Raw genomic sequence first — 72089 nt, forward strand, 5'->3', positions numbered from 1 at the left:
ATGGGGTCACTTGTGGAGGGTTTCCAGTGTTTTGGCAGCACGAGGGCTCTGTAAATGCGACATGGCGTTCATCATCCATTCTAGCCAAATCCAACCTCCAAAATCCAAATGGCGCTCCTTCTCTTCGGAGGCCTGCCCTGTGCCCACATGGCGCTTTATGTCCACATGTGGGGTATTTACGGACTCCAGGGAAATTGCTCTACACATTTTGTTTTTTTTTTCCTCTTTTAACCCCTTGTGAAAATGATAAATTCAAGGCTAACCAACACTATAGTGTAAAAAATTTAATATTTCATTTTCACGCCACATTGTTCCACATTTGTGCCCGTCACCAGTGGGGTCCATATGCTCACTACACCCCTTGTTACATTCCTTGAGGGGTGCAGTTTCCATAATGGGGTCACTTGTGGGGGGTTTCAACTGTCTTGGCAACACAGGGGCCTTTTGAATGCAACATGGCCCCTCGAAATCCATTCCATCGAAATCCAGCCTTCAAAAACCAAATGGCGCTCCGTCCCTTCGGAGGCTTACCCTGCACCCGCATGGCGATTTATGTACACATATGGGGTATTTCCGTACTCAGGGGAAATTGCACTACACAATAAATGTTTTTTTTTTATCTTTTAACCCCTTGTGAAAATGAAAAAATCATGACAAGATTAATGATTTAGAGTAAAAATTTTACAAAAATTACACTAAATGATGGTCTAGCCTTGATTTTTTTCCATTTCCACAAGGGGTTAAAAAAGAAAATGAACACAAAACGTGTAGCATTGTTTCCCCTGAGTACGAAAATACCCCACATGTGGGCATAATATGCCATATGGGCACAGGGCATATCACCAAAGGGACAGAGCGCCATTTAGAGGCTGGAATGGAGGATGGAGGCCATGTCGCAATTACAAAGCTCCTGTGCTGCCAGGACAGTAGAAACCCCCGACAAGTGACCCCATTCTGGAAACTACACCCCATAAGGAATCTAACAAGTGGTGCAGTGAGCATATGGACCCCACTGGTGACGGGCAATACGTAGAACATGTGCCGAGAAAATAAAAAATAAAAATTTTTTCATTTTCACGTCCCAAATGTGGCCGTCACCAGGGGGCCATATCCCCACTGCCCCCTTGTTCAATTCCTTATGGGGTGTAGTTTCCAGAATGGGGTCACTTGTGGGGGGTTTCTACTGTCCTGGCAGCACAGGGGCTTTCTAATTGCCACATGGCCTCCTCTAATGGGAATGGCGGCCATACCTACTTAGCTGGGGAAAAGGGACCATTCTAATTTATTTGGTGGTATTAGGGCAATTATTAGTTTATAAGGTTGAAAATGACAGGTGTCCATCAAACTCAACCTGTGTTGATCCAGAGGAAGGCAAAAAACCCTTGCAAGGCAGACGACAGTAGCCTCATCACAGGGAAAAATTCCTTCCCGACTCCATATTGGCGATCAGAATAATCCCCGGATCAACGTGACCCCTGAAATAGGAATAAGGGACAGAATTTAGATAATGTAGAACTCCAATGACGTGTGGTGCGCCTTGAAGCGATCCAGTATGCAGAGGCCGGGGTGATCAGGACATGCGTCACACTGGAAAATGGTGTCCTTCCTGATCCCCCTGTTACGCCACACTCTACACTTCTTCTGGGGTCTCCCGTTCTCCTGTGTGCGGGACGTCACCTGGAAAATGTTGTCCTGGTGCGATACGGGGTCCTTCATATCCAGAAGCGCTGGGTCCACTCTATGGCTGCTAAATATTAGGGCTCTATTACTGCTTTTGATATGTTCGGATTGTGCCGCAATCTACAGTAGCTCGGGCAAGCGAGGGAGCGGAAGAGGGGGTGCTGGTATAAAAGTTATCCCCGTACAGGTGGTAACCTTTATCCAGCAGTGGGAAGATCAGTTCCCGGACGATCTTCCCACTTGTTCCGAGGATGGGGGGGGGGAGGGGGCATCTGGGGGCTGGATTCGGGTGTCCCTTCCTTCATACACTCTAAGGGTACGTGCACACTGCGGAATCGCGACAGATAACCCTTCGTGCATTCCACAGCTGGCACCCACCGGCGGAGTGATGCAGGCGCACGTCTCCACACGTGTCATAGACTCCATTCTATGCACGGGCAGATTCCGCTCTCCGTCCAACGTGTTCATTCTTTGGATGGACGACGGATTCCGCCCGTGCATAGAATGGAGTCTATGACACGGGTGAAGAGGCGCGCCCACATCAGTCCGCCGGCGGGTGCCAGCTGCGGAATGCACGAAGGGTTATCCTTCACCACTCCGCAGTATGCACGTACCCTAAATCTGTAAGTGTACCCAGAGGTACGCTCACACAGTTTGTAGAATTTCACTCCATACCGTCATCTCTTATTGGGACGGTACTGGCGGAAAAGACGTGTCTGGGGGGCAGCGTACGCTACGCTACCCCCAGACACGTCACAGGACGAGGAGGATGATGAGGATGAATGGAGGAAAGAAGGATCCCCCCATTCATCCTTACTGGCTGTTTCGGTGTCGGAGGCAATAATAACGTATCCCTCTTAAGTCCGAAAACACCCTGGGGGCCATTTTTATACGGGGATTGGTATATGGGGTATGTAGTGGTGTAGTGTCAAACTTTATTCAATGTAGTGTGGTGTAATGTAGTGTTTTTTACGTGTTTTTTTACAGTAAGTATAAAAAAAAACCTACGCCAACAAAGGAGTTGCTGATAAATGCCGCACTTATGTGCGGCACTTATAAGCAGACCGTGGCAGTAGAATATAGAAAAAAAACACCCTACGCCAAAAAGGAGGAGTTGCTGATTAGCAGCGCACTTTCGTGCGATGCTGATCAACACTCAGCGGCGATAGGGTGCGGAAAATAGAAAAAAAAAATTTTTATTACACATGTCCTCGGACAGCACCGACCGCCATTTTTTTCCGGGTCATCGGGTCACCGATGACCCGGAAAGGTTCCGATCGCCGGTATTGGCTGATCTGAATTGATCAGCCTATAGTGGCGATCGTAAGCACGGGGGGTGTTAACCACCACCCGTGCCGTGAAGCTAATATGGCCTGCTATGATTTATAGCAGGCCATCTTCCCCGATCGCTGTGTGCGAACACGCAGCGATCGGGGAAACATCGGGCGTAAATTTACGCCCTGATGCGCCAAGTACCAGGGCGCGAGGGCGTAAGTTTACGCCCGATGTCGTTAAGGGGTTAAGAGTGACTTGGGTCCCTTCCTTTTAAGAGTGACTTGGGTCCCTTTAAGAACGACTTGGGTCCCTTTAAGAGCGACATGGCTCCCGTCCCTTTAAGAGCGACTTGCGTTCCTTTAAGGGCGACCTGGGTCCCTTTAAAAGTGATCTGGGTACTTATAATGGTAAAGATCATTGCTCGGTTACCATGACAACCTTACTCATGTCAGTGAGACAAAATCATTAAGGACCTTCCATATATTACATCTTCTATTGGCCAATAGTGGACATGTGACTGCGGATGGTGTGATACATTGCCTGACAAAACCTTAGAGTTCCTATTGGCTGCTATTTTTCAGCTATTTGCATATGTGCTGTGATTGGCTGTTAGCGGTTAGAGTGTGGCCATTATTTGCAATGAGCCATTATTTTCTATGGGAAATTTGGGGTCGTTTAACGTAAATTTCTTAAAAATGACAAATCCGATCGAAACGAAAAATAGATAGCACACCACACACCACCGAGGGCTTTGAAACACAGTTTGAATGGAGTGTGTGCGCAAAGCGGTTCGGGCTGTATTACGCGCAGAAAAATGGCTGGAAGAAGAAGAAACGGAAGAAGAAGAAGAATACGGATTACAATATAGGGCTTTTCAAGCACTATAAAAATCAAAAACTGTTGCCACATTAACAGGTCCATAGTGTTCTTATATAGGAAGGTGTGTAGTTTTTATTGACACCAAGTTTTACATATATATGACTTTTTGATCTCTTATTAGATGTTTTCTGAAATGGATTGATAAAATACAGCAATTTTCGTGTTATTTTTTATGTTTACCGCGTGCGCCGTGCAATATAATGAATGAAATAGCTTTATAGATCATTACAGAAATGGCAATATCAAACATGTATTGGTATTGTGTGGTAACATAAGTGTTTTATATAACAGTTTATTATATGTGGGGAATGCAATGTTTTTTTTTTTTTCTACTGGGGGACGGTTTATTTACACTACATACACTTTTTTTTACCTTTACACTAGTGTACATTACTGTATACTAGTGTATACTAATCAGTGATCTGCTGATCACTGATACAATACAATGCTCTACTAATGTCAGCACAGAGCTGACAGGCACTCTACACAGCCACATGGCTGTGTAAAGGCATATATACTGGCATGGCTGTGTAGAGGCATATATAGTGTACGTGATAATCCTTCAAAAGCCCCCCTGGATTACCATGGAGAAGATTGGGAGCCCAGACCTCACTATAGGACTTCACATGAGTATACCCGTGTGGCCATCAGAACCCGTTACATGCCGCTGTCATGATGTGACGGCGGCATTTAATGGGTTTAACTACCCAGAGCATATGGTTAAACTACCCCCACAATGTTATTTTATATACTAGATCTGTATTAATGTAAATTTTAACTGAGAAAAATTAGGTGTTCTAAACTTTTGACAGGTAATGAACATGTCTGTATACAATATATTTACAACCAAAAAATAAATAAATAAAATAAAATATTACAACTGTGACTTAAAAAAAAAAAAAAAAAAGCCCCTACACACAAACATACAAAATGGTCTTAGGCTAGGTTCACACTGTGTTTTTGCAATCCGTTTTTTTTCATTTGTGTGCATCCGTTTTAATCTGTTTTTCTATTGACTTACATTGTAAAAAAACGGATCAAATCGGATCCTTTTTTTTGATCGACAAAAAAACGTAGCTGACACTACTTTTGTGTTCGTAAAAAAAAAAACGAATCTGTTTGGATCCGTTTCTTTTTTTACAATGGAGGTCAATGGAAAAATGGATGCACACAAATGCATCTGTTTTTTTCATCAGTTTTTCATCCGTTTTTTGCAAAAAACGGATGAAAAAAAATGGATTGCAAAAACGCAGTGTGAACCTAGCCTTACTAGTGCGATTGAATAATCTTTTTGTGTTTTTGTGCCTTTTAAGTTTGTTTGGTATTTTTATAATTGTTTTGCAGTCCTGGCCTGAGTACTGACAAGTCACAGCTAAAATATGAAACAAATTCCAGAACTTAAGTCCATGTAGAGCCTTACATTGAACTCTTCTCCAGAAATTGTCCTTGCTATATATATTTTTAATAAATATGCATCATCAGAATCTTTGATCTGTCCTACAAACAAAACTTTTTAGTGTTAAAGCTGAAAGAACGTCAAGGTTACTTGATTTGCCTTTGTGTTGCCTGTAGGCAAATTCATAATGAATAAGCCAAATAAATATGCCCGAAGTGCTGAGAAATATTACAGCTGCTAAATACAAGATGCAGTTCAAACATGATCAACAACTGTTTATTTTATGCATTGGGCGTTTTCTAGCAGTAATGTGCAATAATACAAATGACAATATCCTATTTCTACATCACAGTAGTAAACAGCTAAGTGCTTCCTTGTTTCTGGTTCATTACCAGTTAAAATAATGCTTAAGGAATATGATTACATTTAGATAACTACAATTGTGCCGAAAAGTCTCACAATACAGAATCTATTAATTAAAGACATTACTTTTTGACAGCTTTATTAGTTAGATCATTTGATAATACCAAGCCAATTAAAATATGCCCTTACTGCTTAAACCTGCTGTGATTCTGGGGCCTGAGACACATCACTGTGGGTATTGCAAGTGATAGGGTCATTTAATAATTATCAAGCTAGTTAATTTTCCAAACTATAGTGTTTCAAAAGAAGCTGGTTTATAACATGATGAAATAGGACAAGCAGTTAATCACCACTACAAAGCGCTAATAGAACCTCTGGGGATACATCAATTAGGAAGATCTACTAATGATTTTAGATATCGATGTGAATTTACAGATTGACAATTTTTGTTTCATTGTAAGCAATGTGACTAATGTCATTAATTCTATGTAATAAAAAATGTAGTTTTATTCTTTTAATTATACTGTATCTGAACACTGCTGTTAAACATTAAAGTTTAAATGTTATCTATTTGTCTATCTGCTATATTCTTGTCATGATTCTGACAATCTAATTGTATGACCTGGGTTAATGGGGTAGTGCAGCGCTAAGAAATTATTCACAAAATAACACACATTACAAAGTTATACAACTTTGTAATGTATGTTATGTATGTGAATGGCCCCCTTCCCCGTGTTCCCCGCCCCCGCCCATGGACCCGGAAGTATTTTAAGAAGTTCAGAGCCCAGTATGTTGCTAATAAATAGATTAGGGTATAATTTAAATACTGTTTGGCTCCAATACTAAATTGCCAACCTATAAAACAACCATCTGGATAATACTTATCCTGTTCCAACTCTACAAAAATATCTGTATAGTATTGATAACTAAAACAACAACTAAAACACCAACAGAATGACAAATTACTCTTTTTGTTACATTTGATATTTTACATAACAAAACAAAAGCAACTCTCAATCATTGTGATCTTAGAGAAATGTAGATGCTAATGAATGTAGGTATATAGTTGTGCTTTTACAAATAAAATAATACCAAGTGCTTGCAGTTAAAGAGTTAAAGTATACTTGTCATTAGAAGAAAAAAATACAAGTTTTGGAATATTGATAGACGGATAGATAAGTGGGAAAAAAAGAAAGAAAACTAAAAATAAATACAATGATTTATCAAGTATTGAATATGAGCACCACACAGAAATATACACACATACACACACTTTGGTATCGTCCTCCTTGGGATTAGACCCTTGGACCATAGCCTAATAATATGCCTTCTGATTCTTTTAAGATGTGAACTCCTGGAACTTCTTTCCCTTCTTTTAGTCCTAGTTACCATGACAACTGCTCCAAGTGCTCAGAGACAAGGACCAAGTTTTATCAGGGAAATGTTAGACACAGATTTGAGTGACACTTTTTGTGGCAGTTTTTCATACAGTTTTTGAGCCATGGTCAGAAGTAGATTCAAGAGAAAGTTGAAATAGAAAGGATGAACTTTTTATTCTACCTCCTGTTGGATCTACTTCTGGCTTTGGCAATAATAATAATAATAATAATAATAATAATAATAATAATAATAATTCTGTAACAACAATTGCAAGAAAACTCTGAAATCCCTTTTACCCCAATATGAAATGGACACTTAAAATATAAACATATAAAAGATTGTGATACACGTTCAAAATAAATATAGAAAAATCACAAGGTTATTTTTTTTTTTTTGTAGGTTGCATGACTTACTACATCTTTCCATTGCTTTTCTTCACAGTAGTGTTGACTAAACATAGTGCTGCTAAGCAGTATGACATGTAATGTGTACACTGTTGCGGAATACAGTTGATACCACATGTTGCTTTTAATAGCTGTCGCCATTGTTTTTGGAATATGCTAGATTTGTATCTAATAGCATATCTGAAATCTGTTCACAACTGTTCTAAATGTTAATCTTAAAAATGCAAATGAGATTGGTGTAAGGCATGTTTTCCATAAAAACATCCTTAACTATAAAGCAGAACAAATGTGCACGTATTATTATAATTTCTGCCATATGCTGTGTTATTCTGGTCTGTGGGATGAGGGGCAGCAATCACTTTTGTTATGCTAATTTTTTGCACTCTTGTATAATATAAACTATGAAATTCAATCCCCTAAGTTTCATTAGATTTCTCTACTCTTCCTGTTTAAGCTGCTTGCACATCTCCCAATACTGCATAAAATACCCATTTGTAATTATGTTTAACCTTTGTAAAGCCTCTGTGTAAAGTCAACTCATTAATCTTTAACCTGACAAGCCTTAGGGGCTCTGGAATCAGTGCAACCATGTATTAGATGCACAGAGACCACAGACTGGAAATACAAAGGGGTAATTAGTAGGAGGTGTGGAAAGGGAGAGAACAAAACTAAAGGGATATTATTATCTTATTCTAGATGTCAGATTGCTGCATGGACAAAAGGAGTAAAATTTTTATAGACAGAATATGAGCATTAATCTTGGTTACAAATTGGCTGAACTGTTGCCCTCATCGTGTATCTAAAATGAACATATCTGACTAGTAAAGGAAAGAAGGTAAGAAAAGCACACATTATTACCGTAATAATCCATTGTCCATGTTCATTTAGTAAAGAAATAATTTGACAAAGACCAAAAGCAACTATTATGTAACTTAAACAAACAAAAACTTGTGGGGACATTTCTGAAAATTTGTCCCTCTGGCACATACCAACCAATGTCAGTGCAGTTTTTATTTTGTTTTCTGCTTTTCAAAACTCAAAACTGTGTTGGGATTGGCTGCTAAGGGTAAAAAAGACATATTTTTCTTGCAGACAATATTTATAAATATTTTTAATATTTTTTTAACCCCTTAACGACACAGGGCGTACATTTACGCCCTCACTGCCTGGGCCTTAACACAAGAGGATGTAAATATACGCCCTGGAGCGGTGCCGGGCTATGGAGTGGGCTCACGAGCTGAACCCGCCCCATAGCGGGTGAGGACCAGCTGCTATCTGCGATCGCACGGCCTCCCGCCATTAACCCTTTAAACACAGTGATCACGGCGTTTAAGTATAAGTGACCAGAGCCACAGGCAGGCTGAATCAGAAGATTACAGATAACGCTGATCCCTGCAATGCTATGGCATAGCAGGGATCAGTGTTACTGATCCAATATATGAATGTGATAGTTCCCTAAGGGAACTATAACCTAAGTGTAAAAAAAAATATCAATAAATATTTTACAAAATGCCCCAAAGCCCCCCCGCAATAAAAGTGAAAATCACCCCCCCTTCCCATTTCATACATAAAACACATAGAAGGTAATAAAGTTAATAAACATACTATATACCATAGCGTGCTTAATTGTCCAATCTATTAAAATAAAACAATACTATTCCTGCACAGTGAATGGCATGAAAAAAAAGCGCTAAAAAAACGCAGAGATTGCCTTTTTAATACCATTTTTTTAATAAAAAAATTTATAAAAACCGATCAATACATTTGATCTAGAAAAAAATTATACTAATAAAAACTAGAGATCATGATGCAAAAAATAACACCCCATACGACCCCGTAGGTGAAAAAATTTAAGCGCTATAGGAGTCACAATACGGCCATTTTAAATGTGCCTATTTGCAAAAAAAAATGTTTTACTGCTAATAAAAATAGTAAAATGTTAGAAAACCTAGTAACCATGCATATAGCTGTCTTCAGACAGACCTATAGAATAAAGGAAAAATGCCAGTTTTACTGTAAAGTGCATTAGGTAAACATGGAGCCCCCAAAAAATTTGCGGAATCACATTCTTTAACCCAAGTTCCCCCCATAAATGATATTTTGGGGGTTCCGTCATTCATTTTATGGCAGACTTAAAGATGACTTTACAAAGTACACCTGCTCCTGGAAAAAACAAGCCCTCAACCTACAACAAGGCCCTGTAGGTGGAAAAATGAAAGAGTTCTTAGAAGGAGAGGAGGAAAAAACGAAAACGCTAAAGTGACAATGGGCCCTGTCCTTAAGGACATTTCAGGCTCTGTCCTTAAGGGGTTAAATAGTGTATTATGAAAGAGGAGCTTAGTTTTAACCAACAATATAAAAATGACCAGTGCTATATAGTGTAGAAATTAGGCAAAAGGGCATCAGGAAAAAGAGAAAATAGAGATTCTCACCTGATGGTGTTGTGCAAATACAAGGCACAACACTGAACCACAGCAGGTATATGAACCACAGCCACTCCCAGGCAACCACAAAGGGATAGTAACAGCAACAAATTCCTCCACTCCTAAACTGGGTCCAACTGGTGCAGGGCCAGGTAAAAAAGCAAGGCAAAATAAAGTACTAAAAATGTATTTAAAAAATGACACAACGCTTTTCAGGATCGCACCGGTCCCTTTCTCAAGCCACTTTTGAAAGTGATCTGTGCGATCCTGAAACGCGTTGTGTAGTTTTTTTTAATACATGTTAAGTATTTTATTTTGTCTTGCTTTTTTACCTGGATCTGCGCCCATTGGACCCAGTTGTGGAGTGGAGGATTTTGTTACTGTTAGTTTTAACTAAAGCCCCATTCACACATCAGTATTATACTGTCCGAAATTACAGATTAGTAATTGAAGACACTATAGTACTGATGTCAATTGACCATATTACACATAAATAGTTTCTATTCTCAATGCAAATGCAGAGAGTTTGGACACGGATGCTTCAGGCAGCAGACTGGCTTGATTCACCCCTGGTAATCTGTATAGTCAGGGATGGAGAGAAGGCACAGATCGTGTCCTCTTTGCATGTCTCTGGAATGACTCTAATAGGGGAAACCTTGTAATGTCATTATCAACATTATAAGGGAGAGAAAAAGAAGAAAGCGGGCACAGTCGCCTCGTGTGATACCTCAAAACACCAAGGATAAGGATTATGTGAGAAGGTGCTCACCTGGATGCCACTTGGGCTTTGTGCATATCACCCCTCAACAGGGTACAAATCCGAATCCAGGGTCTTGTTTGGTGACAGTCCACTGTATAGGCGCCTACTACCTCTAGGGACTGCTAAGCTGACTGTACCAAAAACACAGGATACTCCCAAAATAATGGGGCCCGTGGAGAGAATAAGTGAATAAAATAAAAAGGAATTAAGGTACTCACGGTCAGCGCTGTCCACATGTCTATGTGGACAGCGCTGACCGTGAGTGCCTTAATTCCTTTTTATTTTATTCACTTATTATGAACATTATGGGATTCGCCAACAAGTGTCCAAGTGTGACAGCAGAGCAATATGAAGAAATATGAGTGCTCTGCTTTGGGGTCTCAGTGACAAGGAAACTGATTTTTTCAGTCCCTTGTCACTGTATAGTATTGTGAACGTTCAAATCTCGGCACTCACCATTTTCATGCTTCCAGAAATCTTTTAATATAGAAAATTCATCAGATTTTTTTTACAGCAGTAAAAAACAGGTTGTTTCGGCGTCAAGCCTTCCTCCTATAGGAATTTTTTCCTACTACGAGCACCACCCTCGACAAAGACGTGCCGCCCAAAAAGAATTTCTTGGACTGTATAGTATTGGGCTGTCAGTGTGATAGCCAAATTGTGCAGATAGCTCTGCCTGCAAGTGTGTGCAGAGCTTTAAGGCCTAACCACATTAATTAAAGGGCTGCAGACACAAGGACCAGTTCCCAGCCCATTATTAACATTCAGTAGTCAGCATGATTAAACATTGTTTTTCACCTTTATTAAAACTAAAAGTCATTTGATTGCCAACAGAATGCATTAGAATACTTATTTTAAAGCATTATTGCCTGTCAGCGCTACACTGACGATCTGAGAGTTAATGGCAGAGGCTTATAACCATGCCGGACCTGTTCCCCTTTGTTTGGTTTCTATGATAACCCTTAGCTACTCTGCAACTATGAGGTAACCCCCCAAGTGATACTTAGATGATTGTTATTACTGTAATCTAATGTGTAAAATTGTTGGACTTAGTGGTTCTTCTGATCCCAAAAGTTACAGCAGGAATCTGTAAATAATACAGGGTTTCCGCTTTTATTAATATGGGAACTGCTTCTGTAAGTAATCCATGACACCCAAGCACATGTATCATGGCATATTAAATAGTTTCTATCCCAGGGGAGTTACAAGCTTTAGTAAACTCCCAATATCCCAAATATTGCAACCCTTTTACAGAATACCAAAAATTGGCAGAAATAAACATCAGTAGAAAATCATATTCAATAAGCAACAGTTTTCAAAATCAAACCCTATGAGTTGAGTCAAAATAAGTCTCTGAAAAGGAAAAACAAAAGACAACTAGCTAATATCATTACACCTGGTATTTTTCATAAAACATTGTGATATTTTGCCATTCTCCTTTACTAAGTGCAATGGGGGAGACCCACATCCTAGCTATTAACAATGTGGCATTAAAAAAAAAATCAGACACAATACCTACTTTCTTTTCCCTATACTCATCACTATGCCTGAATCGTCTCATAAAATAGCTACCCTAGGGGAAACCTCTATTCTAGCCTTGACCTTTTCATTAATACTTTTGACTATATACCTCCAAAATTCCTTGATGACATTACACAGCAAAAACATATGCAGAAAGTGGGCCTCTTCCTGATCACTTCTAGGACAGTGATAATTCTCCCTCTTATGGATCTTATATAGAAATTGAGGGGTAAAATAAATTCGATTGAGTATATTAATTTGCACCATCTGGTGGTTTCATCTAGAGATGGGGGAATTTACAATAAAAATGAAGCTAAGCATCTCTGCAATGCGCTCATCAGCCTGCTACCTCTTAACTCACCGCTGCTCTAGGCCGCTCCTCCCTGGGTGCTGGGAAAAGCTGGATCCAGTCCTGGGAAACTTTGCCCAGTTTTCCACGACTGAATCTAACTTTTCCCAAAAGTAAAAAAAACATGACTATCAAGATGCTTACATGTGTAAATGTGCAAGAATAAGAAAAAATGCAGAGAAAAAGTTACTACAGAATAGCAAAGCTTTATTGTACCAGGCTGTATACCGTGCATGTACTGTACACTATGCATACTGTCAAAGGATACTTTTGTATCTACAGCCAACAGAAATAGGGCTTAGGTGGGTGAAAACCCCTTTTTTTATTATAAGCCACTCTAAAAACCAGACAACCACTTTGCAACAAATTTGCCTGATTTGTTATAATTGCTGCCAAAAACAATTCTTAAGAACCTTTATAAACACCTTAAAGGGTTAATGGTTAAGAGCTTAAAACGAAATGCTCCCAAACCTAGCTGGTTTTACTCATCAAGTCCCCTTGAGTATTTTGATTCATCTATTCTATTTCTAGCTGCTGCCGTTCCTGAGTTACACGTTTTTCTAAAATCCGGTGTTTATGCAAGATGGCGCCATCCAGGAGGTGTAATTTTTGCACCATAATTTGTGCTTTCTATCGGTACCATTCTTGCATATATGCAACTTTGATCACTTTTTATTAAAAAAAAATTTGGGGATATGATGTGACCAAAAATCAGCAATTCTGCACTTTGTATTTTTTGCACTTACAACATTTACCATATAAGATCAGGGATGTGATACCTTAATAGTTTGGGTGATTCTGTATACATTGATGTTTACTTTCAATTTTTTTTTTTTTTTTTTTTTAACCCTTTAAGGACATGGCCCATTTTCGTTTTTACGTTTTCGGTTTTTCCTCCTTGTGTTTAAAAGGTCATAGCACTTGCATTTTTCCACCTAGAAACCCACATGACCCCTTATTTCTTGCGTCACTAATTGTACTTTGCAATTACAGGCTGAATTTTTGCATAAAGTACACTGCGAAACCAGAAAAAAATTCAAAGTGTGGTGAAATTGAAAAAAAAAACGCATTTCTTTTATTTGGGGGAAATGTGTTTTTACGCCATTCGCCCTGGGGTAAAACTGACTTGTTATGCATGTTCCTCAAGTTGTTACGATTAAAACGATATGTAACATGTATAACTTATATTGTATCTGATGGCCTGTAAAAAATTCAAACCGTTGTTAACAAATATACATTCCTTAAAATTGCTCCACTCCCAGGCTTATAGCGCTTTTATCCTTTGGTCTATGGGGCTGTGCGAGGTGTCATTTTTTGCGCCATGATGTGTTCTTTCTATCGGTACCTTGATTGCGCATATACGACTTTTTGATCGCTTTTTATTACATTTTTTCTGGATTTGATGCGACCAAAAATGCGCAATTTTGCACTTTGGGATTTTTTTGCGCTGACGCCGTTTACCGTACGAGATCAGGAATGTGATTAATTAATAGTTCGGGCGATTACGCACGCGGCGATACCAAACATGTTTATTTATTTATTTATTTGTTTACTTTTATTTAAAACCTGGGAAAAGGGGGGTGATTCAGACTTTTATTAGGGGAGGGGGATTTTTACTATTAACAACACGTTTTTTTTTTTTTTTACACATATACTAGAAGCCCCCCTGGGGGACTTCTAGTATATACACTTTGATCTCTCATAGAGATCTCTGCAGCATAGATATGCTGCAGAGATCCATGAGATCGGCACTCGTTTGCTTTCGGCTGCTGCAGCCGGAAACAAACGAGTGCCGAGCCGAGGACGGCGCCATCTTGGACGCGTCCCCGGCCGGCATCAGACAGGGAGATCGCTCCTCCGGGACAAGGTCCCGGAGGAGCGATCTCCCCCACTAGACACCAGGGAAACGTTGCCTCCGGTAATCGGAGGCAGCTGTCAACTTTGACAGCTGCCTCCGATTAGCTAATTAGCGGGCACGGCGATCGGACCGTGCCCGCTAATAGCGGCGGTCCCGGGCTACACGCGGCACCCGGGATCGCGGCACTTCAAAGCGGGGCCGCCGCGCGGCCCCGCTTTGAAGTGCTAATGAGGACATAGGACGTACCGGTACGTCCTATGTCCTTAAGAGGTTAATTTATAAAATGGGAAAAGGGCTTTGACAGTAGCATTTAAATGGTTAATTAGCCAATGCAGCAATCAGCCAGCGTCGGCTAAAAGCCACAGTGTCCTCTTTGTACCACCTAGAGACCACATGACATGCCAGGTACTTCATAGGTCCTTGGGGTTAAATCCTCTCTGAATTATTATTCTTATACAATAGATACATAAATTCCATAAACACATTAAACTGTATATGGTGTATTTTACTATTTCTCTAAACAATAGTTTTACCTAATGTCCTCATCAATGCACAAACCATTTTATAGGCATCTACATCATTTAGAGGCACAGGAAAATAATTGTATTTTAAATTATGCAGCACTAATTATTTTGTAACATCTACACATAATAATCTTTTTCATTTTTTGCCATGATAAGGTGTCAAGATGTGAATGTGTCAAACTTTGCACGTTTTATTTCTAAACCAAGATGATATTAACAGAACAGATTGTAGATTAGAAAACAAATGTAAAGTCAAGGTTACATTCTAATCTCAAAATGACTTAGTTTATACATTGTGTTTTGTTATACGGTTGGCATGAATACAATAAGAACTTAAAATGGCATTGAAAATAATTCACTGACTTTCCATCTTTCATTAGCACTCTGTTTCACAATAGCTTTCAGAAATGTAATTTTTGCAGGTCACAGTACTTACTACTGCCCACATGTAATAGGTACTGTAAGTTGGCCATTATTACTGTTGCTGGCAAAGCTTTTTAATGTGATATACAGCACTTACAAACACAGAAAAGTAACCTTCTTGGTCATTCAATGTATTTACACTGTTGGTAGTTTATTCAGACTCTTTTGCGTAAGATAATATAAAAAGCATTTAAGTCACTAACAAAGGTTTGGCCATTTTATAGTAAAATGTTCAGTGTACTGTATTAGTAAGTGTCCACACTGAGACTTCATTCCTGTGTGTCTTGTAGTGCTGATATCAGATGCCCTGCCTTCAGGCTATGCCATCCTGCTCTGGATGCTGATCGGCGATCCCTACCATAAGATAGCCAAGATGTGACTAAGCTTACATCTCAATATACCTATGGAGGATGCTGAGGAATGGGTATGGTCACATGCTGTTCCATTCTCAGTCATCTTACAGACAGGATCACTGTTTAGCACACAGAGCAGGATGGCATAGCCTGGAGAAGGGAAAGGCTGAAATCAGCACTAAGGGAATGTGGACTAAGAGAAAAAGGGAGGTTTGTTTGGCTATCCAATAGTAAGAGTCTCTTTGTTGCTCACAGCAACGAATCACTACTCAGCTTTAAGAGAAATAAAAGCTGACTGGATGGTATGGGCAACAAAGAGAAGCTTACAGCTTGATAAACCCTTAAATTATAAGAATGCTGTCCAACGCCTACTGTCCCTGCTTACTTGCCTTAACATGCCCTGGGTAACATGGGACAACTTGGAGCCATCCTCTACGCTAATATAGGTGGAATAGGACACAAATAAAATATGAGACAAACAAGACAAATATGAGATTAGGAAAACAAACACAATGGTGGGTAGTCAGCAAGCTAGGGTCAAACCAGGAGAGGCACTTACTAATATAAAGTTGCTAGTCAATGAGGCAAACCAGAGTACAAAAAAAAACAGAGGACAAAAATACAGACCAAGTCAGGAGACAAAAACATAGTCAGGGACACAAGAAAAAGCCAGGAAACCAATAAATAAGGATAACTAATCACAAGGTAGGAAACAAGTATAGGCACACTTAGTGTACCCTATAAAAGGCATCAGGCATAAGGAATGACTGACTTTTAAGAGAAACTAAATCTCAAACTTAAAGGTGATTAGGGCAGACAGACAAGAATTTAAACTGGAGGATAGGGCTGTAAATCACTGGCAAGGCAAGGAGTTAACCACTAAGGTGGTGGTAGAATTCACTCCAGAAAATGCACAGGCATCAAGTAGAATGTAGTCAGTTAGGCCAGGACCGAATCCACCCATGTTCACACTAAAGATGAGTTCCCAATTAAAACAAGATACATGTCCTTAGACTGTGTACAGGTACAGGAAAACATATAAAGTCATACATGATGGAGAAGTTGTCTCACATACACAGAATCTGCACCAGATCTGCAGCAGATGTTATGGCGCACATTTGTAGTTGCAGATTCAAAACAAATTTGCAGCTTCAAATCTGTGCCATCAAATCTGCTGCAGATCTGCTGCACCCTAAAAGGAAAAATCATCAGCAAAAGATGCACATTTAAAGAATAGATTCTAGACCTTTAGACCCTTAACCCTAAATGACCATGGGCATACATTTACGCCCCTGCTGCCTGGGCCTTAACACAGGAGGTTGTAAATGTACGTCCTGCCAGGGTCCCGGGCTCTGAAGCGGGCTCAGAAGCTGAACTGGCCCCATAGCGGTCGAGAACCGGCTTCTATCTGCAGCCAGGCCCTCACCCTCAATGGCGGGTCGATTCAATCATGTGGCCGCCCGCCATTAACCCCTTAAACGTCGGGATCATGCCGCCACCACAGGGTTTAAGTGTAAGTGACCAGAGCATCTCCGGTTACTTACCGATGGAGACCCCCATAATGTGTCTGCGGGGGTCCCGATTGCATGGGCTAACTACCAAAGGTCCCTTACCTTCCACTGTGCAGTCAGGTCTTCAATCTTCTGATTCAGTCTGCCACAGGCAGGCTGTATCAGATGATCACAGATAATACTGATCCCTGCTAGGCTATGGCATAGCAGTGATTAGTGTGAGAAATCTAATGTATTAATGTAAATGTTCCCGTAAGGGAAAAATCATTAAAAGTTTTAAAAAATGTCCAAAAGCCCCTCCCCTAATAAATGTGAAAATTACCCCCCTTCCCATTTTATACATAAAACACATAAAAATAATAAAGTTAATCAACATATAATAAATCGTACCATGCATAATCGTCCGATCTATTAAAATAAAACAATATTGTTCCCGCACGGTGAACGACGTGAACAAAAAGCGCTAAAAAAATGTAGAGATTGCTTTTTTTTAAATTACATTTTATGTATAAAAAATTTATAAAAAGTGATCAATACGTTTGATCTAGAAAAAAATAATACTAATAAAAACTAGAGATCATGGAGCAACAAATGATGACCCATATGACTCCGTAAAAGCGCTATAAGAGTCAATATAGGGCCAATTTAAATATACCTATTTGCAAAAAAAAAGTTTTAAGGGAAAGTGTTTGAATCTTTGCAACACTGTAATGAAGCAGCCACACAGCTGTGTCATTACAGTGCCACGAAGATTCAAACACTTTCCCTGCTCCAGGAATCATATTCATACATGATGTTGGGCATAAAAAGAGTCCACTACACTGCGCCCACCTGTAGCTTCCGTGGAATATGGGGCATGGAAAGAAGCCCTAAGAAATCAGCAAGTTTCTTCAGATGTGTAGTAAAGTTAATCTTTTGTTTAGACACAGCGGGGAGGTAATATTTTATCAGTACATAGCTTTTTTATTTCTTTAACCCTCCCAGCTTGGCACTCAATTGCTTCCAGCTGCAGCAATCTCATCGATCTATGCTGCATATCTATAGAGTATAGATCTCAATGAGAGATCAGTGTACTTATACTAGAAGTCCCCCAGGGGGGCTTCTAGTATAAGTGTAAAAGAAAACAAAAGTGTTATTATTAGTAAAAAGCCCCCTCCCCTAATAAAAGTCAGAATCACCCCCCTTTTCCCATGTTATAAATAAAAATAAATAAATGAACATGTTTGGCATCGCCGCGTGCGTAATCACCCAAACTATTAATTAATCAAATTCCTGGTCTTGCACGGTAAATGGCGCCAGCGCAAAAAATCCAAATGTGCAAAATTGCGCATTTTTGGTCACATCAAATCCATAAAAATTGTAATAAAAAGCGATCAAAAAGTTGCATATGCGCAATCAAGGTACCGATAGAAAGAACATATCATGGCGCAAAAAATGAAACCTCACACAGCCCCATAGACCAAAGGATAAAAGTGCTATAAGCATGGGAATGGAGCGATTTTAAGGAACATATATTTGTTAACAATGGTTTGAAATTTTTACAGGCCATCAGATACAATGAAAGTTACACATGTTACATATCATTGTAATTGTAACGACTTGAGAAACATATATAACAAGTCAGTTTTACCCCAGGGCAAACAGCGTAAAAACGAAAAAAAAAAAAAATACAAAAATAAAAAAAATTTCAATTTCACCACACATTGAATTTTTTCTAGTTTCGCAGTGTACTTTAATGAAAAAATTCAGCCTGTCATTGCAAATAACAATTAGTGAAGCAAAAAATAAGGACTTATGTGGGTTTCTATGTGAAAAAATTTAAGTGCTAGGGCCTTTTAAGCACAAGGAGGGAAAAACGAAAAAGCAAAAATTGAAATTGACCCGGTCCTCTAAGGGTTAAATTTTATTAGTGTTCAAGAGTTAGTACACATATATAAATATGCATCATAAACAGTGTCGGACTGGTCCACCAGAGCACCAAAGGATCCTCCGGTGGGCCCCCAGCTTAATAACCTGCACTAACTGACTGACATGTTGTTTCTCACTGGTTCTTCATTGGTGGGCCCCCAGGATCACTTCCTCTGGTGGGCCCCAGATACCCAGTCTGACTCTGATCTTAATGCATAAAAAGAGAAAAGAATGCAGAGAGTCTTACAGTTCTGTCACAAACATTGACTTCTGTTTTTACTGATTTTTTTTTTTAAGGCGATATTTATCGATCTCCATGAGACAAAAATGTATCTGCCTTGCCCATAGCTATCAAGTTAGAGCTAAGAATTTATTTTATTAGAATAATTTGAAAAATGTAAGCTAAGCTGTGTTTGGTTACTATAGTTTAAGTGAACCATTTTATCTCATTCAGATTAATACATCTGGGTCATTGATTTTAGATTCCTATCCTAATGCCTGGACAAATTTCTTGATTTACCTGTGTGTTTTCCGCCTGTGTTTTACTTATATAGGCTTTCCATTTTGTTTATACTGCACCAGGCTTAGCTGACTGGGAACAACCAATATCTTGTCAACAGCATAAATGGAGAATATGTCAGCTCACCCTTGATAGCCACAATTAGCGCAGGTGTGTGTGTGGACCTCCTGGAAGTGAAGCATGTTTTGGTTGTATTGCAGGCCACAACCCGGAAAGTCCATGAAACGAAAAATTCCATCCACGGCTTCAATAAAATTATGGTAGCTTTATTGGGACATCACAAAACAGAAAACAAAAAAATAAAAGATAAAAAAACGCTGATGAGTTGCAGGGTTAGAACCCCTTAATAATGGTAAATGTATGTGGGTAACTTACAGGTTTATATGTGTATGGAATGTGATCTCCCGCCTCGGGATAGACACGCCCCAGACAAAGGAGAATGGGAGCACCTGTTCCGAGTAAGGTCACATGACCATTAACATCCATTAGTATAACATCATAGAATACAAATGAAAACAAATACAAAATATATACATCAGATACAAATATATACACAAATTGCTGAAAAGAAAAAACAATAAATGATAATATAAATAAATATGTGGGAAAAAAAATAAAAATAAACCTGTAAGTTACCCACAAACATTTGCCACGATTAAGGGGTTCTAACCCTGCAACGTGTTGGCATGTTTTTATTTTATTTTTATTTTTTTTTTTGTTTTCTGTTTTGTGTTGTCCCAATAAAGCTACCATAATTTTATTGAAGCCATGGATGGAATTTTTCGTTTCATGAACCAATATCTTGTACCACATTCAATGTTAGATTTCCATTTGGACAGGTTTGTAACTGTTGTATTTGTTTTTGCTGACAAATCTCTAGTTGAGACCTTGTTGCTAGTTAAGTCCCAGCTAGCTAAGCCCATTAAGGTCTGTAAGCATGTGTGTTATGAACTGCAGATGAATTCGCATGTGAGACTTGTTTCAAAATGCAAATAACAAAGTGATCCAGTGTTTCTTTACCCAAAGAAGCACACCTGTTTTTTTTCTATATAACGCACACTTACCATCATTAGCTTTATTCTGCCAGCTGTTTCATTAATCTGAATCCATAAATTTCTTCACTGTAGCTGTATTAGTGTATGTGATCCACAATTAGACCTCCAAAAATAAGGCATGGTTTAGGATTTACAAGATAGATTTAAATAAGGCATTCTCCTGAAAATAAGGCATCCCCCAAACATAAGACCCCCGCCGCCACCCTCCCTCAAAATACTGTACAGTATATAATAAATGTTTTTGTGAATTCTTTATGGAAATATAAGACATCTGAAAATAAGACATAATGCATCTTTGGTAGCAAAAATAAATATGTTACTGTCTTATTTTGGGGGAAACACAGTATATGGCTGAAAAACAATGCCTGCTACATTATCAAAAACATTTAAACATATGGTATACTTAAAAATCTCTACATTATTTGCTAATAATAGTCTATGCTGCACCATATAAGAAAAAATATGCCCAGGGTGCTTTCTAAACAGTGAGTTATGACGTATTGCTTTCCTCCATGTGGTCTAGAAATAAGCAATTAGTCAAAATTTTACTTTTAAATGTTTGTGATATTTTAGATAAGATACAGTGGTCGGCTATAGAGCAAACATTGTTTAGTGTCACATCTGCATGCATTTTCTACAATATAGCTAATGTATTAGTACAATGGAGAATGTATTTTAAGTGTTGTATAAATTGAAACTTCAAAAACTTAATTTCACTAAGGTCTGCCCTACAAAATCTAGAAACCTTTGAATATGGTACTTTTGTTTATATTTGACAAATTATGTTATCTAAAAGTATTATGCATGCTGTGCATTAGTACCTAATAATTTTAAGACAAGGACAACCTAACATAAGATACCATTAATGGGCTTTGCAGGACTATTTTTAAGTCATTAAATATTTAATGGTTCTCCAGTAGTAATGTAACTGATGCCTTCAAGTAGTTAAGTTTTTAATCAAAGAGAGAAGGAAATATCTCTCTGAGTAACGGATTTCTTTTTACTCTAAGAGTCCACAAAACGTAAATGATCTCAGCAGGGTTTTTCGCCTTGAAAATGTACTATCTGCATACATAATTTGTTAGTGATTAACATATGATACTGCACTTGACAATTATACGAGCTCTTGCCATTAACAATCAGATGGCCACGACGTCTTTCAGCAGTTTGACATTAATGAAATTACAAGCTCTCCAGCCTCTGCCTTATAACATATACTGGAGCAGAATTAGTCACTCACATATGTTTAATCTATGTTTAAGCCTCGCAATTAGTCATTTCAGGTTTGAATTTAATTATTTATCTTTCCCACTTGAAAGTGTTTGCTTCAAATCATGACAGAGGTGTTATGAACAAAAAGGAAGAACAAAAAAGTGTAAGTCTAAAAACCTTCTAAAAAGTGTACTTTACATAATTTTTCAGAATGTGGTACTCTGTTTACATATTATTTTATGTCCCCCATTTACTATGCCTTTCTTTGCAACCTACATTTCATATACCATATCATTACCTGGCTCCCCAGCATAAGTGATTTCCTAAAGGGACTGATGCATGCTCACAATCACACCTAAGCAGAATCAACTCATGCTGCGTTTACACGGAACGATTATAGTGCAAATTTGCATGATAACAATCGAATTCGAACGATAATCGTACGTGTAAATGCAGCAAACGATCAATCATTTTGATCTTTGCACATGTTCTGAAATCGTTGTTGGTCGTTTGCAAAAAATTCGCAGATCGTTCCATGTAAACAGTCGTTTACCGATTTAACCTATGTGCTAGATAGGCGTAAGCGGTAGCAAAACGATTTTTCCGTACGATATATCGTTCCATCTAAACACTGATCGTTATAAAAAAATTGTTAATTCGAAATCGTTAATCGTACGATCGGGTGAATTATCGCTCCGTGTAAACGCAGCATAAAGAAGAGCAATCATGGAGTGTTGATGATTAACCTCTTAAGGACCGGACCAATTTTCATTTTTCTGTTTTCGTTTTTTCCTCCTTATGTTTAAAAGGCCATAGCACTTGCATTTTTCCACCTAGAAACCCACATGAGCCCTTATTTTTTGCAACACTAATTGTACTTTGCAATGACAGGCTAAATTTTTGCATAAAATACACTGCGAAACCAGAAAAAAATTCTTCAATGTGTGGTGAAATTGAACATAAAAAAAGCATTTTTTTTGTTTTTACCCCATTCGCCCTGGGGTAAAACTGACTTGTTATGCATGTTCCAATTACAACGATATATAACATGTGTAACGTTTATATTATCTGATGGTCTGTAAAAAAGTCAAACCATTGTTAACCAATATATGTTCCTTAAAATCTCTACATTCCCATGCTTGTAGCGCTTTTATCCTTTGGTCTATGGGGCTGTGTGAGGTGTCATATTTTGCACCATAATATTTACTTTCTATCGGTACCTTGATTGCGCATATATGACTTTTTGATCGCTTTTTATAAAAAAAAATTCTGGATTTGATGCGACCAAAAATGCGCAATTTTGCACTTTGGGATTTTTGGTATCTACGCCGTTTACTGTGCGAGATCAGTAATGTGATTATTTAATAGTTTGGGCGATTACGCACACGGCAATATCAAACATGTTTATTTATTTATTTACTTGCATTTAAAACATGGGAAAATGAGGGTGATTCAAACTTTTATTAGGAGAGGGGGCTTTTTACTAATAACAACACTTTTTTTTTTTTTTACACTTATACTAGAAGCCCCCCTGGGGGACTTCTAGTATAAGTATACTGATCTCTCATTGAGATCTTTGTTGTATACCTATACAGCAAAGATCAATGAGATCAGCACTCGGATGCTTTCGGCTGCTGCAGCCGAAAGCATCCGAGTGCCGAGTCGGGATCAGTGCCATTTTGGAGCCGGCCGGTAAAGATGTGTGGGCGATCCACCCAACTAGACACCAGGGAAGTGCTGCATCCGGTAATCGGATGCAGCTGTCATCTTTGGGTCAGTGGGTTATCCCACTGGAAGTCCGTTAGTCTAGTTTAGGCTGGCTTAACAGGGGATGGACAGCCAGCCAGAATAAAGCATTTACACAAGATGGCCGCTGGTTCAATGTGTTGACAGGAATAAAAAAAGATTTGGACTAATGGACTTCTGGCAGGTGGCAGAACGAACCAGACACCATGGATGCGGGTAAGAAAGGTAATGGCTCCACATGACAAAGTTATATAACTGTCACGTGGTGCTAGATTTAAAAAAGAAGTCAGTGCCACATAACCACTTTAACATTCTATATGTATTAATTCATTGCCCTTAAATAGGTATAATATGCTAAGGGTCCATTTACACAGAAAGATTATCTGTCAGATAATCTGCCAAAGATTTGAAGCCAAAGCCCAAAACAGACTATAAAAAGAGAACAGGTCATAAAGGAAAGCCTGAGATTTCTCCTCTTTTTAAATCCATTCCTGGCTTTGGCTTTAAATCTTTGGCAGATAATCTGCCAGATAATCTTTCTGTGTAAACGGACCCTTAGAGATGTGACATAAACTTTAGATAATTAATTGGGATGTACTGTGATTATATTCTCTGTCAACCGTGAAGGTGATTATAGTGTTTGTAGGTTTGGCTGACCATATGCTATACTACATGGAATGGTTACTACATGGAAAGAGCAAGATGTACTCTTTAGCTAATCAACCAGTCAAAAGAACCCCTTATCAGCCAGCGATCAGGCCGTGCTTACTATAAGAAAAACAAATAAATAAAGCAGGATGCAAAGGTACCAGCTCTGTGTCCAGGAGCCATAAACGTCCAATTTGAAAAAAATGTGACAGCATTCCAGGAGGTATTATAGATTCAACAAGAGTTTTTACTCCAGGTAAGGAGGAGGTAGTAGGTACTGTACCTGGCTTTTTATGCACAATTCTACTGTTCTTATACATTGTGATCCTAACTCAATCAGGGTTTTGTTGTTATTGTTTCTCTCCTTGTCATATGGATGTTTTTTAAAACTTTATTGAAATAAAATTTGTACCATTTTCTTTTCTTTTGTTATTTAAGCTATGTATGTATGTCTTGAAAAAAAACCCTGATTCAGGAAGGTTCTTAAACACATTACTACTCAGAAAAAGCTCTTAGTGTGGTAGTGAAACGTCGCAAGTTTTGGGTGGAATAAACAATGTATTTTTTTTTTTACTTGGAGTGCTGCAGTTTTCTACTTTTTTTCATTTGTTGCACAGTTGGTCCTTTGTGCTGATCGCTTGGCACCCATCGATTTTGCATCTGAGGAGTGCTGCAGGACTTTCTTGTGTGTGTATATATATATATATATATATATATATATATGTATATATATATTTTTTATTTTATATATTTATTTTTTTTACCCCTTTCTCTGCTCCATTCTCCATCACTTGGAATGTGTTATGGTATGCGGGGTTTTCTGGTCTATTTAAGTATATCCTAATTGACTAGGTTTCCATTTCCATTTTTTGGCAGTTGGATGGCCCATTCAGTTTAACTGTTGGATTAAAGTCATTTTACTTGACATGTTAAAAAAAAAAAAAAGTTTCTGTGTGTGTGTATTCATTTGGGGCTTTCCTTCTTTTGTGTGTATATTTTAAGTCCCGCTACAGTTACCACCGTCAACTCTCTGTCCCAGGCCCATCAGGGTCGAAGAGCATCTGAGTGCTGCTGCTGTCACCTCCGGGGATTGAAATCACGCCTTAATCATGGGGTGTTTACCTCGCAATGCGTGATTTTAAGCCTTCATTTTTATGTGATGCCATAATAAAGTCTGGGAATTTTATTGAAGAGCTGGAGACGGATTATTTTTCTTTCATATTAGATTATACGGGATACGGCCCGCAATACTAAGTCTTCCGAGCTCCTAATCAGGAGAGGCACACAGACCATATGAGAAAACATGGTGAGCTGATTCAAAGTTTTATACTTCTTTTTTGGTTGTCTAATAAAATTATACCTGAGCTGTGACTGGATGCTATGGGCATATTACACCAGTTTTTGTTTCCCACATATCAATAAATTAGGACCCATGCCTTTCTTTTCCATAAGGAAACGCTGAAGTCACGATTGATTTTTGGTACTGTCATAAACTGTAGCACAAATAACTACAAATTACAGTACTACATAGTCTATTTTTTTTTTTTTTTTTTAAGTCTGAAATGGATTTTAAACTTAATTGTACACTGCAATTTTAGCATTTTTGCATAAAAAGAAGTGCTAATTTTTTTTTGACAGGGCATGTAAGGGAATTAAAGTAAAAAAAAACAACATATTTTTAATATTTAATATTTATTCCAATCGTGTTGAAGTACTAATACAGTGCAATCATCAAAATGCCACAGTTAAATAGCAATTAAGTGCAGATTTAGCATGCAAAAATATTTAAGAAGTGTTATTTTTTTCAAACTTTGATTTCCCCATTTGTCATATTAACTTTAAAAGCTAGAATTGATTACAGCTAAGAACACTATATCAATTAAAAACTTCACTGAAGGAAAAACCTCTTGTATTTTTCACCTCTTGTCACCAAGCTGACTGTAGCCATAATGCATGCTTTTTAATGTTTATTTTTTTTCCTATAATCTTTTAATTTCCTTTTCATTTTTAGCACCATGGTGCTCTTGCCACTTTCAAAGCTTGTGCTTAAATATTGCAAAATGAGAAAAAAATCTAAATCTAGTGGTTGAAAATAAGGCTGCATAATACTCTATAATAAACAGATAATTACAAGCCAGAATCCTTCTCAGGGGCACTAGGAACATTCATCCTGATTTTTAGACCGATGCCCTGGATCTCCAGGATACACCCCTGTCCTTCACTAACACACTGGCTGTACTTTAGATACAGTGTATGAGGTAATTGTATTGATTCTTTGCTCAATTACAATGATATGAAACAATCAAATCTGCCTGAAGATCCTGTCCCCGAAGCTCCCAGGTTGGGAGCCTATTTCAGTCTGATGTCATTTAGACATTTTTTACTATATGGGGGCACAGGAGGCATTGTTACTATATGAAGGGCCAGGGATAATGATTACTTTATGGGAGCACAGGGGGCAAAATTAATATATGGAGGCACAGTGGAGCATTGTTACTATATGGGGTCAGAGGGGGCACTATTACTTTATGGGGACACAAGGGGCATTACTACTGTATGAAGGCACAGAAGGCATTATATAAAACTAGTACCCACCATTGTATGCTCACTGTATAAGTGGAATGCTGCTTATTGTCTTCGCAGTAGATACAATATACAGTGGGGAAAATTTGATAAACTGCCGATTTTGCTGATTATTCCACCTACAAAGATAATAGAGGTCTGTAAATGCTATCATAGGTACTAGAGATGAGTGAGTAGTGAAATATTCGAAAGGTTAAAATTTGATTTAAACGGATCGCGATGTTTGACTATTCGATCGAATATCAAACATTAAAATCTATGGGAGAAAAATGCTTGTTTCTTGGAAAGCTAAATTCGGCCACTTGGAGGTCATCAAGTCCTTGATGACACCTCAGAAAATGATGCAAACACCTCTGGAATGCAACTGGGACAGCAAGGGAAACATGCCTGGGTGCATCTAACATGCTCAAGTGTCAGTATTATGCCACTATCACAGCCTCTCAACCATACACCCCAAACACAATAAAACCTCTATGTAAAGTGTAAAAAACACCAGGAAACCCTCTTTCCTCTATATTAGCATGGACAAAAATTTTAAGCAAAAGAAACATTTTATTGCACCCCTTTAAATCATGTTGCATTAACAGATGGCATAGGCAAGGGGGGTAATCAAACCGCACCCACCACTGTCATTGCGTATGTGTGTTTGTGTGATGTGGTCAGACACGTCCTAAACATAAAGTGGTGTGGGTCTCATGGAAACCATGTAAAAATTGAAATTGAGGTCCATGAGTGATGTGTACAAAAGAATAAGGACCAGAAGCCCAAAACACACCTGAATGGGCTCCCATTGAATAAAATATAACTTTTATTGGCTCATGTATAAAAAAGTATTTTCAATACATTGTGGTAATATTAAAAACACACTCTTCTACTATTCTTTATCGACTACATGTTAGCCCACTCTGGGTATAAGCTTCCAGTAGCTGCAGACTACTGACTCTACTGACTAGCTAATGTAATATCCACTATCTGTCTCAGGAAAAGTAAGGGTGAATATAGACAAACAAAAAAATGAACAAAGAGGGGCGCTTATGGTGTAGTAAGTTGAGTAGATTGGTGTCTATTCACAATAGGCAAGGCAACTCACCTTCTGGTGTTGTGCGAACAATAGGCACAACACTAGTAGAGCTTGTAGTTGTTGTGGAATCCGCAGCCTGGCACCCGGCGTATGGAGGACAGATCCGTCACGATACCGTCACTCCCAACATAGAGAAGAAGACTGAAAGCAAAACTGGGATAGCCTTGGCGCTGGACATGGACAATACTCTCCGATTCTTGTAAAATACTTTATTTTGAGCAACGCGTTTCGGCGGCGTGCTGCCGCCTTTATCAAGCTCCTATCATATTGATAACCATGATCCTTTTTTATACAGGTAGTTTCCCCTAAACACCGCCCCAAACGGGGGCGGGGAAAAAGTCCGGTTTCCCTTGCAACAAAATGATCATTACAAAGGCTTAAACGTATAGAATTCATAGCTTCTCAGACCTACAGACAGATATAAACAAATTTAGTGGACTTACAAACTCCAAAAGTAGCCCTGGGTAACCGGACGCCAGTGATCAATGTGAGCCGCTACATGCCGCGACGTCACGTCCGCCGACGTCAGAGGACGCGTCACCGGGCTGTTAACCCATCGTGCGCTAGGCTCGTCTGCTCGTCTACTCGCCATTCTCCGGCCAAATCGCACTCTGAGTCAACTCACCCGTGGACTGCGTCGATAGGCGCCGCCCGACAGCGTCCAGAGCCAGCCGCCCACAGGATCGAACCCGACAGGCACCCGAACGGGACAACATCAGAAACAGCAGAAAGGAGGAAAGAGAGAAAAGGAGAAAAGAAAAAAGAAGAAAGAAGGAAGAAGAAGAGGAGCATATCTACACCTACCAAAGGTAAGTTTACAAAAATAGACAATGTATAGATCCGACCAATACCTCAATGATAGGTAACAAACATCATAAGTACAATAAATACTGTGGATAATAAACATCATAAGTGCAATAAATACTATAAAATATTATAACATTACAGCATTAAAACGTTACAATCCTAAAAAGTAAATCTCATAAAAGAAATAATCATAAAAAATATAATAATCATGAAAAATGTAATAAAAACAATGGCTCAGATACCCAATTCTATTGCTTCATTTAGGCCATCTGGTACTAAAGTTTTTAATTTAAAAATCCAGTAGGCTTCTCTCCTATTGAGGGACTTATATCTGTTTTTGTCACTAATTTGAATCTGTTCTATAGGCATTATCGTGACATTCCTAAAATCACCTTGGTGTGCTTCACACAGATGTCTAGAAACACTATGTTTCAAGAAGCGTGAGTTCGTGTTGAAACGGTGACCAGTGAGTCTCTTCCTCAGTGTCTGTGAAGTCCTCCCAACATACTGGAGTCCACACCGACACTCGAGGAGATAGATCACAAAGTCGGACCCGCAAGACAGCTCCGAGTAGACACTGAAAGTCTCTCCGGTACTATTAGACTTGAAATGGCATGTTTGATCTTTGATACTAGCACAACACAAGCACCCTCTATTTTTGCATCTGGACACTTCACCTCGCTTTTCTTGTTTTTCTTCCTGATGTGCGTTGTCCTTTTCATGAACCCTACTGGGAGCCAAAATGTTTTTTAATGTCTTTCCTCTCCTAAATGTGATTTTAGGCTTTTTGGGGATGGTCGTTTTTAAAACGGGATCTTTCAACAGAATTTTCCAGTTGCGCTCTAACGCTTCCCTAATTTCCTTGTTATGAGAATTGAAGCCAGTTATGAAATTCGACTTGTAGCTGTCCGCCTTCCTCGCAGCTATCTTCCCATTGGTATTCTTTTCTTTGGGGAAAAGTATCTCTTTTTGTGATTCTTCTAAATTGGATTTATAGGCCGCGGACAAAAGGGATTTGGGATAGCCCTTCTGTTTAAACCTGTTCTCTAGCGTTTTGGCTTGCTTGTTGAAAGCCACAGTTGAGCTGCAATTTTTTCGGATCCGCCTGTACTGGTTGAATGGGATATTTCGAATCCATTTTTTATAATGAGCGCTGTGATACTCTAGATAGCTGTTCGTATCTACCTTTTTGAAATGTGTACTAGTCGAGAGCATCCCCTCCTCGATCTCCACCTCAATATCCAGAAATACCATTTTCTTATGATCTATATGAGCTGTGAGCTGTATGCCCCACTCGTTTGAGTTCAGATGTTTAATGAAAGATTCAGCGGTTTGTCTGTCCCCCTTCCAAATTATAAAGAGGTCATCTATATACCTCTTGTAATAAATGACATGACAAATAACGTTTTAATGCTGTAATGTTATAATATTTTATAGTATTTATTGCACTTATGATGTTTATTATCCACAGTATTTATTGTACTTATGATGTTTGTTACCTATCATTGAGGTATTGGTCGGATCTATACATTGTCTATTTTTGTAAACTTACCTTTGGTAGGTGTAGATATGCTCCTCTTCTTCTTCCTTCTTTCTTCTTTTTTCTTTTCTCCTTTTCTCTCTTTCCTCCTTTCTGCTGTTTCTGATGTTGTCCCGTTCGGGTGCCTGTCGGGTTCGATCCTGTGGGCGGCTGGCTCTGGACGCTGTCGGGCGGCGCCTATCGACGCAGTCCACGGGTGAGTTGACTCAGAGTGCGATTTGGCCGGAGAATGGCGAGTAGACGAGCAGACGAGCCTAGCGCACGATGGGTTAACAGCCCGGTGACGCGTCCTCTGACGTCGGCGGACGTGACGTCGCGGCATGTAGCGGCTCACATTGATCACTGGCGTCCGGTTACCCAGGGCTACTTTTGGAGTTTGTAAGTCCACTAAATTTGTTTATATCTGTCTGTAGGTCTGAGAAGCTATGAATTCTATACGTTTAAGCCTTTGTAATGATCATTTTGTTGCAAGGGAAACCGGACTTTTTCCCCGCCCCCGTTTGGGGCGGTGTTTAGGGGAAACTACCTGTATAAAAAAGGATCATGGTTATCAATATGATAGGAGCTTGATAAAGGCGGCAGCACGCCGCCGAAACGCGTTGCTCAAAATAAAGTATTTTACAAGAATCGGAGAGTATTGTCCATGTCCAGCGCCAAGGCTATCCCAGTTTTGCTTTCAGTCTTCTTCTCTAGGAAAAGTAAGGGGTGATATTTAAGAACAAAACCGCATAGCCCCTCAGCTAGTGTTATCCTAGCTCGGGTGTCATAAGTTGAGAGGTCAAATGCGCATATCTCTTCCTGTGACATTCTTATGGGTCAAAGGGGTAATGACTCTCCTTAAGGAGAGCCCGTCTCAAGGACGTGTGGAGACTTACAGACCATTGCTGCTCCACTAGGAATTCTGGGAAAAAAGAATATGCAAAGTAGCTCTCACACCTCTTAAGCAAAGAGATATCCCTTCAAGTCAAGTCTCGCTCAGTCAAGGAGCCTTAGAACATTGACTGGAGATTTTATGCCAAGCCAAACTATCTCTCCAAAAGGAAAGATTTTCCATCTGCAGATAGCTATTTCGGGTTTTTGACCCTCATCAGTGCAGAGCAGGGTGTTGGCTGGCTAGTGAGAGGTCTATTGACGTGGGTCAAAGGGGTAATGACTCTCCTTAAAGAGAGCCCGTCTCAAGGACGTGTGGAGACTTACAGACCATTGCTGCTCCACTAGGAATTCTGGGAAGAAAGAATATGCAAAGTAGCTCTCACACCTCTTAAGCAAAGAGATATCCCTTCAAGTCAAGTCTCGCTCAGTCAAGGAGCCTTAGAACATTGACTGGAGATTTTATGCCAAGCCAAACTATCTCTCCAAAAGGAAAGATTTTCCATCTGCAGATAGCTATTTCGGGTTTTTGACCCTCATCAGTGCAGAGCAGGGTGTTGGCTGGCTAGTGAGAGGTCTATTGACGTGGGTCAAAGGGGTAATGACTCTCCTTAAGGAGAGCCCGTCTCAAGGACGTGTGGAGACTTACAGACCATTGTTGCTCCACTAGGAATTCTGGGAAGAAAGAATATGCAAAGTAGCTCTCACACCTCTTAAGCAAAGAGATATCCCTTCAAGTCAAGTCTCGCTCAGTCAAGGAGCCTTAGAACATTGACTGGAGATTTTATGCCAAGCCAAACTATCTCTCCAAAAGGAAAGATTTCCTTGTGACATTCTTAGTCATGCTTCTGCTTGATCTAACAGACCTGCTCTTTCAAACAGCCTCATTGTTTTTCCCTCAAACCTACTTTTCACAAACTATCCATATGGTAAAACATCTATTAAGAGATGTGCAAAACAGTTGCCAATCCCTTGTAGACAGTCCTGTACCAGACCGCTCAGGGACAGTTAAGATGGTGGGGCTGGTGGTGAAAATGCCAGAAGCTAAAATGGACACCGGACTAGTAGTAACAACTGGATATTAGGATGTTGGCTTAGGGCGTGGTTTTGAAACATTAACAGCTATAACACAGACGTGGAGGGTATGGGGGAGTGGTTGGCTTACCCATCGCCATCTTTGGGGGTAACAATGGCGTATACTGAAAAGTGGTGTATATAAGTAAGTACATGGACTGTATTTTCCGAATTACAAGCTATAAAGTTTATAGTGCGCACTTAGTAAGCACCCTAACTCCCAAATGGATAAGGTGGATCTTGTTTATTCAAAGATGGCAGGGAGTATATATATCCTGGGGGCGTGTGTTCTTCTACTAAAGTTTGTGTCAGTACTTAATAGCCTGAGGTACGAAAAGGATACTCGTGTTTACTTACATAAGCTTTAAGGAATGTAAACATCTCTACATGTTTAACAGGTGAGTGCCATATTGTAATGGCATCTCTAAATATACAAAATATGACATCTGGGGACCGAATGAAATTAAGTGTCAAATAATACCACCCCCCATTATCCACCATATTGCAACTAAGTAATACAACTATAATTTAAAAAAAAAAAAAAAGACAAACAAAGTCCACAATAAAAAGACTAATATCTCCCCCATACAATGCCTATATAACGGTATATGTTAACTCTGCATAGATTCTCCAAGCTGTTTAAAATTATTACAGTTTAGTGTTCAGTAACTTACACATGATGATTTTTCTCATTGTAGTCATCCTTTATTGACATCCGGCCTAGACCTCCATGAAGAACTCCTTTTCAAGCACCTCTCCTCCTCTCTAAAATCTCCTCATCTATAGTCCCCCAAACTGTAATAGTACCACCTAAAAAGTAATAGTGCCCCATTTAGGCTTCAGACTCTAATTAGCCCCCTTCTCTGTCTCCACACTTGAATCAGACCCTGCTGTGTGCCACTCTTTTCTATGCTCCCACACTATTAATATACATTTTTGTGTCCCTTACACTATTATTATTCCTCCTTCTGTGCCTTCACTATTATTATGCCACCTTCTGCACCCCCACACCATTGTACCCCCTTCTGTGCCCTCATACTAATATACCTTCTTCTGTGACCCAACACTGATATGCCTCTTTCTATGCCTGTAACTATTATCACTCCCCCCAACAGTGACCCTCTTCCTGCTCGGATCTAGCAGTATCCCCTGCAGCTGCATCATCATTGGCTTTATGCCTAATGCATCCTGTCTCTTACAAGTGCAAGTAATGGAGCCAAAACTTCTCTACCCAACTGTGTTTGCATCCTGCATCTGTGGCCTTCCTTCTCTGCCAGGCCTGGTATGTGAGTGTTGTGAGGATTGAATCCACCTTGCGGTTCTATAAGTGGCTATTCAAAAGTAGATTGTATTCTCTGTTTGTTTCCATTCACATTCCCCATATAAAAATTGCAGTGGGTAACCTTTATTTCTGGCAGCTTCTCAGTTCCATCTGGCAAATACTGGGTAAATGACAACCACAGTAGCTTCTACTGAAAAGTGACAATGGTGTGTCTTATTTATCATGTCAAAGAAATATGGGCTCTTTGATAAGTAGAAGTCTCAAGATGTGCCTTCAGTGATCTTGGAACTGGCTTGAAATGATAAACAGGTGTTACACTTGTTACATTCAAAAGAAAAATGAGCGGTGGAAAGAGGGTGAAGGTATATAGGTCAAGCTTCTATAAATGACACAGCTTACAATGCAATAACCATATCTCATTTCACATGATTTAATGAATGATGGGAGATGTTGTTTCTGTTCATAATTTAAAATCTGTAAAATGACATGTTAGAAATGTATGGATAAAAATGAGTGAAAAGAGGTCTGTGACACATACTAATTTTTCAGATCAGTGAGCTCTCTGGGGATTGAGGCTCTTGATTCACCACCTGTCTATTTGGCTGCACTTACTGCTGTCATGTTTTATCCATGCTTTTTCAGCTCCTTTTAATCTTCCTCACCGAATCATGGCATTTCTTTATCTATTTAGAAAGAAATATATTTGTGTTTTATAAAAATCACTTTTTATATTTTTTTTTATATATTTATATTTGCTAAAACTGACTATAATTTTTTTTTTTTTAGCAATGAGTATTTTAGGCTCAGAAAATGTCCATCAAAATTTGTAAGAAGTCAAATATTTTTTTAGAAACTGTTTTTATAACACTTTACAGGCAGAGACAATAATTTTTCTTGCCATGGGGAGGGTGGGTAAAAAAAAAATAATGTGCACTTACTTCCTTGGCTCCATCACTGGAACCAGTCGTTCGCTCCTCCATTCCCTGGTGGGTCTATTATAGTTGCATATTGTGTGTTAGTAACGAGGAACAAGAAAAGGAGCAACAATTAAACCTCCCTTAGACTGGGGCTACAGAGCAATTCCTGGTTGTATGATTTGGGGGCCACAGCCTTCTGTGAGTTGCAGTGCAACCCCATTCACTTATATAAGTGAAGAGGTCGCTCACCAGGGACGGCAACAGGCAGAAGGACACTGTTTTAGAGGTCTATTTTGTTACATTTTTACAAAAAAAAAAAAAAAATCTAGTTTTGCAAGTTACATGAATTACAAACCTACAAGAAAAAAAACTTTATTTCTGTATGTTGAAATAATGCCACTACACATAAACCTGTTTGAATTGTTCTGATACTACATGGCAAACATAGCATTAACGCTGCTTGGACTATAGTGTGAAAAAATCTCCACTGTTTTAATTCATACCACTAATATGGGAAGACAATCTGCTAAATATCATAAAAAATACTGCAAAGATGCAGTTAGCGGAACACTTTTTGAACGTAAAAGTTTGGAGGTAGTGCTGTGGTTTACTGTAAAGAAATTCCAAAATATTAAATGCTCCTCTCTTGGATCTCCTCTTACCTCTCCAACCCCACATTTAGTGTCTTCCACACCACTTCCTCGTCCCCTCACTGCTGTTGTCCCCCAAGGCTCTGCCCTAGGGCCTCTCCTCTACTACATCTATATTTTTGGTTTGGGACACATCACAGCATCCCACAGCTTTAAGTACCACCTCTATGCTGTTGACATTCATATCTACCTCTCTGGCGTTAACTCTCTGCTATCCAGGATCCCAGAATTTCTATCAGCTACATCTTCCTTCTTCTCCTTTCCTTTTCTAAAACTCAATATGTACAAAACAGAACTTATCATTTTTCCCCATCTTGTTCGACCCCTCCATCTTATCTATCAATTACAATCAATAGTTGAACTCTGTCCCCTGTCCACCAAGTCGCATGCCTTGTGGTAACCTTTGATTCTGCCCTGTCTTTTAAACCACACATTCAGCCCCTGACCATCTCCTGCCAGCTCCACCTCAAAAAATTTTTTTCCAAATTCACTCTTTTCTCAACACTGACTGAACAAAACTGCTGGTACAGTACATGTTCTAATTATCTCTGGACTATTGCAACCAACACATATTCAGCCATGTGTTCCAGGTTGTGAATTGGCATCACTTGCTGCCCCCATCAGAAGGATTGCTCAATATTTCCTCGTCCTTTTCCTCCTGTTCTCCCCATCCTCACTGGACCAATGGGACGCACACAACTGCACCGCCAGCCTCTCCGACAGTGTGGCTAACAGCCTCCTACTCCTCCTCTCCTTCCTCCAGGAATCGACCCTAAGAAGCTGACAAAAGTGTAGTGTGACTGTCTAGCTCCGTCACATCTCCTCCTATCTCGGCCTCCTGTGCGTGCAAGGCACTGTCCCTGATGGCGATGAAGGATTCTTTAACAACGCATAGGAGTGGGATGGTTACGCTCACTATGGCATCGTCACAGCTGACTCACTTGGTGGACTCCTCGAATACCCTTAAAACTTTGCATAAGTCTGGCCATAACCATGGCCACTCATGGTTGGCAAACTGAGGGAGCTGAGTGGAAGGCATCCATAGGTTTTGTAGCTGGTATTCCATGAGAGCTCTCTGCTGCTCACACATCCTGGACAACATTTGATATGTAGAATTCCAGTGAGTGGTGACATCGCACAACAGCCGGTGTTCAGGCAAATGCAGATGTTTTTGTAGCTTTTTAAGGCTAGCAGCCTCCATGGTGAACTTAAGAGGGCGCACAGGTGCCACATTTTTACCAGTAGATCCGGCAGGTCGAGGTAGGTCTTTAAAAGCGCTGCACCACCAAATTAAAAATGTGGACCAGGCATGGAACGTGTTGGAGTTCTCCAAGCTCCAGAGCTGTCACCAAGTTATGGCCATTATCACACATGACCATGCCTGGTCCCAGCTGCAGCGGCAACAGCCAAATTTTTACCTGCAGCAAGATGGCATCCTTGACCTCTGTGGCGCTGTGCTTCTTATCACCCAGGCTGATAAGCTTGATCACGGCCTGCTTACGTCTCCCCATGCCAGTGCTGCTGCGTTTCCATCTCACCAATGAGGACGATTTTACAGAGGAGGAGGAGAGGGAGGGGTTGTTGGAGCCTGTGCTGGCAATCTTAGGAGGGGGGAGGAGGAAGGCTGTCCTGTGCCCGCGCTACACAACATTTACCCAGTGTGCCATCAGTGATATGTAGCATCCCTGGCCGCAAGCGCTTGTCTACACGCCGGTGGTTAAGTGGAACTTCCCGCTAACCGAGTGACTCAGGGCCCGCCCAATGTTACGGGACATGTGGTGGTGCAAGGCGGGGACGGCACAACTGGAAAAGTGGTGGCTAGGGGAAGAGTCAGCAGCGGGAACGCCAGGCACAGGTTATCCTGCGTTTGCTCTTTCCCACTGAGCCCAGTGCTTTGCTTCCAGGTGACGCTGCATGACTGAGGTGGTCAAATTGCTCTTCTCCAAGCCTCTACTTATTTTTGAGTGACATTGCGTGCACACTACGCTCAGCTTGTCATCTGTGCAAACATTAAAAAACCTCCACACCAAAGAACTGCGTGACTTCAGGGGGGAGCTTGGACTGGCTGCTTTGGGGAAAAGCTTCGGCCCTGGTAACTCTGGTCTGCCTACGCTGACTTATCTGTTCCCTACCTCTGGACATCCAAGTGCAGCTTTGCGCCTTTTTTGGTGCGGCGCAGCCCTCCACACCTCCACTACTTTCCCCACTGGACATCACCCGTTGCCAGGTCGGGTCGTTTGCTTCGTTGTCCAGTCCCTCCTCTTCTATCTTCTGACTCCGCTGCTCCTCCTGCACACTGGGCATGTCAACAGTTTGGCTTAATGGCAATTGGGTCTCCTCATCGTCAGTCATCACGACTTTAGGTTTCCGGTCCACAACACCAAAATCAACTGGACATGGCGAATGCTTCAGATTTTGTGCATTGCTACAAATAAAATCCTCAGGTAGCTCCTGGGATTCATCAAGTATTTGAACACTGTCCAATTGAGGAAAAAGACCCGAAAAGAGCTCCTCGGGGTGGGCAATGGTGGGATGACTATGATGGACTAATTGTGCAGGTTTGGAGACATAAGTGTAAGACTCTTGGCTAGCATCGAGACTGGAGTGAGTGGATAAATGACTGGAAGCACTCTCCGCCATCCATCGTAACACTGTCCTATTAAGCCAGGGATAGTGGATGTGTGCAACACTGGACGTCCCTCTGAAGAACGCTTTATCCCCTCCCCAATCACTTGACCGCGGCTTGAAACCCCAGCAGCATTTCCGCATCCCTGTCCTCTTCGCTTTGCACTACGCATTGTAGTAGCCATTTGACTTTTTTTAATACAATTTAGCTGTACCAGATGCAAACTGTGCATATCTGTAGTAGCAAGATACATAACAGCTATTATCACACACACACACACACACACACACACACACACACTGTATACAGCTGTATACACTATCAGCGGGTATACACACTGCCTATGTCACAACAGCTTGTAAATCTCCGTTTGTTTGTTTTTTGATATAGTTTTAGCCCTAACAAGGGCTTTTGGTGGTCCCTTCCTACCTAACTTAACCTAAAAACGCCTTCACTGGAAGCAGACTGCGTAAATCTGTAGTTGCAAGATAACAGCTAATATCCCACACACACACACACACACACACACACACACACACACACACACACACTGTATACAGCTGTATACACTATCAGTGGGTATACACACTGTGTATACACACTGCCTGTGTCACAACAGCTTGTAAATCTCTATTTTTCTATAGTTTTAGCCCTAACAAGGGCTTTTGGGGGTCCTTTCCTACCTAGCTTCACCTAAAACCTTCCTCTCCCTGCTTTACAGTCTCTCTCTCTCTCTAGCTCCAAACAGTCAGTGACACGAATCTCAAATCACTATTCTTTATTCAAGAGGTTACATGGTTTAGCCAGCTAATCACAGTTAGAGTTATTCTTTCCAGTGCCTGTCCCCCCCCCCCCTGCATGTTTATTGGCTGGTAAAAAGCACCAGGGGATGTGGAAGGGCCAATCAAATTTTTACTGCGTTTCGGCTCGAATATTCGACTGCAGTTTAATACCTTGAATAGCGTACTATTCGATCGAATAGTATTCGCTTATCTCTATTATTGACTAATCTAAAAACCTTTCTCCTCTTTAGCTTTAACAAGTGCTTTGTAGCTATTTGCAGATATGCTACTTATCTGTTCATTTACTCTACTCCAAACATTTACCCCTTCCCCCAAAAGCAGTGCCATTCTGCATCATGTCATCCCTAGACGTCATGCTCTCCCTGCCTCCCCCCTCTGTCCTTTGAGAAGATCCAGCAGCGGGAGGAGGCTGCCGCACATTGCCTCCTCCCACCGCCACTGTCGGGAGATGAGCCGTGCTCCCCCACAGACAGTTACCCCATAGATGCTGTGGTCGTTGCGAACGCAGAGTCTATGGGGGGGATCTGCTTCCTACCAGCAATCAGGAGGAGCTGCCTCCTCCAGACGCCACTGTCCTGCTCTACCTGGGCTCCCCCCCCCCCCCCGGGAGCTGGCTCCATCCACGATCTTCCCTCCCTCTGCCCCCCCTGAGCCGACTCCCTCTACACTCCCACCCCGGAGCCGCACGAGCGATTGCACAACTCTGGGGTGGGGGGTTTGTTTAGTTACCATACCAACCCAGACGCTGCGTCTGGGTTGCTATCATTTGTAACAATCAGGCCTTAGCACTGAGGCAGGGACCTGATCGTTTGAATGAGCTGTCAGCATAATACTACTGGTAGCTCTTTCACTATATAATGCATGACAGCACAGATCATGTGCTGTAATGCATTATATATATGTGGACAGCTGTATAAGTAAAAGGGTTAATAAACTTATGAAATGCTACTTTTAATAATTTGAGGGGTGCAGTTTTTACAGTGGAGGGATTTATAGGGGTAACTAACGTACAGGCCCCACAAATCAAATTCAGAACTGAACTGGTCCCTAAAAAAATCTGAATTTGAAATTTTCCTGAAAATTTGAAAAATCACTGCAAAATTTCGAAACCCTTTAACAACCTATAAAGTAAAAGGACGTTCACCAAATGACGTCACCCTAAAGTAGACATGTTGTAGATGTTGCAGTAATAATTGGTTCACGTGGAATGACTATTTTTCTCAGAAAAAGAGAATTTTGAATATAAAGAAACGTAAATTTTTCAAATTCTTGTGCAAATTTTTTTGTTTTTTTTTTTACAAAAAAAGTATACCAAAAACATAAAGAGGAATATGTCACGAAAAAAGAATCTCAAAATAACCACGACAGGTCAGATTTGAAAAATAGGCCCTGGGCATTAGGTCAAAACAAGCTGCGGAGGCAAGGGGTTAATATTTCTTTCATCAAATTTAAGTGTTTTTCAGTGTGCTTTAACCCCTAGACGACCCTGGACGTAGAGTTACGCCATGAAAGTCTGTCACCAGACGACCCTGGACGTAACTGTACGTCCTGGGTGTTTCTCCTGCTATGAAGCGCGTCAATAACTCCTTTAACTCCATTAACTCCTTACCTCTGGCGTGGCTGTGGCGTTTAAGTGTAAGTGACAGGGGGAGTCCCCTGTCACTTACCGATCGGAACCACCGCAGTGTGGCTGCGGGGGTCCCGATCGTTGTGTCGGACTGCCGGAGGTCTCTTACCTTCCTCCGTGCGGTCCAATCGGCGATCTGCTCACTGAGCCTGCACAGGCAGGCTCAATGAGCAGATCGCCTATAATACTGATCAATGCCATGCCTATGGCATAGCAGTGATCAGTGTGAATATTCACACTAATGTATGTAAAAGTCCCCCAAAGGGACTTCAAATGTGTAAAAAAAAGTTAAAAACACCAACACACTACCCCAAAGCCCCTCCCCCAATAAAAGTTTCAATCATCCCCCTTTCCCATTATATAAATAAAACATATAAAAATAAATAAATAAACATATAATATATCGTAGCGTGCGTAATTGTCCGATCTATTAAAATATAACAAGCGTCATTGCGAACGGCGTACCCGAAAAGAGAGGGAAAACTGTGTGGATTACAGATATGATGTTACATTATATATAAAAAATTAATAATAAGTGATCAAAACGTCTGATCTTCACAAATATGGTATTAATAAAAACTAGATATCATGGTGGAAAAAATTTACACCCCATACAGCCCCGTAGGTGAAAAAACAAACAAACGTTATAAGTGTCACAATAGGCCCATTTTATTAACTTATTGCCAAAAAGAAAAGGAATTCATAAAAAAAAAATATATATATAACATTAGAGAATCCGTGTAAACCTGCATATGGTTTTGTTCGGACTGACCTATAAAGTAATAGTATCATGTCGCTTTTACCATATAGTGCATTACGTAGACACAGGATCCCCCCAAACGTTACCATATTGCATTCTTCTTTACGATTTTACCTTTTTATATCTTCATAAATAATAATTATGGAATTCCGTACATGCTATGGTAAAATGAAAGACGACATTACACAGTACAACTATTCCTGTAAAAAACAGGCACTTACATGGCCGTGTAGATAGAAAACTGAAAGTGCTAGAGCTCTTAGAAGGGGAGGAGGGAAAAACGAAAACACTAAGATCAAAATTTGCACGGTCCACTGGGTCATTTTGGGCCTGGTCCTCAAAGGGTTAAAAGGGGCAGTAGCACTTAGTCTTTGCATTATTTCAGTGGTGTCCTACGCTTTTCACACAGGATCAGAGACACAGTTATGTACGTTATCTGCACAAATGGCTCACTTTTAGTCTTTAGAAGTAAGCGGTCTAATAAAACATTGCCAGCTCACTTCCTACAAGCCGTGCAGACTACCTGGGTGGAGGGTGCAGAGTGCAGCATACCTGGCTTAATGTAATTGTGAATGAATGGTTGATGGGCTCATCAAAACCTTATATGCAGAGTTGATGTAAGGAAAAAAGACTTTGTCAATTGCTGCAGAACATAGTAATGTAAAAATTAAAATTGAGTATTTTGCCAGTTTGCTCTGTACAGATCTGTAACATGCAACCAATATGTTTAGTTATTTTTTGTGGTGTGAAAGACGGGGCTATCCTAACAGCATTAAGGGCTCCTGGGCAGAGGTGTGAACTGCCCCCCCTTCCCCTCTGACCAACCCCCCCAAGCTTGCGACTCCCCCTCTTTCCCATCCACATCTGAACTCTCTCACTGCTTTTAAGGCCCTGCCTGGCACACGTACGCACAATGATTATGATGATTTAATTGTGCAATACGTAGGTCCATTGGCCTCTCTTCGCAAGGATTTGTGGTGCGCAGCCATGGGGGAGGGAGGAGACAGCTCTCTGAGGTGCAGTCTGTGGCCCCATTCTTACAAGAGAGAATGACATTGATAAGGCAGAGAAGGGAATTGCTCATTGCTCCTTTTTTCTGTCACAGTTAAGGCCCTATTCCACGGAACTTTTTCGAACGATTATCGTTCATAAAATCGTTCAAATAACTGTTCGTTAACGATATTCGTTCTGTGGAATAGCTGTAAACTAATGAACGACAACAGCAAAATCATCGTTGAGTCGTTCACTATTTTTTTTCAACATGTCGAAAAAAAATTGTTGGTCTTTCAGCAATAATTTGCTAATCTTTTCGTTGAATAAAAAATCTTTCAGTCGTTCTTGAAATGTCTACCTACATTTTCCCACGTTTTAAACGACCATGTAACGATGTAACGACCGCAAAAAAATTGTTACACTACAGATATTGTTTACGTTCCCACACGTATTATGTGTTATCGTTCGCTTAAAAAAAATTGTTAAGTGCTCGTTAACGAGCAGTCGTTGGAGCGAGTCTATGAACGATAATCATTCCGTGAAATAGGGCTATTAGTGTTTTACAGTCAGTTAAGAAGGTCCCCCTATGAGTCATAAGCCCCCAGGGCAGCCGCTTACCCTGCCCAATGGAAAAGACTTCCCATTTATAGAGCACCTTTAACCTGCTTTAACCTGGAGTATTGGAGAAATACTCAGGTACATTGATTTATGATATGTAGGTTTCTGTATCTCTGTTTTTATTTAAAGCTACATATAAGTTTTTTTTTTTTTTTACCCGCAGTATTTCAGAGACAGAATGTGCTTTGTTAAGGCACCACGAAGTGACAGATGGAGTGCCTACAAGTTATGAATTATAAACCATCATATAAGGTACATGTACGAGATTTCCTTTTTTGAGGGAATTCAGTTTGAACTAGAGAAAAATGATAAAATAACAAAAGAACGTCCCAGACTTAGCTCTGGGATAAAGCTTAACATAATTTTATTGAATATTCTTTAAAGGTTCATCAAGAGTATAATTCATCACTCCTATTATAAGCTAAAATAAAACTTTTTTTATATATATTGTAGGGGAGTTGCTCAGGTATAGCTAGGTAGCGGTCGCAGACAGAGGAAAACAGGCAATTCACAGTTCAAATCTTAGTGTTTATTCACACCACAAAAACAAATGGAACAAAAATCCAGCATTACCTTCATGCTGCCATCACACATAAGTGCAGTTCCAGCTTGGCCTTTAAAGCAGTAACAGAAGTTCTAAGTGTTGGTTCAGACCTTACAGCAGCAGCTGCCTTGTACACAGTCCATGTGTCTGAACACAGTCCAACCAGTCCTCCTAGACAGATCACATAGGTGTACTCCAGACTTGAGCACACACCACCTCTCTCTGCCCTCACTCCCAGCTCAGCTTTCTATGTTGGGAAATGCCTAAAAACCTGGAATGGCTTAATAACTCCAGTCCAGTCCTTGAACCTAGCTCTCTGCATTCCTCAGAGCAAGACAAGCTGAGAGGAAAATACCTCCCATCCAGCAACAACCCCCGGACTATGTCACATACCCCCCCCCCCTTTGTTCAACCTTGAGGGGGTGAACACTTGCCAAACAATGCACTCGGGACAGGGCATCTGCATTCCCTTGTAGTCGGCCTGCTCTGTGTTCTACCGTGAACTTGAAGTTCTGTAGTGACAAGAACCATCTGGTGACCCGAGCGTTCCTCTCCTTCGCCTGGCTCATCCACTTGAGAGGTGAATGGTCAGTCACCAGACGAAAATTCCTCCCCAACAGGTAATAACGGAGAGACTCCAGTGCCCACTTGATGGCTAGGCATTCCCTCTCCACTATACTGTACCTGGTTTCGGCTGGGGTAAGCTTGCGACTCAGGAATCCAATGGGATGTTCTTCCCCGTTAACCTCCTGAGACAGTACAGCCCCGAGGCCCACTTCAGAGGCATCGGTCTGTACTACAAACTCCCTTTTGAAGTCAGGTGTCACCAGGACTGGTGACCCACACAAAGCAGACTTCAAAGCTGAAAAAGCCTTTTCAGCTTGGTCATTCCAGCGTACCATCACTGACTTATGTCCCTTCAAGAGCCCTGTCAATGGAGCTGCCAAAGTAGCGAAATGGGGAATAAACCTCATATAATATCCCACCAAACCCAGGAACGATTTTACTTGCCGGATAGTGACAGGCCTTAGCCAACCCTGTATCGCCTCTACCTTATTCATCTGGGGTTTGATGACTCCGCGCCCAATGACATAGCCTAAGTATCGGGCCTCCTCTAACCCTATGGCACATTTCTTTGGGTTAGCAGTTAGTCCCGCCCTACGGAGTGAGTCTAGTACGGCCTGTACCTTCGCTAGATGACTCTCCCAGTCAGTACTGAAAATGACAATATCGTCAAGGTACGCCGAGGCATACTGACGATGTGGACGAAGAACAATATCCATTAAACGCTGGAATGTGGCCGGAGCACCATGAAGACCAAAAGGTAATACCTTATACTGATATAGCCCCTCGGGTGTGACAAAGGCCGTTTTCTCCTTGGCAGCCTCCGTCAAGGGCACTTTCCAGTACCCTTTGGTGAGGTCCAAGGTGGAAAAGTACCTGGCTTGTCCTAAACGCTCAATCAACTCATCCACCTGGGGTATAGGATAGGCGTCAAATTTAGAGACCTCGTTTAGCTTACGAAAGTCATTGCAAAAACGTAAAGTTCCATCCGGTTTGGGTATTAATACTATCGGGCTGGCCCACTCACTCTTAGATTCTTCAATCATGTCCAGCTGTAGCATCAACTGTACCTCCTCTGCGATGGCTTGGCGCCGAGCCTCGGGTACCCGGTACGGCTTTAGCCGGATTTTCACCCCAGGCTCGGTGACAATGTTATGTTGGATTACGGAGGTACGCCCAGGGAGGTCCGAGAACACGTCCGTGTTCCGACTAATGAACTCCTTGGCTTCCTGAGCCTGTTTCGGTGAAAGGCTGTCAGCAACACGTACTCTGGCAGCTGCTTCCCCTGAAACAGTCGGAGGAGCTAGCTTCCCTTCCCCTAAACATACCGACTGTGGGCAGCCAACACAAGTCTCTCTATCCTTCCATGGCTTCAGTAAATTGACATGGTAGATCTGCTGCGGTTTCCACCGACCAGGCTGACGTACCTTGTAATTTACGTTGCTTACTTTCTCCAGAATTTCGTAGGGGCCCTGCCACCTCGCAAGGAACTTGCTGTCTACAGTCGGTACGAGAACCAAAACCCGATCTCCTGGGTTAAAGTTCCGGACTTGAGCTGCTCTATTGTAGACCTGACTCTGGGCTTGCTGAGCTGCCTCCATATGTTCCCTGACAAGGGGCATCACTGTCTCCATCCGCTCCTGCATTTTAGTAACATACTCAATGACACTCTTGTGTGGAGTAGGCTGTTGCTCCCACGCCACTTTGGCCACGTCGAGCAAGCCTCGGGGGTGTCTGCCATAAAGAAGTTCGAAGGGCGAGAACCCAGTAGAGGCCTGGGGCACTTCTCGCACTGCAAACATTAAATAGGGCAGAAGCAGGTCCCAGTCCCTCCCATCCTTAGACACTGCTCTTTTCAGCATATTTTTCAAAGTTTGATTAAACCTCTCCACAAGACCATCCGTTTGGGGGTGGTAAACAGATGTCCTTAACTGTTTAATGCCAAGCAACTTGCAGACTTCCTTCATGACCTTAGACATGAAGGGAGTCCCCTGGTCTGTCAGTATCTCTCTAGGTAACCCTACCCTTGAAAACATCTCCATTAATTCCTTAGCTATGAGTTTGGCAGAGGTATGGCGCAGCGGCACCGCCTCCGGGTACCGGGTTGCATAGTCAATAACTACTAAGATGTGTTGGTGACCCCTAGCAGACTTTGGAACTGGACCAACGAGGTCCATGGCAATCCTCTCGAATGGTACCTCTATAATCGGGAGGGGTACTAGAGGACTGCGGAAGTGCTGCTGGGGGCTAGTTATCTGACAGGTCGGACAAGACTTACAAAATTCCTCCACCTCTTTGAATACCCCAGGCCAATAAAACCTCTGCAGTATACGGTCCTGGGTTTTCTGTGCCCCAAGGTGTCCACCTAACACATGTTGGTGAGCAAGATTTAGTACCAGGTGACGATATGCCTGGGGCACTAATAATTGTTCAACATTCTCCCCACGTAGTTGAGTGACACAATATAACATATTGTGGTGAACCACAAAATGAGGAAATATAGCCTCAGCTCCTTGTTGTTGTGGTTCACCATCGACCATTAAGACACTCCCCCGTGCTCGGGACAGAGTCGGGTCCCGGAGTTGCGCCGTGCCAAAATTGTCACCAGAGATGTCCAGATCTGACAATTCGGGGCCCGGTGGCAAGTCCTCTACATCCCCAACCATTACATTCACTGGAATTGTCTCCATCTCATCCACCGAAGTGGCGGTCACCCCTACGGCTGGCCCTTCTATCTCGGTGGCCCATGGTTCTGGCTTAACATCTGGATTAGGACCCTCAGCTACTGCTCTGCCTGACTCTTGGGGACAGACATTCAAAAATGATGGCCACAATGCAGAGAATAAGGGAAAGTCTCTCCCTATTATCAGGTTATATGGCAGATTCGACGCTACTGCCACCTCATGGACTTTCTCCCCTGCAGGAGTTTTTATTACCACCTGGGCAGTAGGATAGTCTTTCAAGTCTCCATGAATACACAACACTCCAACTTTGCGCTTAGTGAACTGAGATGGAAGCACCAGGGTATCCCGTACTAGGGTCACCAGGCTCCCCGAGTCCAGTAGAGCATTGACCCTGCACCTGCCGATAGACACTGGGCACATGGGAGGTGCCCTATCCTTGTCCGGGAGGTTAGCGGTACATACACTAACAGCAGGTCGGGCATAGAAGGATGTCCGGCGAGTATAGCCACAGTCCATAGGCTATGAGGTTAAGGGGCACCTTGCCGCAACATGTCCCGGACCATTACAGCGCCAACAGCGGATAATGGGGACCTCATGTAACCTTGGGGAACGTTGGTTTGGTGGGGAGCTACTCCCAGCAGGAGGTTGAAGCTTTTTCTCAGCCACTGCAAGTGGGGGTATGGGACGGGGTGGCCTCCGGCCAGGGGTACAGTCTCACACCAAGTCTTGGGTAGCTACATAACGTTCCACCAGACCAACCAGCTGGTCTAAATTGCCTGGGTCACCTTGGCCTACCCAGCGCTGGATAGTGACCAGCAGACTGTGCACAAATCGGTCAACCACCACCCTCTCCACTATTTGGGCTGGAGTTAAAGTCTCGGGCTGGAGCCATTTCTTTACCAGGTGCAGCAGGTCATAGGCTTGAGACCTGGCGGCTCTGGATTCCACAAACCCCCACTGATATACACGTTGGGCCCGAACATATATATTGACCCCCAAGCGTGCCAGGATCTCACCTTTCAGCTTTTGGTAGTCCTGGGCGTCCTCCCGAGTGAGGTCAAAGTATGCCTTTAGTGCATCTCCTGTGAGAAATGGGGCAACCACTTCAGCCCACTGGTCAGGTTGGAGACCCTCTCGCTCAGCCGTTCTCTCGAACACTCCCAGAAAGGCCTCCACATCATCCTCTGCCGTTACCTTTCTCAGCGCCGTCCGGACTCTCTCTCTGGCGGCAGGCTGTAGCTGGGAAACCACTGGCGAAGACTCACGAATGGCCACCATTTGTTGTAACAGCAATTTGTTAGTCTCTTGCTGCTGGGCATTAGTCTCTTGCTGCCGTATATTAGCCTGTTGCAGCTGGGCATTAGTTTGTTGCAGCTGGGCATTAGTCTCTTGCTGCTGGGTATTAGCCCGCACCAGCTGTTTAATCAACTCCTCCATCTTGTCTGGAGATGCCGGCTGAAGCTTTGCAGGCTTAATCCAGGACATGCAATGGTGCCAGGAAAAAAATATGAAAAAAAACCTCTGTTTTTTCTCCTGCCTCACTGCGTATGCCCGCTCCAAGCCACCATATGTAGGGGAGTTGCTCAGGTATAGCTAGGTAGCGGTCGCAGACAGAGGAAAACAGGCAATTCACAGTTCAAATCTTAGTGTTTATTCACACCACAAAAACAAATGGAACAAAAATCCAGCATTACCTTCATGCTGCCATCACACATAAGTGCAGTTCCAGCTTGGCCTTTAAAGCAGTAACAGAAGTTCTAAGTGTTGGTTCAGACCTTACAGCAGCAGCTGCCTTGTACACAGTCCATGTGTCTGAACACAGTCCAATCAATCCTCCTAGACAGATCACATAGGTGTACTCCAGACTTGAGCACACACCACCTCTCCCTGCCCTCACTCCCAGCTCAGCTTTCTATGTTGGGAAATGCCTAAAAACCTGGAATGGCTTAATAACTCCAGTCCAGTCCTTGAACCTAGCTCTCTGCATTTCTCAGAGCAAGACAAGCTGAAAGGAAAATACCTCCCATCCAGCAACAACCCCCGGACTATGTCACAATATATATATATATATATATATATATATATATATATATATATATATATATATATATATATATATAATTATTATATTAATATATATTATATATAGTATATTAAAGTTTTTATTGGAAAATAGGGTTAATTATTGGCATCTTCTTTAATCTTACACTTCAGAACTACTATGCTGAAATTATTATAAACTATTAATAGGAAAACATTTGCATGCCCTATATTCTTTCTAGGAATCTGTACCATTTTTAAATCTTATAAAGTAAACACTTTGGGAATAATGTCAGAACCTATAATCAGTTTTGCTACACTTATGTGGCTTTCAATGAGCAAGAAATATTGTTTTAAAATCATGCATTTTTTCATGCAACAGCTAAAAAAAAAAGAGCTTAAGGGAATGAGATCATTTAAGTATATAACAAAAAACTTCGTTGAACCATTGAATTTACTAATTACATGAAAGATCAACTTCATCAGAAAAGGCTATACCTGTCCTGTTTAACCAATCAAAATAAAGGTCTTTTTTTATATGATACTCATCAATGGAAATTTTACATTACCGTGTCTGTTAAAATTATTGCATAAATACTGGATCCTCATGGCAAAACAGGACCTTTAGACTGTGGCTATCATGTGCGGTAGTCATTGCAGCTGGCACCTGGAGTTGCCAATTTTAAGCAGTAAAGTTCAGATGGCGGCTGCAATTATGAAGGAATCGCAGGAGCTAATCGGTAGCTGTTAGCCACTGGCGCTCAAGATTCTCTGAAAATTGTGGCTGTCACCTGGACTTCATGCTTAAAGTTGCAACTCCTGGAAAACATGGGTACAAAATTAACATGTTGAGATTGGGACCACTGAACTACCAATGAGGATTGTAAAAGACATTTAAATGCAGCTTTCTAAATGGATAAATAGCCAGCAGTGCTGATACCTCAGGCTATGAAGGGTGGCTTCATGCTGCTAAACAAGTTCTGTTACGTTTATTAAAAATTACGTAGCTTTACTGTATTTACCTCAGTAAATGTGTCAAAAGGACGCACTGTTCACACACTGTAAAAAAAAAAAGAAAAAAAAAGAAGAAGGTAAAATAGGGCTGTAATTTTGTGAAATATTTTCAGGTTTATGTGAAATAAATTCAGGTTTTGAACTACAAGAGAACGGAGTGCTGCTGATATACAATAGATAGATAGATAGATAGATAGATAGATAGATAGATAGATAGATAGATAGATAGATAGATAGATACAAACTGCTGGAATCTGAATTTCTATTCTCCTTTGCACATGGACTGCACCTTCTCTACAATATCTCTTCTACATAAGAAAATGTACAATATGGAGCTCAAGTAGACGGCCACCCTTGATGTACATTTTCACTATGGATTGTTAAAAACAGACCTGTCAGAAGCTTTCTGCTGACTAATGTGAAGACAGTGAACAATTAAGCCTCTTACATTAAACGCATGTAGCTTCACGCTTCAAAAATACGCAACTGCGTATTTTAACCCAGAACAATTGTATAAAGCCAACCTGCGTTTTGCCTGCTTATTTTTAAGACTGATTCACGCAGCAAATACGTCAAGTGGGTTTGTACCCTTAGGGTATAAACCCACACACCGTATACGCAGCGTATTTACTGCTGCGATACGCAACAAATACGCAACAAATACGCAACAAATACGCAGCAGATTAGATCTAAATAACTGAACACAGCATAAAATCTAAACCATCAAATCTTCTGCGTATTTGTTGCGTATCTGCTGCGTATACAGTGTGTGTGTTTGTACCCTTAAAGTGTCACTGTCCTTATAACTTACAAAATCTAAATCAACAGTAGATGTGATATAAAGCAAGTTTGCAATTTAAATTTATTCATTTTTATTTTTAGTTATCATGGAAAACACAGCACTTCCTGTTTTTTTTTTCCCTCAAAGAACAGGAAACAGTCAGAAAACAGGAAGTCCTATGTATCCCAGGCCATCTACAGGAAGTCCTATGTATCCCAGGCCATCTGAGCGCTCACAGAGAGAAGGCAGTCATGTTATTGACAGACATATATGAGCTGTGACTCTCTGTACTGGCCAGAATTCCTGTACTTAGTCAGTTTTTTTGTTTTGTTTTTTTTCTGCCTTCAGGAGACTGGACCTGGATTTCTGGTAATTTCAGCTTTGTTTTACAGCATGATAACAACAAAAAAAAATAATGAATGTATATTGCAAACTTGCTTTATTTCACATTTACTGATTTTGAAAGTTAAAACAACAGTGACACTTTAACCCCTTAAGGTCAAAGCCAATTTTCGTTTTTGCACTTTTGCTTTTTCCCCTTTATGTTTAAAAGGCCATAGCAGTTGCATTGCTTATTTTTTGTGACACCAATTGTACTTTGCAATGACAGACTTTATTTCCCCATAAAATATGCTGCGAAACCGAAAAAAAAATCATAATGCGGTTAAATTGAAAAAAAAAGGAATTTGTTTTGATTTCGGGGGGGGTTTGCATTTACGCTGTCCGCCCTATGGTAAAACTGACTTGATATGTATGTTCCTCACATCAGTACAATTACAACGATATGTAACATGTATAACCTTTATTTTACTTGATGGCTTTTAAAAAATTCAAACCATTGTTAACAGATATATGTTCCTTAAAATCGCTCTGTTCCCAGGTTTATAGCGCTTTTATTCTTTGGTCTATAGGGCTATGTGAGGTGTCATTTTTTGCTCCATGATGTTTACTTTCAATCGGTACCTTGGTTGCGCATATTCGACTTTTTGATCACTCTTCCACATTTTTTTCTGGATTTGATGCAACCAAAAATGCGCAATTTTGCACTTTGGAATTTTTTTGCGCTAACACCGTTTACTGTGCGAGATCAGGAATGGGATAATTTAATACGCGCACAGCAATACCAAACATGTTTGTTTATTTGTTTATTTATTATATTTATAAAATGGGAAAAGGGGGGTGATTTGGACCTTTAATAGGGGAGGGGATTTTTTATTAATAAAAACACTTTTTTTCCTTCTTTTTTTTTACATTAACTAAGTCCTCTTGGGGAACTTGTATATACACAGCACTGATCTCTCATAGAGATCAATGCTGTGTATATACACAGCAAAGATCCATTTGATCAGTGATACATTGCTTTGGCCTGCTGCAGGCCACAGCAATCTATTGTCGAGCCGGGATCAGCGTCATAGCGACGCTGGGGCCCGGCACGGGTAGAAGAACGGATCTCCCCCCCCCCACGCGCGCGATCGCATCGCGGGGGGGGGAATCCGACCCACTAGACACCAGTGATGTGCGGTACAAAGCATTTCAATGCAGCTGTCAGGTTTGACAGCTGTATTGAAATGCTTAATAAGCCGGCGCGACCCCTCTCTGAACTCCCCCATTGCCACCATGACGTACCAGGTACGTTATGGGATGCTAAGGGGTTAAAGGGGTTGTCCAGCGGAAAAAAAAATCCTTTCAAATCAACTGGTGTCAGAAAGTTATATATATTTGTAATGTACTTCTATTAAAAAGTCTCAAGTCTTCCCATACTTATCAGCTGCTGTATGTCCTGCATGAAGTGGTGTTTTATTTTCAGTCTGACACAGTACTCTATGCTGACATCTATGGCCGAGACAGGAACTGTCAAGAGCAGAAGAGGTTTTCTATGGGGATTCATAGAAAGCCGAGACAGAATTCCTGTCTCAACCAGAGATGTCAGCAGAGAGCAGTGTCAGACTGAAAATAAAACAACATTTCCTGCATGTAATATAGTAAGTAAGTATGGAAAGACTTGAGATTTTTTAATAGAAGTAAATTACAAATTTAACTATAACTTTCTGATATCAGTTGATTTGAAAGAAAAAGATTTTCGCTGGACAACCCCTTGAAAGGTTTTAAGCAAGTTAGGAGATAAAGCCCACAGGATGTTGCTCTAGGTTGCAGATGCCCGGCAACGTTTACAGAGTAGAAGTTTACATGTAGTCATCGGGGCATTAGTTAGGAGAGAAGGGTCTCTTGTCCCCATGGACTATCCCCTCTATACATAAAACGTCTAAAACTTATTGTCAGTACTGGAGCAATGAATTGATATAAGAGTTATATCTCCTGATTTAGGTCGACTTTAAGGTGCCTGTATCTATGTCTCTGTGATCACAGACTAAAAAAAAAAAAGATCACTGAGTGGGTTCTAATTCTACAGAAATGTATTACTCCCTTTAAACCTTTTGAATATGTATTAGCAAGAAGTATAAGGTGGATGGATGGAAAAAAGCAGAGATACAACTGATAATAATATTAGACTTATTCCTTGTTTTATTTTACATACTTAGGAAAAATAAATATTGGATTAAAAATATCCATAAAACTATAAAACAAAACTATATACTGTCCACATCCTATTTAAGAGAATCTGTCAGTAGTGAAAGCAAAGCTGAACAGAATGATGTTTCACTTACATTGTTCTGTGCAGCTAATTCAGAATAACATGGATAATATGTAGTCCTCTCCATTATGTGTACATGCCCAGTAGTCCTGGATATTCATGAGTAAGAGAAAACCCCACCACCAGCTGCTGTTTGGTCGTTGCCATGCTGTGTAGAGGCAGTCAACTGTCAATCAGCAGCTGAAGGGCAGTGGAAGGGGTACGGAAAGAATCCCATTCTCCTGCATATTACAAGAACAACAGAATGATGCAAGTAATACACCAATCTGGTCAGCATTTCTGTCACTAGTTTATGCTGTCTTCATTTAAGGCAGCATAAACCTAGTGACAGATTGCCTTTAGTAAACAATTCAACATAATAAACCATCAACTCATGCAACAATATATCATACAGAATATATATTATATGAGACTACCACTGTTTTTCATATAGCAAATTTAACATAGTGTTTTTGGAGAAGAAATTCATATTAGAGTGGTTAGCTTTGATTCTGATGAATACAGATATGACCTTAACTTTCTAATTTTGTTTTTTCATTTATTAAAAATATTCCTAGCTGCTATAATGTTGATTGTACTTTGTTTTTGCTACTCCATTGTCATTGTTACCATAATTGAATGATGTTATGTATTACATATTTTAGTACTTTGACATTTTATTGCTGTAAAGTACAGCAAGTCCGGTGATAAATCATCATATCATCATAAGTTATTATGTAAATGTGTTTAAATAGAGCTGAGCTGACCTTATAAAGTTATACTTAGTTATTGCTGTTACATTTTAGGATGGAAAAATATCTAGCACAGTGTATAGGGTGTTTGTACTTAGAACATTATATTTAACTCCTTTATGAACACAATACGTATATGTAAGTTCCTACTTCCAATGCCCCATGCAGTGGGACCATGTATACAGTATATGTTCCAGCTTGTAAAGGGGTTTAACCCCTCGACGACCCTGGGCGTACCCGTACATCCATCGGTCGCTAGGGGAGATCAGAGTGGGGCCGTACGGCAGCTGCATTCTGAACCGCCGTGGTCCCGGGTGCCGCTTGTAGCAGGCTTTTTTAGCCACTTATAATTAAACACAGTGAGTTCAGGTTAGGATGAACCCAAGCACGCTGGAGATTTGCTCATCTCTATGGAGAACTAAACATGTCACAAGGTGTAATCATATTTTCAGCTTAGATCTGAGCAATATGAGCAGATTTCACAAAGGCCAAAATGTAATGGCTGGATGACTGGTAGAGTGGTTGTCTAGGTACAACAATGGCCTTTATTGGAGTCATCTAGCAATCCATAAAATCATCATGCCAGTCAGAGCAAAGACTGCACCTAATCCATTTCAGTTATTAGACACCCTTAGGGCCCTATTAAACCAAAAGATGTCTAACAGATTATCTTACAGATTTTTCAGCCAAAGCCAGAAATGGATTTGAAAAGAGGAGAAATCTCAGTCTTACTTTTATGACCTGTTCTCTGTTTATAGTCCGTTCCTGACTTTGGCTGAAAAATATCTGTCAGATAATATGTCAGACATCTTTTGGTGTAATAGGGCCCTTACTCATAGTCACTTAGTTATCTTAATACCATAATCTTTTTGTAGCTTGCTAGGAGACTCCAATAAAGGCCATTGTTTTACCAAGCCTTCAGAGCATTGTAAGTGCTTTATATGTTTTAGAACAAGGTCCTGGAGCCCTGCTGGATTTTGGGTGCACAGGTGATCATTAAAGGGGAACTCTAGAGGTTTCAAAAAATTAATTGGCTGCAGAAGCATATAGCATTGCTTACCTATCTAACCCAGTTTAGAAACTACCAACAATCCAATTGTTGTTTGTTTGTTTTTTGTTTTTTTGGGGGGGTCTGTATTGTGTGGCTGTACTTCTTGGTTGAGCAGTTGTACACAGTACTACAAGTTCCAGAATGCAATGCTTGCCCTGAGCTGTTCAACACAGTCCTCCACCCTGCCCATTCCCCACCCAAATATGTTGCAGAACATTTAGGTTGTGTTCACACATTGCAGTATTATTGTGTTAATGAATTAATTGCAGTACTATTTATAATATAATAATTTCATTGTGGTCCCTCCACACAGCGAACTGTATTTTCTACCTGTAACACCAAACAACACACTTTATTCTCTACCTGTAACACCAATATTGGAATAAAGTAAAGAATTTTTTTTTTCTTTTCATCTCCACGAACATATTATGATGAAGCATCTTTTATCTTTGAACTTGAGCCCCATAATAAGGACTTTATTTGATAATATCTTACATGGGATTTACTGTTTATGCCTTATTTTTGTCCTGGTGGGATTGGCAGTGCTGGCTCTGATCCTTTCTGCCGTTTAACCTAATTTAATTGCGTTACTGCATCATTTTTGTGAATACGCTTTAGTACTACAATGAGACTCCAATATGTGTGAACATAGCCCGAATTTCACTGCATAGTTTTGCACAATCAGTGAAGCTGCCGCACCTGCGTCAGAGATGGTGAATCACTCAGGGGATTGGGGGATCCAGCCAAGCCTCCTGTGACATCACACCCTGCCCCCTGTCTGCATCATCAGCCTGTGCCTAGCAAAAACACACAATGTGATACAGAGGCATGGAATCTTTATCTTCTAAGGTGGGAGAGCAGTGGGAGCAGGAGACAATGTGAATTGGCACATAGGCCATTTTATTTCACTTCCTTGATGTTAATCAGCTACCAGTGTGGTAGAACCGCACAGATATGGTAATACATTGTATAGACACATCAATATAACTTTTAATGTACTTTTATTAGAAAAACAGTTTTCCTTACGTGGAGTTCCTCTTTAAAGGGTGTAAAGTGGTGATCTTTTTTTTTTCATTTATCTTGCTTGTAAGAAGTGGTTAAAAACTACATAAAGTGGTCCAAGAAAGGATTATGACAAAACCAACAACAAGGTACCTGATGCATGCAGAATAAAAATACCTTTATGGCAAATACTTTGGGTAAACTATTCCTAAATTTTATTAGTTGCTATATTTATAAAATACTTCTAGAAGTTTCTACTGTAAGATTGCCATATTCTTTTCAGGAACACATTTCTTATGCTATGCAAAAATAACAGACTTTTGTCATAGTTTTTTTTTTTTTTTTGCTGTTTTTTTCTGTCCACAAAATATTACATTGCAGATGTCTCCTGTGCAAAAAGAAAAGAGAAACATTAAAGAATCACGACAGCCTGTCCCAAATCGCCTGGCTTAATTAGAGCTACCAGATGGCCTTAGTTCAAGAGAGACAGACTGAGCAAGTTCTGCTCTTTCGAGTTCAATCCCAATGGATTCTTGAATTTCTATATCTCACTCTAATTTTATAATAATCTACGATATGTTAAAATTATTATTGGGTTAAAATATATTAGAATTCATAATATAATGTTCTTCTTGTAGGGTTACTAACCATATGAATATTGTATTTACAGAGTATAGGGCAAAATACAGTATATGCATATTTTAGAAAGAGCCTTAAAGTAATTCATGGCTTGGATTTGTAATGAATTTTTGCATTCTATTATTTATGCATTTAGAATTTCCATGATGTATTTCAATATTTTTATATAGTATTGTTTCAGTTTTGTTGTATGTTTATTAATGTTGCTGCAAGAAATGTTGTAGCACTGAATATAATATAATATAAATACATAATCTACTGACCACAGCTTAATTTATAATTTTTAAGTATTAGGCTATGTTCACACAACTTATTTTTTATGACAAGAACAGCCATTGGTTAGAATTAAAATAACATCAGTTGAAGTCAATACAAACAACAGCTGTTGTTCACACAGTGTATTGAACAACAGACGTTGTTTGGTACAACAATGGAAATAATTGACATAACAAGGCAATTTTCAGCGCAACACTACAATGGCTGTTGCATTTGAGTGCCAAACAACAGCCGTTGTTCATACAAACTGCCACCGTTTGCAGAAAAAATGCCAAACCCTCACCATGCTGCATTTTTGGAAAAACTGACAGAGCCAAAAAATATGTAGAGGAGAGAAAAACATTACAGAAAAAAGCCAAGTAAATATGACATTTCATAAAATTTTATTGACTCACAGCTAAAATCTGGTCACTTTTTTGTGTGTTTTTGCAAGTTTTAGTCACTGTGAAACCACCCTAATGTCTTTTTTTTATTTTTACATGGCATGCTCACGCACAAAATTTATTTAATTTTTGTTAGACAAAAATAAAAAAAAAATGGAAGAAACACTAAAATTCTTATAATATACTGCTGACATGACAGTAGTCCAAAAGACAGTGATTAACACTATCTACAAGAAGGGTAAGCCATAAAAGGTCATCGCTAAAGAAATTGTTAATTCACAGAGTGCGGTATCCAAGCATATTAATGGGCAGTTGAGTGTTAGAAAAAAATGCGCAAGCAAAAAAAAATTAATTATATATATCTGCAGTCTTGGAAATGATTATTAATAGGCCAATTAAGAATGTGAAGGAGATATACAATGGGACTGTGGCTATAGTTACTGCTTTAAAGGGAATCTGTCAGCTCCTGGGCCTTACCTAAGGTGCTGGCAGCCCCCAGTGGGCATGGTGCCTTTTTGGTAATTTTCCGTGAAGCGGATTAAGTACAATCTTATGTCTCCTACTGTACTGAAGGGTCACAGGGCAACTGGTCGTGCCACACTGTGGCATGCATCCTCTTCCCTCTTCATGAATAATCAGTGCTGCCCGGCCTCCTGCTCGCTCAGCTGTCAGATTGCAGATCATTTCTCTGTAGGCAGTTTCTGTCTGAAAGAAACACTCTCTTGAATCTCTTTTCCCTAATGTGAAATATAATCTTATGTAGGCTCTCTAGGAGTAAATCCTAAAAAACAAATCATGTGAGGCAAATAAATGTATAGAGGGATGCTGAATTTATATTCTATCACAGTTTATGTAGTTAAAATACATGCATTTATAAAAAATAGCTATGGTCTTGTAAATAGATCAGTACATTTAACATAAAATACAGTAAATGACAGAGTTTACTCAGAATAAAATTTACTGAAAATAAGAATAAAAATAAAAATAAAAATAAAAAGCGTCAACACAGGGCCCTTGCGCTGACTGCTTTCATAGCGATCACAGTTCATTTGCAGATGTAATATCTTTTGCCTATTGTCCCCTGCTGGTAGATAATCAGTAACTCAGTTTCAAAGGATTCACCTTGCGTGCTTAAAGTACGGGTACATGCGATACAGTAAGTGTTCGTTTTTATCTTAGTTATTGCTGTATATAACTGTATAAAACTTTATCGGTGGATGAACCACCTCTCACCCGATGTCCAATGTTCGGAACTTTATCGGTGGATGAACCACCTCTCACCCGTTATCCAATGATCAGATGTCGTATGGATGATGAGTCTGTCGGGCTTTGTAGTGTGTCTCTCATCGGTCTCTGCCGTTTCACCTTAACTGATAACTGATTTATTATAGACTTTAGTACTCACTTACTGTTTGCATTCAGCCTTTGCCCCGCAACCGCAACTGCTGGAGCCGTTACCGGAGATTCAAACGAGCGCGCGCTCGAGACCATGTGGATTCAGTGACAGGCTCCTGTGTACTCTACAGACGCCGACAAGGTAGAACGGCGGAGATTGACGAGAGACACGCTCTGGAGTCTGCTAGATCCACTCTCCATACGGTTACTGAACACTGGACATCGGACGCCGATAAGGTGAAACGGCAGAGACCGATGAGAGACACACTACAAAGCCCGACAGACTCATCATCCATACGACATCTGATCATTGGATAACGGGTGAGAGGTGGTTCATCCACCGATAAAGTTCCGAACATTGGACATCGGGTGAGAGGTGGTTCATCCACCGATAAAGTTTTATACAGTTATATACAGCAATAACTAAGATAAAAACGAACACTTACTGTATCGCATGTACCCGTACTTTAAGCACGCAAAGTGAATCCTTTGAAACTGAGTTACTGATTATCTACCAGCAGGGGACAATAGGCAAAAGATATTACATCTGCAAATGAACTGTGATCTCTATTAAAGCAGTCAGCGCAAGGGCCCTGTGTTGACGCTTTTTATTTTTATTTTTATTCTTATTTTCAGTAAATTTTATTCTGAGTAAACTCTGTCATTTACTGTATTTTATGTTAAATGTACTGATCTATTTACAAGACCATAGCTATTTTTTATAAATTCATGTATTTTAACTACATAAACTGTGATAGAATATAAATTCAGCATCTCTCTATACATTTATATGCCTCACATGATTTGTTTTTTAGGATTTACTCCTAGAGAGCCTACATAAGATTATATTTCATTGTTTAGTATTCTTTGGCGTCAGATTAGTAGTGCACTCGGAGTACACATCCTCTAATATCTTCCATATCGTTAGTGGGGTGTAGCAAACATATACTATATTTCTTTTCCCTAATATGTTGGAGCTGTTGTCTAGGGGTAACTCACCTTTCTAGAGACCTGCCAGCAGTTCATTCTCTGGTTCAAATCCCCTAATGAAAATTACACTGATGTCTTTTTTTTCTCATTATTGTATCATTTTTAAGGCTATGTTCACACACAGTAGTTTTGCTCAGTATTTTGGTCAGTATTTTGCAACCAAAACCAGAAGTGGATTGAGAACACAGAAAGGCTATGTTCACACATTGTTGAAATTAAGTGGATGGCTGCCATTTAATAGCATATAATTACTGTTATTTTAAAACAACGTCCAATATTTGCTATTAAGAGCAATTTGAGCTTCCATAACACCTCAGCCAGATCGCTACAGTCAGATCGCCTCCATGTCATGCCATATTGATGCAGTAATTAATGTGGAAGGAGGCCGCAGGCCCCCCCCATCACCTCATTGTAGTCAGCTGTAGCTGCACTGATGGGTCACACAGACACAGCAAAACAGCTAGCAACTTGCCAGCTGTTAGAAGAAGGGGAGGACATATTGGATGGAAGGAGGCTGGTGGCAGGGGAACACACAGAACACTAAGGGCCCATGCACACTGAGGTGGAATTTACAAGCAGAGTCTGCGTGGTGGATTCCACTTGAAATTCTGCCTGTCCTATTGCTTTAATGGGATTTCTTGTGTGTCTCTGCTGTCCGCTCAAATAATGAACAAATCCCATTGAAGCAATAGGACAGGCAGAATTTCCGCTGTAGAGATTCCACTCATAAATTCTGCCTCTTTTGCTCAGTGTGCACGGGCCCTTACACATTACACTGGCAGCCATCCACATTTTTTGGCTTTGTGATTTGAATTTTTATTGGTACAAATGAAACCTCTTAATCGCTTTAATATCTATTATTTTTTTTCCTTGTGTGTGATGTGACCAAAAATCAGTAAATGCAGGATCAATAACGCTGTATTTTAAGTCAGTGAATAGACCTGGACTCTACTTACTTTTTAACATTATTTGTAGGTATATTACCTTGCAGAATTTGCATTATTTGGAGATATATTATCAATAGGTAGCTGTTTACTTGAAAATTACAAGTGGCCACTGTGTGTGTGAGTGTGTTTGTGTGTGTGTGTGTGTGTTTGTGTGTTGGGGGGGGGGGGGGGCGGCAGGTTTATTTTTTGAATCAAGGCCCATGAGCAAGGGTGTAACTTAAAATGGCAAAATTGCTGGGCCCCATAGCAAACTTTTCATTGTCCCCCTCAGCTCAGGGGGCCCAATGTATTGCAGGAGCAGGTCACCAGGCCCCCTGATGTGGTGGGCCCCAAATTAGGGGCTATGGCTGCTACGCCCCTGCCTATGAGCCTCTAGCTACAGTATGGCCCTGATCACAAGACTGTAATATTTCTGCAAACATTTTCCCAATGTTCTTTGCTTTAGCTTTGGCTGCCCATGCATGATGAGAGTTATAGTTTTGCAACAGCTGGAAAGCCAAGGTTCCCTCCCCCTGTGCTAGTGTATATAGGGCTACAAATTATTACTCTGTAAACAATAAAACAAAGACATGATTTTGACCCCCTGGGCACCCACAGAACAAATTCAGTGAGCACACAGTCAAACTAACATCTTACACCCAGGCAACCACAGGTACTTTTTTTTTTTTAAAGCTATTTATAAGAAAAGGTAATTGATCAAAATATTAGACAACTTTAGATTTTGCCATATAGATCTAATATCCTAGAACATATAACCTATAAGTACAGAAAACTATGGGGGAGATTTATCAAACATGGTATAAAGTAAAACTGGCTTAGTTGCCCGTAGCAACAATCAGATCCCCCCTTTTATTTTCCATAGAGTCTGTGAGGAATGAAAGGTGGAATCTGATTGGTTGCTAGGGGCAACTGAGCCAGTCTCACTTTACATCATGTTTGATAAGTCTCCCCCTATGACCGTAAAATAAATACAAGATGGTAAGAAACTATCACTTAAATGCAAATGTGATACTGCTTAGAAAGAGTTCTCTTTTATGTCATTGTTTTGATATGCTTGAAGAAATTTCACAGCATAAGGTTTAGTGACAGGTCAGAACCATAGGCGATGCCAACTAGAAGGCATTTTTATGTTTCATCAAAAATTTCAAAACAGAAATTGTCTGCTGAGCCAAATGTTGCATTACTGAACATGCTGGCAACCGTGTCTTTTCAGTTTGTTTGAAAGGGAATGTGTGTAGCCTTTAGTTAATGTGAACCATGGCACAGCAAAAACTCTTCAGTATTGAACAAGATGTACTTACAGCAGAAATAACACACTCAAGTTGTTAACATCTGCTGTTCAATTTCATTAAAGACATGGGTCATGACAAGCACAGTGCTCTTTGAGGCAGCCTTCTCAATAAAATTATGTTGTACAATATCATTAACTTCTTAGATATGTCAGATTATGTTATACTGTGAAGGTCAATAGAAAGTGGAAGAATATTTGCTGTACAGTATTTGTTAAGCATACATTACACATACTTATAAAAAGTTGAATAATAAGAAAAAGTCATCAATACAAGGCAGCAAATTAAGGTTTATTCAGTAAATGTAACATCAAAAGTTATGTAGTGAATGTTTGTTTATATAAAATCTACACTTGAATTGTACACTAAAAGTGGTACAACAAAGTGGAGCTATGCTAAAGATACTGGTGTTTTGTCATAAACACTAGATTGCATAGTACTTACCTCCCTGCAACCAGCATCTACCGCGAAGCTGGTTTTGCTCTCTTTGTGAAGAGTAGCTAAGTAATAAGGTTCAATAGTCAAATATATTTACAGGCATAATACACCAAAATACAGTGACAATGTGATTCCTATCTAAAAAGGAGAAAGCATCACTAGCATAGCAGATAGACTCCAACTATCCATGTTATCCATGTTTATTATTATTATTATTATTATTATTATTATTATTATTTCTAGTCTGTATAAGTATTAACATGTTTATCCACATGGTAGATTGAAAATTCACTAGTAAGCAGATAATGATCATGCCCAAAGGGAATGCAACTGTGACCTAGCCTAGCAATGAAGGGTATCCGACCTGGGAAGTTGAGGTACATGCCAAGATCTACGTGCTTAATCATTTTATGATTAGGTACGTGTGATACACAAAAAGGGTCAACCTTTTCAGAACAGGAAAGGGTGTGCTGCTGCAGTACTCCCCTTTCTCTATCTACCAATTGGTACGGGTCTGAACACTCAGACCTAGACCAATCAAAACTTTTGACATGTCTCTATGACATGTTATTTATTTATTTATTTTTTATGACAGGAACACCTTAAGAGGAAACCTGAAAGGGGTGGGTCAGTCCAACTCTGAAATAGGTTTTTCTGAAATTCCTGTATTTTTTTGTTATTTACAGAGCACATTTTATACAGGTCACACAGTAACCTTTTAACTTAGTATAAAACATCCAGGGTTATTCGCAAGCACAGATATCAGAGGAGACTATAACCCCTTAACGACACCGCAGGGTGGGCTTTAACGCAAATGGACGTACATTTACGCCCGATGGTTCCCAGATCGCTGTGTGTTCACACACAGCAATCGGGGAAGATGGCCTGCTATAATGTATAGCAGACCATCCCTGCTTGTCGGCACGGGGGGGTGATTAACCCCCCCCCCCCCCTGTGCCGACGATCGCTGCTATATGCTGGTTAATACAGATCAGCATATAGCAGCTAAATGCAGCTTTCTGGGTCATTGGTGACCCGGAAAGCAATGGTGATTGGTGCTGTCCAAGACAGCACCAATCGCCATAAGTGTCCGGGAAAAAGATGGTGCCGATGCCACCCCCAAGATCGCCGTGATATCACAGCGATCAAACTGTTAAAAACAGTGTCCCCGGGTTCTGCACCCCTCAGCTAGGTAGCTAAGTGGTACAGAACAGGTGTGTATAGTGTAGGTGCACTATACTCACCTGATATGGGTGTCCGGAGCGGCGAGCGGCGGTCCGCGGCGTCCTCGTGTCTTTGTCGCGTCGCTTCCGGGTTTGGTCGGATCCAGCGTCGTCTAACTTCGGAAATGTTCGGAAATGTTCGGCTCTTCGGGCTTCGGCGTGCTTCGAAAGTCTTCGGCAGCGTCGCTCTACTGCCCCCTAGCGGCTGATCAGTGAATTACATTCACGGATCAGTTACTTTTGGGTTAAGAAGTTTTTTGTTTTTTTTTCAATTTTTTTTTCTTTTTATGCACCCTAACGCCGCTGAGAGCTGATCAGCATCGGACGTAAGTGCACCGCTGATCAGCAACTCCTCCTTTTTGGCATACCCCATATACTAGTCCCCGTATAAATATGGCCCCCAAGGTGTTTTCGGTGTCGGACGCATATACTATTATTGCCGCCGACACTGAAACAGCCAGTGGGGATGAATGGGGGGATCCTTTTTTTCTCCATTCATCCTCATCATCCAGTGATGTGTCGTAGCGTGTCGTAGCGTACGCTGCCCCCCAGACACGTCTTTTCCGCCAGTACCGTCCCAATAAGAGATGACGGTATGGCGTTAAATTCTACAAAGTCTGTGAGAGTACCTCAGGGTACACTTACAGATTTAGGCTATGTTCACACTGCATATGATTCCATCTGTAGATCGTACGCCAACGTACATGTGTGGCTGAAACTACGGGCGTGGGAAAAATAGACATGCGGCCGGATGCGTACGAACCACGAACATAAGCCCGTAGTACAGTTATGCTTCCCTAGCTTGTTTCGAAGCGATCTGAGGCAGGTCATTTACTTGGAAATCTTCGCCCAGCCCCGTAAACCACACAGAACCTTTTGGATCGAAAAATCAAGTTCAATTTGGCTGAAATAAGTATTTTGTACGGGACCGCATGGAAATCCACGGCCGTGAGTTTTAACATTTCCGTCCTCAAACAATGGTCTTGTTCATTTGTCACAGTGCCGTATATGATCCGGCCGTAAGCTCATACGTAGTGTGCACTGTGCGGGCGTATATCGTATACTTTCAAGAGAACGCATCAACCTCAAAACTATGTGCGTATATTCGCGGTTGACACTACGGACGGAATCATACGCAGTGTGAACATAGCCTTAGGGTACGTGCACACTACGGAATAGCAAAGGATAACCCTTTGTGCATTCCGCAGCTGGCACCCGCCGGCGGACTGATGCAGGTACGCGTCTCCGCTCGTGTCACACTCCATTCTATGCACGTGCGGATTCCGTCGTCCATCCAAAGAATGAACACGTTCATTCTTTGGGCAGAGGGCGGAATCCGCCCGTACATAGAATGGAGTGTGACATGAGCGGAGACGCGCGCCTGCATCAGTCCGCCATTCCAACAGTGTGCACGTACCCTTACAGTGTATGAGGGAAGGGACACACAAATCCAGATGACCAGGGCCGGCCTTAGGGGTGTGCGACCTGTGCACTTGCACAGGGCGCCTCCCTCCCGGCCAGCTAGGGGGCGCTTCGGCAGACAGAGAGCTGCTCTGCATATCTAACTAGAAATAAAAGTTAGTTGTGCTGTCTGTCTGCTGGAGCGCCCCCCTCCCCAGGTAGCACAACTAACTTCTATGTGTCTGCCTAATAGGGCCAGGATCCAGGGCTGCAGTGTGTGAGGAGAGGGTCCTGGGCTGCAGCTGCCGAGGGTCCCACACTCTGTGGCACAGTCTAATGATGTGCCTGTCCGATCTATGTACAGTCTGCACAGGCAGTGAGACTGGGCAGCAGTAATACACATCCTGCAGCTACTTAGTGCCTGTACTGTAGTCATGTATTTTACTGCTGCCAAGCAGTCTCAGTGCCTGTGCAGACTGTACATAAATCGGACAGGCAATAGATAGACTCCTTATCAACCCTGACAGCTCCCAAGGACCCCTGCACACTGACTGCTACAAGTGGATAGAAAGTCTTCAGAGAAACTTTATGTAGGTGACAATGGATCAGGTAAGGATCTGCTGCTCTGTCTGTAGCAGCCACCACATCCCCCATGTCAGCCCTGCAGAATATACCCCCAGAGATACCAGCTGCTGCAGACTGGCAAGATGGCAGCCCATGTCACCAGCAGGGGATCACCTCATCTCCTCTGACTGCAGGTCACCCCCTCTGATCACCTGGTTATACAGCCCCAATAGTCTACCAAGTAAGTCATATATGTATATGTGTTTTTATTGTTGTGTTGAGTTGTGGTATTCTATCTATCTATCTATCTCCTATTTATGATCGCACCACCCAAAAATGATCAATAATTAGTAAACACTTATGAGGACACTTAGGGCCATTTTACACGGAAAGATTATCTGACAGATTATCTGCCAAAGATTTAAAGCCAAAACCAGGAATGGATTTAAAAGAGGAGAAATCTCAGTTTTTCCTTTATTACCTGATCTCTGTTTATAGTCCATTCCTGGCTTTGGCTTCAAATCTTTGGCAGATAATCTGTCAGATAATCTTTCCGTGTAAAAGGGCCCTTACACAGCTCTGCTACAATAGTGTGTCAGCAATACAACATAGCCGGCATCCATAAGTGATAATGCGTCCACAGCTCCTGTGTCCATACCATCAATCCTCTGTTATTATATGGCCACCCCTCCATGTTACTAGCATGTAATGGCCTCTATCTGCATTGTTTGGTGCCTGTCTCTTCTCCGCTGCCATAGACATTAGTGGGAGCTACAGAAAAAGCATAGACAGCTGGTGTGACTGTATTTGGAATCCCATTCACCTCTGGCCCCCCCTCATGGTTACGTTATGGGAAGCATATTGGTGTTTGGGCAGTGGACTGTAATGGTGGTATTACTGATTTATTATTGTGTGATCATGGTATTATGTCATGTTGCAGCGGTTTTATCTGTTTTGTGCGCTTTGTTCAGTAACAATATGGAGGTGATAGAAATTAGCGAATTTATAGTACCCCAGTAAGTTTCCCAGGACTGGATGCAGCTTTTCCAGGCACTCAGGGTGGAGCGGCACAGACTCTAAAAGCAGCAGGGTAATAAGCAGATTGCCAAGCTAACAAAGCGATTTGCTTTGTACTGTAAATTCGCTCATCTCTAGTGATAGTTTATCGCTGTATGGCAGTAAAATACGCTCTTGGTATAGTGGTACTGTATGTACAGTATATAAAGATTTGTGTGTATAGGAAATATGTCATTGGTTTAGAGGCTGAGGAGGCTATGGTACGCTATTTCTGAATAAACTGAGTGTGTCCGTTTTGCTGGTGCAATATTTTAGCATTTGAGGCCCCACTTTTCATTTTGCCCAGGGTCACACTTTGCCTAAAACCGGTCATGATGCCGCAGCGCCCCTGCCGCCCTCCTCTCACAGTGGTTAGCTTCTCTTCTCCCTTGTGCACACGTCCATCCAATCAGTAAGGGGACGTGCGGTCCGGGTGAAGACATGCCATGGCCGGCGCTCTGGTAAGAATTCACTCCTGTGGCTGGGGGCTGTAGTTGTGTGGGAGGCTGGGGGTGGTAGTTTGGGGGGCTGGGGGTGGTAGTTGTGTGGGGAGATGAGGGTGGTAGTTGTGTGGGGAGCTGAGGGTGGTAGTTGTGTGAGGGGCTGTAGTTGTGTGTATGGAAGAGAGGTAGCTGTGTGAATGGTGGAGGGGTAGTTGCTTGTATGGAGGGCGGGGGTAGGGTAGTTGTGTGTATGGCAGAGAGGTAGTTGTGTGAATGGCTGGCGGGGGGGGTGATGGGTGTTGTCTGGAGGGGCGGAAGGCTGAAGGAGCTTTATGTTACCTTAAGGGGGGGGGGGGGCGAAAAAAAGGTTTTGCACAGGGCGCCATTTACCCTAAGGCCGGCCCTGCAGATGACCCCCCATCCTCTGAGTTAGTGGTAAGATCGTTCTGGAACTGATCTTCCCACTGCTGGATAAAAGTTACCACCTGTACGTGGATAACTTTTATACCAGTACCCCCTCATCCGCTCCCTTGCTGCCCGAGCTACTGTAGCTTGCGGCACGATCCGAACATATCAGAAGCAGTAATAAAGCCCTAATATTTAGCAGCCATGGAGCGGACCCAGCGCTTCTGGATATGAAGGACCCCGTATCGTACCAGGGCAACATTTTCCAGGTGACGTCCCCCACACTGGAAAACAGGAGACCCAAGAAGAAGCGCAGAGTGTGGCGTAACAGGGGGATCAGGAAGGACACCATTTACCAGTGTGACACCTGTCCTGATCTCCCCGGCCTCTGCATACAGGATCGCTTCAAGACGAACCACATGTCATTGGAGTTCTACATTTTCTAAATTCTGTCCCTTATTCCTATTTCAGGGGTCACGTTGATCCAGGGATTATTCTGATCGCCATTATGGAGTCAGGAAGGAATTTTTCCCCTGTGATGAGGATACTGTCGTCTGCCTTACGAGGGATTTTTGCCTTTCTCTGGATCAACACAGGTTGAATTTGATGGACACCTGTCATTTTCAAAGTTATAAACTAATAATTGGCCTAATACCCCCAAATAAATTAAAATCATCCCTTTTCCTCAGCTAAATAGGTATGGCCGCCATTCCCATTAGAGGATGCCATGATGCAATTACAAAGCCTCTGTGCTGCCAGGACAGTAAAAAAAAACCCACAAGTGACCCCATTCTGGAAACTACACCCCATAAGGAATCTAACAAGGGGGCAGCGGGGATATGGCCCCCTGGTGAAATTGAAAAAATATATTTTTTTTTATTTTCACGGCATATGTTCTACATATGTGCCCTTCACCAGTGGGGTCCATATGCTCACTGCACCCCTTGTTAGATTCCTTGAGGGGTGTAGTTTCCAGAATGTGGTCACTTGTGGGGGGTTTCCAGTGTTTTGGCAGCACGAGGGCTCTGTAAATGCGACATGGCCCTTGAAATGCATTCCAGTGAAATCCAGCTTTGGTGGTTTTATTAAAAGTTTTTAAAAGTGAAGGCTAGAACAACATTTTAGTGTAAAAATAGATTTTTTCCTTTTTTACACATTGTTCTGAAAATCTGTGAAGCACCTGTGGGGTACAGATGCTCACCGCACCCCTTGTTACATTCCTTGAGGGGTGTAGTTTTCTAAATTGTGTCCCTTTAGGGGGGGGGGGTTAGGTTTTGGCACCCCAGAGCCTCTGCCAATCTGAAGTGGTACAGTCAAAAATGACCAAATAAAGCGGAGGCGTTAAAATTCACTAGGCGATCCTTTATATCTGAGGCTTGTGGTTGCGTCAAATAGCGCAATAAGGCCACATATGGGGTATTTTTATAAACTGCAGAAACGGGGAAATAGTATTGGGGTGCATTTCTCTGGTAATTGGTTTATAATTATGAAAAATATAGGATTACAATAAAATCTCTGCACAGAAAATTCAAATTTTCAAATTTCTTACACACTTAGCTTTTATTTTTGTGACTCCACTAAAGGGTTAATAAACTTTCTGGATGTGCTTTTGCAGAGTGTGGGGGGTGCAGTTTCTGAAATGGGGTGCTTTGTGAGGCTTTCTAACATACAGTCCCCTCAAATACACTTTAAACCTAAACAGGTCCCTAAAAATATCTGATTTTGAAATTTTACTGAAAATTTGGAAAATTGCTGCTAATGTTTTAAGCTTCCTATTGTCTAAAAAAAATGAAAGATAGTTTATTAAATGCTGCCAACATAAAGTAGACATGTTGCTTATGCTATTTAATATATAATTTATGTGGCATAACCATTTTCTGTGTAAGCAGAAAGTTCCAAAGTTGGAAAAATGCATTTTTTCACATTTTTTTCACGTTATTTTTTTTTTTTCATAAAGATTCATTATAAGTATTGACTCCAATTTACCAGAAATGTAAAGTACCATATATCACAAGAAAACAATCTCAGAATCAGCCGGATAGGTAAAAGCATCCCAAAGTTATTAGTGACTAAAGTGACACAGGTCATATTAATAAAATTTGTCTCTGTCCTTAAGGCCATTTCAGGCTCTGTCCTTAAGGGGATAAGGTCCTATGTTCTTTAACTTTTTAATGATAGTTTTTCCTTTGTAAACAGTTTACCAAATATTAACTCTGTTCTGTTCAATGCTTTTTTTTTTCTTCCTTTTTAGCAGCAATGTATAATCCCCAAGTAGCTCGATGGTTTATTGTACATTGGTAATGGTTATCTTTTGAACAATGTTATCCTTCTAAATAGTATCCCATCTTTTTTTCCTTTGCAATAATAGCATTTTATGTTTTATTGACAGGATGATAAATACTAGGATACAATTTGGCTTCTGAGGCTGTTAAATACAACATTTTAGGCTGCAGCAGGTGTCTTTAATCTTTCTGCATCATAACTTTAAGTTCATGCTTCACTTCTCTAGCATTTTACGGCACAGATTTGATCTTCTATAAACACACATCATACTGTTTTTTTCCCCGCTAGTGATAAAAATGCCCTTTAAATAATGTCAGCATATGAAACAGTTTTAACTGTCAACATTTTTCTTATATTTGAAGTATGTCAAAGTAAGTTAAATCATTAGGGAAGGTGTGGTACATTTTGGTAGCGACAATGAGCAAACTTCATATAAGTGATGTGTAAGGCAATGTACCCTTTACTGACACTTATAATGTTGAATAGAGACTGCTTGTGCTATTTAAGGATTTATTCACAAGGAATAACAAACATTGAAAGAATTCTTGTCATAAAAGTTCACAACTAGAGTATTGTAATATACATTCAGTTCAAATAGTTACAGCTAAACTAAAAGTTTATTCCTTATGACACGTATCGTTTTTTCGTTTTCTTTTAAGTAGTGCTTAATAAATGCACTATAATGAATTACATAGTGTAAATAAAAGTTACATTACCAATCATCCATGCACCTGCAATATGGCATTCTTGTGCATACCAAACTCTAGATAGTGGGCAATACTGAGTATGCGTCATCCTATTGCATCACTGTGCATCACAGAGATGTCCATGACGTCCAGGACTATAAATGGCACTGCATTATTGCACATCTCCTATTCTATCTATAACTCTATAACATGAGATCATTACAGAGTACTAAGCTTTTTACCAGGAGCTATTACACCAAATGATTATCGACCGTAATTGGGTGTTAATTGGCCAAAAAAAAAGCTTGGAGGAGGAAAGGGGAGCAGTAGCATTAAAGCATCTAATTGGCTTAGAACACCAGACAAAGCACTTAGAATACCATACACAGCACTTACATCACTGCTCTTACATCAACATTTATGACTGCAACACATACCAAATCTACAGCTGCTCAAAGAGGAATTGATGTGATGTATTTTATATTCTTTGAATACATGATGAAATATGAAAATCATTAGAGTTGGTTCCAGCATTGGTCTAGTGAAAACAGTAAGGTGCAGGCTTGCACGCAGAGCTGTTGACAGGATCGGGCTATCACATGACAGCCCAACCCTGTATTGTGACAGTGGACTGAAAAAATAGTTTTCTTTTCACTGAGAACACTAAGCACATTAATCACTGTGTTAGGGTCTGAAGATGATCATTGTGCCTATGTCCATGAGTCTTCCTGTAAAGAACGTCACTAAATTTTGTTAAAATGATAAAATAGCAAAATGACAGACCCCATAACAATGTACTACATATAAAATAAGATAAACATTACAATTAGAGAATAGAAACAGTGGAACATGTTCCAGTATCTGGGTCTGACCAGTAAAACAAATCTGGATTATACAATCTACACTGCGAAAAATAATATGAAATTGTTTAAGTTTGTGTTTGTATCTTTAATAATATTATCTAAAGTGTGAAGTGTGAACAGTGCCTAGCAAACAATAGATAAAAAATGGCATATAATGTATTTCAATAAAAAGCGTATGTCAGGATATAATGATCAATGGTTTCTTTTTTTTTCTAGAGCTAATACATCTTAAATCTGTAAATAATTATGTCATGGTCAGTATCAATCTCTCTGACATTTATTAATTGCCCATCTGTACTACCAAATATAGCTGATGGTTCATGATAAATCAATAGGAAATTCACTTATTTACATTACCCTATAGGACATTTTAATTTAATATATCTTGTGCTGCATAGTATTGTACAAAGTTCCTAAATCAGAGTGGAACCTATCCAGGAATGATTAATATTAACTAATGCACCCTGCAAATTGCACAGTTGGAAATCTGTCCAATTTTCTCATCCCTGATGAATATCTATAATTAGTATTGGAAAGAAAATATTGAATTTTTGCAGCAGATTTACAGTAATGGAGTGCAAGGAGTTTCATTCCATATGTCAGATGAAGAAGAATTCAAAAGCCTAAATCTTATTTATTCTATTTTAAATTAGAAGAAAAGAACTGTACTTTTTATTCATTGTTTTTCTGTTTTAGAAAAAAAAAAGTGGTGCTAGCAAAGTACACATACAGTTAAGCATGTTGGCTGAGTAGTTTACATTGGCAGTTCCCTCTGGGTCATGCGTTTTGAATCCTACCTATGGTATCATCTGTATGAAGTTTTTATGTTCTCCCCTGTGAAGAACTGCTGGTATTATATGATTTAGGCACAGGAGGCAAACACTCTTTTCCAGGAAGCATTGCTTGTAGCATTCTAGCAGAGAGATGCAAAGAAAGCACATATCAACTTTCTAATAAAGACAACGTCATGTTCCTGCTACATTTATCTATGCTGAGATTGATGCAGTATTAAAATGATTCATCTACAGTGACCCAGTGGTTTACTTGCATAGCTAAGGGTTTATGTTTAAGGCCATGTTCACCCAGAGAAAAAAAGGCAGAATTTCAAGCTGAGCCCGTGTCGCGAATGTCTCTTGAAATTCTTCCTGTCCTATTGATTCCATGGGATTTCTAGTGTGCCTCTACTCTCCGCTTAAAGAACTGACATGTCAGTTCCGCTTGAAATTCCGGTGTGCAGGATATGCAAATCCTTACTATCTAGTCATTGTGGAGGAGATCAGGCCATAACTAGTCATTGACAGTAAAGGAGGCTTCTATGTCTCAAC

Source organism: Dendropsophus ebraccatus, chromosome 5 (genome assembly GCF_027789765.1).
Source record: "Dendropsophus ebraccatus isolate aDenEbr1 chromosome 5, aDenEbr1.pat, whole genome shotgun sequence".
Classification (NCBI taxonomy): Eukaryota; Metazoa; Chordata; class Amphibia; order Anura; family Hylidae; genus Dendropsophus; species Dendropsophus ebraccatus.